At 42.3% G+C, this 72089-nt stretch overlaps 1 protein-coding gene across 1 annotated transcript; it reads left to right on the top strand.

Moving 5' to 3' along the window:
• The first annotated feature begins 20264 nt into the window (after nucleotides 1-20264).
• slc34a1b (solute carrier family 34 member 1b) lies at nucleotides 20265-62794 on the top strand. Its single transcript, XM_028812541.2, has 12 exons — nucleotides 20265-20561; nucleotides 27956-28126; nucleotides 28437-28571; nucleotides 30669-30812; nucleotides 31042-31153; nucleotides 32180-32375; nucleotides 36618-36713; nucleotides 38638-38758; nucleotides 40696-40863; nucleotides 41040-41156; nucleotides 55577-55701; nucleotides 61419-62794. The coding sequence occupies exons 1-12, from the start codon at nucleotides 20459-20461 to the stop codon at nucleotides 61983-61985; spliced, it is 2055 nt and encodes a 684-aa protein (XP_028668374.2). The 5' UTR covers nucleotides 20265-20458; the 3' UTR covers nucleotides 61986-62794.
• Nucleotides 62795-72089: the final 9295 nt, after the last annotated feature.

The following is a 72089-nucleotide window of genomic DNA, read 5'->3' as shown; positions in this document are numbered from 1 at the left end:
CAACTCCCAGCAGCTCCGTCTCACTCCCACCCAACTCCGGCTCAATCTGCTGAGGTTTACCAGAGTCCTTTTAAAATCTCTGACCCGGAAGTATTTCTTCTCTAGGTCACAAACCAATCTTCTTTTATTACTTATTCCGGAAGTACTGCGGGTTTCCGTCCTTGTGACCCTGAAGCACTTCCGGGTTGACGTCCTGGTAATATCCCCCTGGTTCTTGGTGAGCTCCCCCTGGCGGCACCCACAGGGCTGAGGATACGGACTCCATGTCCCATGCTGCCCTGCAGGCATCCGAGGAGCCATTTCTATCCAGGGGAGCTGCCATCTAGTGTTCCAGGGGATGTAGTGTCCTGCCAAGTCTGCTTCTTTCAGTTGAGGGATGTCCTGGCCGGACTGGAATGCCGGCCGACCCTCACACATGATAAATTCCCTGCTTGCCCGGTTACTCAGTTTGGCCAGACAGACAAATCTAGTTATGAATCCTGGTGGTTGCAAACTTCTTCCAATTCACAACTACTGAGCCCACTGCGCTCCTGGGGACACGCAAAGCTTTAGAAACAGTTTTATCCAGTGGACCTGATGTGTGCCTCACCACAATCGTGATCATGGATGTCTCCACAGAGTTCCTTGGACTTCATTATTTTTGCTTTTGTCCTGACATGAAATGTGAGTTGTGGGCCCTTACAGTTACAAGTGCATACAGTTGTATCCAAAATATCTGGTAGTTGAGTCATGACAACTAGACTTCTTCCTTCTTAGGTAGATACGTTTCACTGCTCATCCAAGCAGCTTCTTCTGTCTGAGGAATGTTGTTAGAGACCACAAATTTATCTTCCAGGTTAGTTTCACTACACACCTGCCCTGAATAGGCTTATTGAGTAAAACAAAGGAAGGGGGAGGTGTGGGTAGAAGTAACATTCACACCTTTAAACAGCCCCTCCTACCCCCATGGTAAGAGTGGCCCACCTGGTGGAGGTGTGAATTGGGCCTGATTTTCCTGGGGATCGATGAAAGGGCAGTATGATAAATTAAAGACAGGTTATGCCTAAGGCCTCCACCTCTGTTGAGTGAGGGGTTGTTGATTTGCACATGCATAGCTTCCCTCACCCCTTTCTCAAACCACTTGTCTTCTCTATCCAATATCTGGACGTTAATGTCCTCAAATGAGAGTCCTTTGTCCTTCAAATGGACGTACACAGCTGATTCCGGCCTTGAGGTGTTACTCCTTCTGTGCTGGGCCATCCTCCTGTGTAGCGGCTGTTTGGTCTCTCTAATGTACAGTTCAGGACACTCTTCGCTCCATTTAATGGCATATGCTGCATTGCTCTTCTTCTGTTTTGGTATCCAGTCTTTGGGGTGGACGAGTCTCTGTCTCAGTGTGTTAGTGGGTTTGAAGTGGACAGGTATGTGGTGTTTTCCAAAAATCCTTTTTAACTTTTTGGACACACCAGCCACGTATGGAATAACCAGGCTCTTCTGTTGGTCCTGGGACTCTGACTGTTCTGTTGTCCTTTTTCTGTTACATCCACCCACACCTTCCCCTTCCTTTGTTTTACTCAACAAGCCTATTCAGGGCAGGTGTGTAGTGAAACTAGCCTGGAGGATAAACTTGTGGTCTCTAACTACATTCCTCACACTGAAGAAGCTACTTGGATGAGCAGTGAAGTGTACTGTATCTACCTAATAGGAAGAAGTCCAGTTGCCATGACTCAGCTACCAGATAATTTCACCTGGATGACTGAGAATCTTCACAGACATGTTGTGGCCATAGGTTTTGAGAATGACCCAAGTGTTGGTTTTCACAAAGTTTGCTGCTTCAGTGTTTTTAGATCTTTTTGTCAGATGTTTCTCTGGTATAACTGAAGTAGAATTACAAGCATTTCATAAGTTTCAAAGGCTTTTATTGACAATGACATGAAGTTTATGCACAGAGTCAATATTTGCAGTGTTGGCCCTTCTTTCTTTTTCAAGACCTCTGCAATTTGCCCTGGCAGGCTGGCAATCAGCTTCTGGGCCCAATCCTGACTGATGGCATCCCATTTTTGTAGCAATGCTTGAAGTTTGTCAGAATTGGTGGGTTTTTGTTTGTCCACCCGCCTGGATGAAGAGCGTGGAGAAGCTACCAACATCTCCATGTCCCCGTTATTACGTTCATCATGCAGTAAAAAGTCCAAGTCGTAGTGAAAAACACCCGTAGTCAGCTTATTTACAGAAACAATGCTAAAAATATCAGTGTGTGAAGAAATAGCTTACTGCATGATTGCGTTTTATTTTTTTTTTTTATTTTAATTTGGGGTTATTTTAGGAAAGCAGCAGGTTCAATATTAACACTCGTATTAAAGAGTAGGAAGACTTGAGATTCAACTTGCGTCCAACACTCACCAAAAATGAAGTGCCGCCTCTTGAACTGCTAGCGTTTCGGAGTTTAGCGCTTTAATCATTGACTGACTCAGCTGGACCCGCTGAACTAAAAAGGCAACTTGTCAGGCCGGCTGACAGTGAGCTGCCGCCGCGCACACATGTGATCACTCAGACACAGCGCAGCAGTCCACGCCTTGGCGCTTTCCCTCTGATTTATCTCGGGGTTTGATTAACAGCATCGCGGATCTTTTTATCTGCTCTGTAAAAGTATTGTGCTGTCTTTGAGAAGCACTTTATAAAATCCAAATGCTTTTAGATATAACTGTATTTTATACTATTTCAAAGCTGTGCAGTATACTTCAAAGTGATCCGTCATTATTCCATCCTATACCTCGGAGTGCAACTAAAATAGCAGCAGCACTCGAAAGCTGAATTATGTTTATACTTGATCGAAGTGGAAAACTCGTCTATGAGGGCAGAAATGAAGAACCCTTCAGTCAATTCATCTCACTTGGATCTTTTATTAAATCAACAGCCACAACAGGTGGAAATACAGCATTGGAACACTTTGGCTACGGGACACACAGCGGAACACGAGACACTCATCTGTGGGACACACAGCAGAACATGCAACACTCATCTGTGGGACACATAGCAGAACATGCAACACTCATCTGTGGGACACACAACAGAACACGCGACACTCATCTGTGGGACACACAGCAGAACATGCAACACTCATCTGTGGGAAACAGCAGAACATGCAACACTCATCTGTGGGACACATAGCAGAACACGCGACACTCATCTGTGGGACACACAGCAGAACATGCAACACTCATCTGTGGGACATACAGCAAAACACGTGACACTCATCTGTGGGACACACAGAGGAACATGCGACACTCATCAGTGGGACACACAGAGGAACATGCGACACTCATCAGTGGGACACACAGCAGAACACGCGACACTCATCTTTGGTACACACAGCAGAACACGTGACACTCATCTGTGGGACAAACAGCAGAACACGTGACATTCATCTGTAGGGCGCACAGAGGAACACGTGACACTCATCTGTGGGACACACAGCAGAACATGCAACACTCATCTGTGGGACATACAGCAAAACACGTGACACTCATCTGTGGGACACACAGAGGAACATGCGACACTCATCAGTGGGACACACAGCAGAACACGTGACACTCATCTTTGGTACACACAGCAGAACACGTGACACTCATCTGTGGGACAAACAGCAGAACACGTGACATTCATCTGTAGGGCGCACAGAGGAACACGTGGCACTCATCTGTGGGACACACAGCAGAACACGTGACACTCATCTGTGGGACACACAGAGGAACATGCAACACTCATCAGTGGGACACACAGCAGAACACAGCTAATACTTAAGGTACTGCAATAATGCATCAGTTGCTCATTTACTTATCTGTAACAAGACCGTAACAAAGGCTTCCTTTGGTCTTCATCACTTGGACATCAAGTTCAAGTTCAGTTTATTTGTCAGGTCAGGTTGGGTGCAGAGTTGTTGCCGCGCCCACCACACAAGGAAATATCCTCAGGATCCCGGTTGGCAACCCCCCAGGGAGACACGCTGCCCAGTCTCACTCTCCAGAAATTACCATGTACTGTACATGCCACAGCCAGGTGTTATGTGGGCGCCCCCTTGGTCTGGTCCAGCCACTCGGGTCCTCAACAGTGAGGATCACCCTTGGGTTATTGCGCCACATGGCCATAGTGCGGTAACTGACACTCCCTAACAACGCAGGTCATGTACCTCAATTTGGGACTCCATGTGCAACACAAAGTCAAACCAACGGTACCCAAGGATTCCACAAAGAGACACAGTATGAAGGAGTCCAGTCTTTGTCCCAGGTCACTGGGTAGTGTCCATGTCTCACAGCCAAGAAGCACCAGGACTCTAAACACTTGGACCTTCGTCCTTTTGCAGAGATATCAGGAGTTTATTTATCATGGGACAAAATTGTATTTCTAAAGCCCAGATAATGTGCTAAAAAGGGAAAGGGAAAACCACAAAGTAAATAAAAACAAAAACAAAGACACTGCTAAGTTCACAAAATCCATGCAATACGTGAGTGAAAAATGTAAAATAATCAATTAAACACTTCAGCTAAAAATAAATAATTATGTGCATAAAAACTGGCTTGTTATGTGCTCACTACATAGAGTTTAGTAGTTTTATTACATGTGGACAGAAACTGCTGCACATTCTGGCTGTTCTTGATTTTATGGAGTGGCATCTCCTACCAGATGGCAGGAGAGCAAACAGTCCATGAGAGGGGTGTGAGGAATCGCTCACAATGCAGAGGGCTCTCTCCTTGCACCTCTCCTTAAATGGAGAAGGCCCCGATAACCAGCTCAGCCATCCCCACCACACATTGCAGAGTCTTCCTGTCAGATACACTGCAGTTTAAGTAAAGAGATGTGATGCAGAGCGTCAGGAAACTCTCAATGGTGTCCCGGTAGAAAGTGGTGAGGATGGGATGGGATAGGATAGAGTGATGGAGGAGGGTCTCACTCGCTTCAGCCTCCTTGGGAAGTGTAACCTCTGCTGAGCTATCTTGGCCTGGCGTGTACTATGACGAGTTCAGGAGAGACCCTAAGAATTTTGTGCTGCTGACCCTCCTCACAGGAAAGCCACGGATATGCAGTGGAAGACGTTCATCCTTTGTTCTGAAGCCCACAATCAACTCTTTTGTCTTGTTGACATTAAGGGTCCCAACACCAGCTCACTAACTGTTCCACCTCTGCTCTGTAAGATGTTTTGTCTCCATTACTGATGAGTCCCACCAACAAGCTTAATAACGTGCTGGGTTTGGCAGTACAAGTCATGTGTTAGCAGAGTAAAGAGCAATGGACTGAGCATGCAGCCCTGAAGGGCCCCCATGCTCAGTTTAATGGGGGGCGATGTCTTAGTGCCCTTGTCTTTCTGACAAGAAGTTCAAGATCCAGTTACAAAGTTAAGCGAACATGTCCCTGTGTATGAAGAGTCCAACAATTCACACTGTGTGTCATGACAAAAACCAGCCAATGGAGTCCAAGGATCTCTCTGTAGACCTCCATGAGCAAATTGTGGTGAGGCATCATAGATCAGGGCAAAGGGACCAAAACCATTTCTAAAGCTTTTAGTGTTCCCAGGAGCATTGAGGTCTCAAGAATTGTGAAAGAGAAGAAGTTTGCAGCCACCAGGACTCTTCCTAGAATTGGTCATCTGGTCAAAGTGAGTAACCGGACAAGCAAGGAATTTATCATGGAGGTGATCAAGAATCCAAAGGTCACTCGAACAGAACTTCAGACATCTTCAGATGAGATGGAAGACCCTGTCGGAAGGACAACCTTCTCACCAGCACTCCCATCAATCAGAATGGCCATATCGAAAACACTCTTTTGAGTAAAGGGACATCCCGCTTGGAGTTTGATAAATGATATTTAAAGAAACCTGAAAGCCCAAGGAGAAAGATTCTCTGGTCTGATGAGACCAAAACTGAACTCTTTGGGCAGAACTCCAGGCACTGTGTCTGGTGAAGACCAGCCACTGCTCATCTGCCATCACTACGGTGAAGTATGGTGGTGGTGACATCATGCTATAGAGGTGCTTCTTGGGGATAGAGACTGGTCAGAATTGAGGGAAGGATGAGTGCAGCCAAACAGAGGAATGTTTGAAGAAAACCAGAAGGATGACCATCTCACAAGCACTCTGTCAGTCAGCTGGTTATGGCAGAATGGCCATTTGGAGTAAAAGGCATATGAGAGGATATGGAGAGTATGGAGAAAAGAATTCCCTGCACGGATGAGACTAAAATGGAACTCTCTAGACAAAACTCCATACACTCTGTCTGGAAAAGACATCATGCTAAGGGGCTGCTGCTCCATGGTAGATAGGAAGACTGGTCGGAATTGAGGGAAGGATGGATACAGCCAAATTTACAGAAAGGTCCTTGAAGAAAACACCTACTCCAGAGCGCAGGTGACTTTAGACTGGGGTGACAGTTCACCTTTCAGCATGACAATGACCCAAAGCATCCAGCTAGGACAACACTGGAGTGGCTTCAGGACAAGTCTCTGAGTGTCCTAGAATGGCCCAGCCTAAGTCCAGACTGAAACCCCATCTGTGGAGAGACCTGAAGATGGCAGTTTATAGACATGGCACAACCAATCTAACATTTTGTGAGAGGATCAACCAAAAAGCTGGACCAATCCAGTTGTGCAAAACTTGTAGAGACTTAGGGAAGTAGATATGAAGCTGGCATTGCTGCCAAATATAATGCCACTATAATGTACTGAATGATGGGTCTGAATACTTCTAGGATTGAGAGACTTCAACTTTAGGTTCTGAACACATTTGCAAACCTTTCTGTGAGAAGATAAGCAAAATGACACCTTTAATTGGCTAATCTAGAAAGATTACAATATGCAATCTTTTGAGGCAGCTCAGGCCACTTTTAGAAAGCTTGCATATTGTAATCTTTTTAGTTAGCCAATAAAAGGCATCATTTTGCTTGACTTCTCACTACATCCATAATGGCTAACATGGTACAACACCCTAGTACTACAAACCTTTCTGAAAACCTGTTTTCACTTTGTCATTATGTTGTGTTACACCAGAGAAGAGGAAGTTGGAGAGGAAGTTGGAGGAATGGAGAAGGGATTTGGAAGGTAGAGGGTTGAAGATAAGTAGGATGAAGAAGACAGAATAATGATCCATCCATCCATCCATTTTCCAACCCGCTGAATCCGAACACAGGGTCACGGGGGTCTGCTGGAGCCAATCCCAGCCAACACAGGGCACAAGGCAGGAAACAATCCTGGGCAGGGTGCCAACCCACCGCAGAGAAGACAGAATATCTGAGGTTTAATGATGGTCAGGATTCAGAAGTTAGCCTGCAGGGGGAGCTATTGAGCAGAGTGGAGAAGTTTAAATATGAGCTGGGCCAAGATGGACAATCAGATACAGAGATAACTCATAGAGTGCACTGTGTCAGAAGATATCAGGAGTATTGCGTGATCGAAGGTTAAAGGTAGTAAGACCAACAATAACGTATGGAGCTGAGACATGGGGAGTGAATGGGGGCACAGGAGAAGAAGTTGGACGTGGCAGAAATGAGAATGTGGAGATGAATGTGTGGAGCTACAAAATGAAATGAGACCATCAGAGGCACAACAAAAGTGGGAGAGAAAATACAGGAAAGTAGATTGAAGTGGTATGGACTTGTGATGAGAAGAGACAATGAAGATGTGGATAAAAGAGTGATGGACATGAGGAAGAGAAAGAGAGGAAGGCCAAAACGGAGGTGGATGGATAAAATAAAAGAAGATCTGAAGGAAAAGGGTCTGTCTTGCGAGGGCTAAGCTGTATGGAGAAAGTCAATCAAGACATGGATCCCACACAGAAGTGGGAAAAGACAAAGAGGAAGGAGAAGAAGATTGATGGACAAAAAAATGGACAGATTTGTCCATTCAGAATTAAACATACAATACAGCAAAGTGTACAGAAGGTGATGGGGTCCGAAGCCTTTCTTGTACCTCACCAAGCATTTGGACCATACGTTAAAGTTAATTGCAGGACACCTGCCGTTGAGTGTAGCTAACAAGTAACTTACTTACAAGGAAAATGGACGGGTCAATGTGTCTCTACGAGTACTCACCCCAAACGTTACTGAAATAATTTCTTTGGCTTTTGCATGGATTACACAATTGTAAGCGTCCTACTGTTTCATTTAGACATTTTTAGCAAAAACAAGCAGTTTGGCTCAAGCTCAGGGGCTTCTCTGCTTGACGGAGCATGAAACGGGCTGTGAGGTCAGGCGGCTGATGCGTGTGCCACATTTACCTCACAAGTTTGGCCTTTCTACTGAAGAGCAGTAGCCATGAAGGCCCGAGTGGCAGACTTTAACCCCACCTGTTAGAACACAGGCGTCAGAGGCATCTGCCATATGAAAACAAAAGGACAGCGAAAGGAGGCACCTATCATACGTGGGATTGCTGGCTGCTGGTTAGAGTTGACAGTCAGCACTAAAATGTCTGAATGACACATAAACGCCAAGTGGAACTTCCTCGTTCTCCTGGCTTGTTTTTTTTTTCCTGCCATCTGCACCATACCGGGCCTTCCTAAAGTAGGGGGACACAATGGGCATTGGCTGGGGGCCCCAGGATCATAGTGGCCCACGATGTTTCTGAAGCCTATGTATGATTCTGTTCGCCCAGAGGCCCATGACACTGGTAAGACGGCCCTGATTAGGAAGGCTAAGAGAGCTTCCACAGACAAAGGGAGGGCGGCTGACCACCTGTTTTGGGAGGGTCTTTGCCACTTGACACTTGGCATGTCCCATGAATGAGAAGGTGAAGGCTGGAGCTCCGGATTTGTCCTGTAGGTGGGCAGGCGGTAGTGTCTGTGACCATGTGACACACTGGGCACCACACCAAAAGGGGGTGGCACTTATGGCTTCAAGGTAGGGCAGGCGGCACTCTCCAGAAGGGAAAATTGGGGTCCTGCCAGACAACGGCAAGTCATGAGTTTAGCATTTTCTAAGCCCTCAGGGTAATTTCCACTGCATTTTGAACCTCATTTTATCAGTTTGAAGGGAATTAAAAAATTTTTTTTTATGTTTCCGTGCCACCATTTTGCGGCACTTGCAGTGTGCCCAGATTGATCCCGTGCAGATCTGTTTTAGTACTGTAAAAGATACATGAGACAAAAGAGTGTTTGGGGGCACCTTGTGGCCAAACCTGTATAATTCTAAAGGTTTGACTAGGAAAAAAAACAAAAAAAACATGCATGTTAAAGAAGCAAAAATGATCCGTTCTGACTTGCGCCCCAATGCAGCGCTCTCGCTCTCCAAGCCTTTTTCCTTTCCTTTTCATCTCTCTTTTTTTATCCCCTCTCCTTCTGTGCCAGCCCGTTCTTATATGGCTCCGTGGACGCAGCATCTCAATCGCGTTCAACTACATTTTTTTGTGATCTTAAATATGTGTTTTATTGATTTTTACTTAATCCTTTAATTTATAAAAAAGTACAGTACTGTGCAAAAGTTTTAGGCAGGTGTGAAAAAATACTGTAAACAAAGAATGCTTTCAGAAATATAAATAATGATTGTTTATTGTTATCAATTTACAAAATGCAAAGTGAGCAAACAAAAGAAAAACCAAAATCAGATCAATATTTGGTGTTACTATCTTTTGCCTTCAAACCAGCATCAATTCTTATAGGTACACTTGCACAAAGTCAGGGATTTTGTAGGATTCTAGTCAGTTGTGTGTGATCAACCAATTCTACCAAACAGGTGCTAATGATCATCAATGTCACACGTAGGTTGAAACACAGTCATTAACTGAAACAGCTGTGTAGGAGGCTTAAAACTGGGTGAGGAACAGCCAAACTCTGCTACCAAGGTGAGGTTGTGGAAGACAGTTTCATGTCATGGCAAGATTGAGCACAGCAACAAGACACAAGGTAGTTCTACTGCATCAGCAAGGTCTCTCCCAGACAAAGATTTCAAAGAAGACTGGGGTTTCAAGATGTGCTGTTCAAGCTCTTTTGAAGAAGCTCAAAGAAACAGGCAACGTTGAGGATCGTAGACGCAGTGGTTGGCCAAGGAAACTTAGTGCAGCAGATGAAAGACACATCAAGCTTATTACCTTTCGAAATCAGAAGATGTCCAGCAGTGCCATCAGCTCAGAACTGGCAAAAACCAGTGGGACCCAGGTACACCCATCTACTGTCTGGAGAAGTCTGGCCAAAAGCGGTCTTCATGGAAGAGTTGCAGCCAAAAAGCCATACCTCCGATGTGGAAACAAGGCCAAGCGACTCAAGTATGCACGAAAACATAGGAACTGGGGTGCAGAAAAATGGCAGCAGGTGCTCTGTACTGATGAGTCAAAATTTGAAATATTTGGCTGTAGCAGAAGGCAGTTTGTTCGTCGAAGGGCTGGACAGCGGTACAATAATGAGTGTCTGCAGGCAACAGTGAAGCATAGTGGAGGTTCCTTGAACGTTTGGGGCTGCATTTCTGCAAATGGGAGTTGGAGATTTGGTCAGGATTAATAGTGTTCTCAATGCTGAGAAATACAGGCAGATACTTATCCATCATGCAATACCATCAGGGAGGCGTATGATTGGCCTCAAATTTATTCTGCAGCAGGACAATGACCCCAAACATACAGCCAAAGTCATTAAGAACTATCTTCAGCGTAAATAAGAACAAGAAGTCCTGGAAGTGATGATATGGCCCCACAGAGTCCTGATCTCAACATCATCGAGTGTGTCTGGGATTACCTGAAGAGACAGAAGGATGTGAGGAAGCCTACATCCACAGAAGATTTGTGGTTAGTTCTCCAAGATGTTTGGAACAACCTACCAGCCGAGTTCCTTCAAAAACTGTGTGCAAGTGTACCTAGAAGAATTGATGTTGTTTTGAAGGCAAAGGGTGGTCACACCAAATATTGATTTGATTTAGATTTCTCTTTTCTTCATTCACTGCATTTTGTTGATTGATGAAAATAAATGATTAACACTTCCATTTTTGAAAGCATTCTTTGTTTACAGCACTTTTTCACACCTGCCTAAAACTTTTGCACAGTACTGTATATATATATTGGCTGTTCTGCAAACTAGAATTTGCCGGGCGGGGGTAGATGGGTTGTGTGCCTTGGGAAAACCTGGATTCAGCAAGGGCTCCGAGAATCAAAAAAGTTTGGGAACCACTGGTTTAAGCAAAAGAAGATCAAGAGGAGACCTGACTGAAATGTTTAAAACTATGAAGGGAATTAGTCCAGTGGATCAAGACTGTGACTTTAAAATGAGTTCATCGAGAACACAGGGACACAGTTAGAAACTTGTTAAGGGGAAATTTTGCACAGACATTAGGAAGTTTGTCTTCACACAGAAATCCAGAGACAGTTGGAATAAGTGACCAAGTAGTGTGGTAGACAGGAGGACCTGAGGGCCTTTCAAAACTCAACATAATGCTATTTTGGAAGAGTTAAGTGGACAGGACTGGCGAGCTTTGCTGGACCGAATGGCCTGATCTCGTCTGCATTCTCCTAATGAAGTGTCCTGCACCGACTGCCAGCAAGAAGGAGGAGTTCACATCTGAGAATGAAGGACATCGCAATTTTACAGAACCTCGAGCCGCTCACCATGATGATATTTTGTATTTTTCTTCAAAAGCTTGATGATGCTTTGTACTTTTCTGATACTAACACTGAGGCTTCACCACAAAGATGCTAATAATAATAATTATACTAAAAGAAGTAAAACCTAGCAAAGTAGATATTGATATTAAGTAGCACATAGTTCTTGCCATTTCACAGTAACATCAAGATTGGTACAGAAATGAGCACTGAGATGGAAAGACTCAAACACACATGCACACAAGCGTAAGGCCCAGTAACGGCCATGTTTATTGAACAATGAATGATCCAAAGGCAGGCCACCTTCCTTGCTGTTACAGCCACAGGAAACACTTGGTAAATAAAGTAGGTTACACTTAAACTAGGCACGGCACGGATTCCTGAGTCACGTTTACTCTTCCCGTGTTCCTGGTCGTCTTCCAGTTGTGCCAGGTGTCTCTCTGTCTTTCTATCCATGATCTCCCCCTTATCTTCCACATGGCTCTATCCACCCAATACCCTGGGAGTCTCTGCCTGTACTCTTCAACCTTCCTGGGTTTGTAAAGTGAAGTGCAAATCTTCCAGGGATTCGTGGGAAGGCGAGTTCAATGTAGCTGTGTGATGTTTCACTGACAGTCACCCATCCAGCGCCGCTTATCTTCACGGTTGTATGCTAGTAACTACAGTCCAGTTTGCACCTGTGGCCACCAGTGTATTGATACTGTGACATTGTTTGCGATTAATGTCTGATTCACAGGAATGCTCTACCATTACCTAATGTGGAGTGAGTGCTGTTGAGATGTATGAAGCTGCATTTTTACCTCATGCATTGCAAGGGAGTTGAAGAGTTTTGGTTCCAAATTCAAGAACTACTTGGTTGTTAAGTGTTTACCTACTTTGAATAGTATCCCATAATACTTGGTGTAAAAGGTGACCAGGCAGACAGAAACGACAGAGAAGCCAAGAGAGGTCGGGGTATCACCCTGGTAACCCCATTTAATTTTTTAGGATAGCCCATAATGGCTTATATGTTCCTTCAATGGCAAATGTTGAGGATGGCAGTTGGAGCTGTGACCTCTGGGGTAGCCAGCTTAGCATGTGATGCCACGTTCTGAGAACAGGCTGGCTTGATCTGCTCGAGACTGGAAGGGGCGGAGTTTTCTCCTTGGGTGGTGGAGGCGGAGTCAGTCAGGCAGAGTGTGCTTTTTTCCTTGGCTGTGGTAGAGGAAGGATTGGGTAAGGTTAGCTTTGTACACCTTGAGACACCACGCCTTCAGAACCACCATAATTCTTCATGGCATTGATTCAACAAGGTTCTGGAAACATTCCTCTGGGATTCTGGTCCATTTTGACATGACAGCATCACACAGCTGCTGCAGATTTGTCGACTGCACATCCATGACGTGAATCTACCGATCCAGCACATCTCAAAGGTGCTCTGATGGATTGAGATCTGCTGGCTGTGGAGGCCATTTGAATGCAGTGAACTCATTGTCATGTTCAAGAAACCAGTTTGAGATGATCTGAGATTTGTGACATGGCGGGTTATCATGCTGGAAGAAGCCATCAGAAGATGAGTACACTGCGGTCATAAAGGGATGGACATGGTCAGCAACAATACTCAGGTACGCTCTGGCCATTCTCCTCTGACCTCTGGCATCAACAAGGCACTCTCACTCACAGATCACTGGATATTTTCCCTTTTTCGAACCATTCTCAGTAAACCCTAGAGATGGCTATGTGTAAAAATCCCAGTAGATCAGCAGTTTCTGAAATACTCAGAGCAGCCCGTCTGGCACCAACAGCCATGCCGCATTCAAAATCACATCAATCCCCTTTCTTCCCCATTCCGATGCTTGGTTTGAATTTCAGCAGCTCGTTTTGACAAGGTCTGAAATGCTGCCTTGTGATTGGCTGATTGGATTTTTGCGTTAACAAGTAGTTGAACAGGTGTCCCTAATAAAGTGGCTGGGGAGTATATATGTTGTCACGCATATGATCACCTTCCTGGGTCTGCCGAGGTATGCGGCATCACAATGGGACGAGGAGGGGCACTCAGGCTAACGGGTTCTTCATTTTCACCCGCAGCTCCAAGAAGCCACCAGAAGGGGGCAACTAACTTGACTGCAGCACGTAGAGTGGAGCCCACCCTTCCCATCCAGACTCTGTAAAAACATGATGGCCCTTAGAGGAAGCTGTCTGCTTTTTGGACCTGAACTTGGCATGAAGTAAATTCCTACACGATACCCAAACCTCCATAAGAGGATCCCCTTTTCTGTTGAACCAGCCAAGGCGCCCTCATTTTCTGTTATTGGTGGCTCTGCGGTGTTATCTAGAAGGTTGCCGGTTCAAATCCCATTACTGCCTTCCTTGCGTGAGGCCCTTAACCTGAAAATTGCTCCAGGGGGCACTCTAACACACAAAAAAAAAACAATTTCCCCTTGGTTTAGTTTGGTATTTTGTGCCAGTTAATCAGTGTCACACACATGCGCATGGAAGGCAGCTAAAGGGCTCAAAAAATGATAATTCCATGTCAGACCAGAGGACGGAGAGTGCACTGATCCTTTCTCTTTTTTCCTCTCAAGACCGAAATGGGCTCGCTGATGTCACTTCCAGTTCCAGGCACAATAACAGCACTTCCTGTTCCTGCCCGATGGCATTACTTCCATGTCCTGCCCGATGGCATTACTTCCATGTCCTGCCCGGATGAGGTCACTTCCCCTGCCTGGCTTTAAAACCACCATGTTTTTGTCTGCCTGCCAGTTCTGTTTTGGACTGATGTCTGTAAGACCTGTGAAACCAAATCTTCACATTTTTGTCAGCCAATTTCAAGAATATGGGTGGTTACCCCCAAACCTTTTTGCTGTGTGGTCTGAGTCCTTTCACAATGGGGACACCCGGTTGATGCCCCACCATTCTGAAGGGGCTAATGCAATTCTGTCCACCCGCGCACAATAAGAGAAATGAAGACATTAGGTTTTTTGGTCCTGTTTTGTATTTTACGTTCGTCTCATTATTTTTGTGTGAACTGGTTTTGCTTTTGAATTTTACTAAAAGACACTCGGACTATGGAAATTTGTTTGAATACTCATGTCACATTATCGCCCAACTCGTTCTATGAAGTAAGATGTAGCTGCAAAATTCCAGAAAATTTGGACAAACGCGGCTACAGAAAGAGCAACAACCCCAGTCTGTGACTAATGCCAGAGAGATTCTTCTCTTTCTACTTTTTAACTAAGGTTTGGTTAATGTAACAGAACATGGCCAAATTAGGAAGAAAATCAAAAGACTACATCATTGGTCACTTCCATTTGACGAAGAAGAAAGGGACGTGAGAGCCGCTTGGATTAAGTCACAAACCGAACAACACGTCACTCGCCTCCCTTTCCAAGAAAAACGAGGCTTATTTGCATAGGCTGCACAAAAAAATGAAATGCTGATTTGCACTTTTCCGGCTGGTTATTTGAGCTTTCAGTAAATAAGTTTGCTCGGGATATTTTTAGATGTGTGCGTATGTAATAAATGTCCTACAGCACCCCAAACAGTAATTATAAATCATTAACCTAAGCAAAAATATCTGACTAGAAATGTGTCACCACTGGTGTGTCATTTTTTACGTTTTAGTTGACGCGTGTAAGTGCCACATGGGATGGACTGGCATCCTAGCAGAGAAAGACAGAAAAGTTCCTTACCTGAACAGGAGGCCCCAACTGAATGGATGAACATCCCAACTAGGACAGAAGAGGTTCCCTTTGCCTGGATGGGGAGTCCCAGGCGGATGGAAAGGCGTCTTAACTGGTTATACCTTCGGTACCTTTTCTGGCTGGTATAGAAGGGAAGGACAGGAAAGAACTGTCTCTCTCTTTGTTTTATCCCCCAGTACGCTAGATGGCAGCGGTGCCTATTCAGACACCAGCAGAGAATACTGGGAATTGTAGTCCGGTAATGCAGCCCAGCAGGGATCCGGGGGAGCCACAAGAGGGCACTGCAAGGAGTTACACTCCCTGCTATTTCGGACTTCCACATGACCCAGACATGCGTCCAACGGGCAAAGCCCTGGCACCAGAAGTACTCCTGGGTCCTCAATAAGAGACCGTGCTGCTTTGTTCAAGCTGGGAGGAAGGAAGACAAAACTTGACTGGAGGAGAACAGTGCAGTAAAGAGAGGAGAGAAAAGGAAGAGAAAGAAAGAAGAAAGTTGTGTATGTGCCTGTGTTTGCAAAGTATCTATAAATATAATTCACTAAGTCCATGGAAAGCAAGATGCACGCAAGACAGAGCCCCGTCCACCAACAATTCACTAAGCAGCCGACCATGACACTCAAGACAGAGACCATGGGATACGCACGACTGAGCCCCGCCCACCAACTCTAAGACCATGGGATACGCACGACAGAGCCCCACCCGCCAACTCTAACCCTCCTCCTGAGTCGCTTTCTCCCGCGTCCACCCTTGCTATCGAGGCGCATCGCTTTCGTCTGTGTACACCTGTGACATTGCCTTCACATTGTTCAACAACTATATGGCGACATCGACTTCTCAACTGTGACTCCGGAACAACTCAGTACGCGAGCTATATTAAGCGTCACCAGCGAAGACTCGCTACACCTTAATGAACAAGTACTGAAACTTATCCCTACCGACAAAGTAACTTTCACCAGCGTTGACTCCATCGTCACAGATGATCCCGCAGATCAAGTTTCATTCCCCGAAGAATTTCTTAACAGTCTTACTCCCACTGGCATGCCTCCGCATAAACTCAAAATTAAAACAGGTTCAGTCGTCAATCTTCTACGAAAAACCTCATGCCAGCAAGAAGTCTCTGTGATGGCACTAGACGGACTGTTACCAGCATTCACCACAATGTAACTGGAGTGTAAAACAATCGCAGCTCCTACCTCACAAACTGTCCATATCCCCCCGGATCTCCCTGACCCCATCAGATTCAAATTTGCCTTTTACTTTTACACGCAGACAATTTCCTGTTAGATTGGCCTTTGTAATGACAATTAATAAGGCACAGGGCCAAACTTTCAAAACGATATGTCTGTATCTGCCAAACCCAGTTTTCAGTCACGGACAATTTTATGTTGCTCTCTCCAGAGTTCCATCTTTTTATTCACTCACAGTCATATCCTCAAACCTACCCCATTTGGACAACTGTGTCATTCAGGAAGTGTTCACCTATCAATAAATAATTATGCAAAGTATGCTACGCCGCAGGTTGGCTAGTTTGTAATAAACAACCCCTTTATATGAACCTGGGTTCCCCCTAGCTTTCACACATAGTAGACCAGTCCTAAAACACATCAAAAAAATTGGTTGCCATAAAATGCCAGTCATGGTGGCAACAATGTCCATCCATCTTCCAAAACTGCTTGGCAGGGTTACGGGGCAGTTGGGGTCTGAGGAACAATCCTGGGGGGTAAAATTTATGCAACAATCAGTGGAAACCCAAAAATAACACACAATTTACACACCCTTCTGCACCACACTGTTTCTACAAATCCCATACTAAATGCAATATAAACAGACACGTAGCACCTGGATGGACACACTGCACTGTAAATGTTAAAGCTGAATGCGTCCAACAGAGAGTAACTGTGGGACAGACAGAAATCACCTTAATGAAAGGACAAGTGTTTGTGTGTCTGACTGTGTGTCCGTCCAGTTACTATGTGTCTGTTATATGCCATTGGGTATGGGATTTGTAAAACTGTGTTAATGTTTGTGATGCACCATCTGTTGGAATGACAAATGCAATGCATTTTTTTTACTATATGCATTACGAAATACATTTCTACAGAGGGTGTCCTGAAAACATTAATGCTGAATACGTCCAACAGAGATTAGCTATTGGACAGATGGAATTCAGCTTATCCACCTTAATAAGAATACAAGTGTCTGTCTGTGTGTCCATCTAGTTGCTATGTCTCTGTTATCTAGCAGATGGCAAAGCACAAACAGCTTTTACTAACCCCATACCAAATGGTAAACAACAGACACATAGCAACCAGTAAACAGTAATGCTGAATACATCCAACAGAGATTAGCTATCGGACAGATGGAATTCAGCCTATCCACCTTAATAATAATAATAATAATAATAATAATAAACCTTAATACAGGTGTCTGTCTATGTGTCCGTTGCTATGTCTCTGTTATCCAGCAGAAGGCACAGCATAAAGATTAGCACTGCTTTTAATAACCCCATACTAAATGGTAAATAACAGAGACTTAGCAACCAGACAGACACACTGCACTGTAAACATTAACACTGCATACGTCCAATAGAGAGTAACTGACAGAAGGACAGAAATCACCTTAATGAAAGGATGTGTCTGTATGACTGTCTGTCCGGTTATTATGTCTCTGTCATGCAGCCGATGGCATATCACAAATACTAGCACTGCTCTTATGAATTGTGCAACAGATGGCGCATCACAGTCATTGACACTGCCTTTATGAATTGCATAGCCAAATGGCGTGTAACAAAGACACAGCAGCCGGATGGAAACATCGCACTGCAGAGAGTAAGTACCGGGCAGACAGAAATCAGCTCATCCACCTCAATAAAAGGACAAGTGTCTGTGTCTCTGTGCGGCGGTCCGGCTGCTGTCTCTATTGTCTTGGTCGTGAAATGACGCCTCCTTCTGAGTTGCCCTTGCTGGGTGGTTTTTCATACTGGGGAGGAAAACTAAAAGACATGATGTTAGTTGCAGCATCCCCCCTCTCAGTCTGAGGTGGAACCTGGAGGGTGACCCTGCGACACGCATGTGTGGCACTGTATTGTCTGACTTGTCTGTAGTTGCAGTTAATTTGGACCGCTTAGCAGAGATCTGTTTTCACTTTGACATTTTTCTATTGATCGGTGTCAAAAAAGCAAATGAAATTCACTGGGATTCAATAATATATAACAATCAAATAATGTTTGGGACAAAGAGCTGTTTTTTTTTGATTACCTTCTCCGCTTCACAGTTTGAAGTTACAAATGACACAAATCAGACATCATGATTGAAGTGCACAGTACAGACTTTCATTTCAGGGGATCTGCAGACATTTGGTCAAATAACACCTTTTTCTACATAGTTCCCCATTTTGGGGCATCATAATGTTTGGGACAATTGGTGTCCCATGTGTTTGTGATTCCTCAGGTGGGTTTCATGGCTTCATCAGATACCTCAGCATGCTTCCACCCTTTGAAGTCAGTAGTTGCCATTGTTCAACATGAGGACAAGAGCTGTGCCAATGAAATTCAAAGTAGCCATTATGAGGCTGAAAAACAAGAATCAAAGCATTGGAGACATCGGTGAAACCTTAGGATGACCAAAATCAAATGTCTGGAATATCATGAAGAAGAAAGAACACACTGGTGGGCTCAGGAATCACAAAGAGACTGGTAGGTCAAGGAAGACCTCTACTGCTGATGATAGAAGAATCCTCACTCTGGTAAAGAAAAAGTCCCCAAACGCCTGTCTGACTGACCAGAGACAGTCTTCAGGGGGCCGATGTGTGTGTGTCAGAGATGACTATCACCAGAAGACTTCATGAGCAGAAATATGGAGGACACACTGCAAGATGAAAAGCACAAAAACGGGATGGCCAGATGACAATTTGTGAAAATTAGAATTCTGGGAAAAGGTCTTGTGAACAGATGAGACAAAGATGAACCTGATCAGAGTGATGATGAGAACAAAGTGTGGAGACCAAAATAAACTGCCTGAGATGCAAAGCAGACCACCTCATGTGTTAAACATGGTACTGGTAGTATTATGGCTTGGCATGTATGGCTGCCACAGGTCCTGGCACACTTCTCTTCACTGCTGAAGGCAGTGGCATAATGAATTCTGAGGTATGTAGAAACATCCAGTAAAGGCCTCCAAACTCAATGGATGGCGTTTCATCCTACACAAGACAATGAGCCACACAGACTGCTGAGGCAACACAGGAGTTTATCAAAGCTGAAAAATGGGAAATTCTTCAATGGCCAAGTCAGTCACCCAATTTAATTCCAACTGAGCAGGCTTACCATATGTTGAGGAGAAAACTTAAGAAGACAAGCCCCCCAAAACAAGCCAGAGCTTAAGATGGCCACATTAGAGGCTTGGCAGAACATCACCAGAGAAGACCCTCAGCACCTGATGGTGATGTCTATGAATCGCAGACTTCAAGCATGTGAGGGATACGCGACAAAGAACTAAATATGACAACGGCTTTAATAGACCTGCCATTGCTGTGTCCAAACATCTTGGTGCCCTGAAATGGGGGGACCACGTAAATAGAAAAGTGTTGTGTGACCGAAATATCTGCAAATGAGAGTCTGCACTGTGCACTTTAAACACTAAGTCTGAATTGTTTGATTTGTGATTTTAAACTGTGGAGCAGAGGGGCAAATCAAGGAAAAATGTGTGTTTGTCCCAAACATTATGGGGGGCACGATTGGCACTGTGTGCTCAGTAGTAAATCTGATGTCTGTGGGCACATTTTGTGGATGAACTGAAGACTTTTAGGGGATCCCAGTCAGAATTCAGCTGTCCACGTCTGTTATGTGCCAGTAAATAAAGAGACAAGCACACATAAACGTGTCGACACACACCCACGGATATGGACGGAGAGATTCTAACCAAAAAAAAAAAAACATGGAAGTGTAGCAATAGATCAAATATCAATCAAACAAAGAAGCACATAAATAGAACCCTTTTGTGCAGTAAATAAATACATACATGAAGAAGGTGAGGCGATTATCCATTAACGAGCTGCAGCCCAAGTAACACTTTTTGTTAATAAGTACTAAAACGTGGGGTACATCTCTCAGACTTTGCTACTTTTAAGCCTGGTATAAAAATGGCCATGGAGCCTGTTTGGTTATCTCTCGATCTCGGAGAAGGTTGCTGTCCCGCTGCTCTTTCTGACTTTCTGCCGCCTTGCCCAGTGGAGACACGATGACTTCTCGTGCGTCTCCTGCACTGTCCAGTCCACGTCTGGCTGCGCAGAGGCCTGTGGTCCTTCATAAGATAGCTGCCAGCCCACTGGCCGGCCGACATGGTAACTCCAATCATTTCTTTTATTTTTGTCTTGTGTGTGTGTGTGTAATATAGCTGTTGGTTTTATGGTATGCAGTCATGTTACTCTCAAAGCCTTTGTTTGATGATAGTCCATTTTAATATTTCATGGACCGGCCTGTTTGGAATTGACATGTTATTCAGAAGGCTTTCATTTTCAGGTAATCTCTAAATAACTCATCGCAGGCGGTAAATCACTTTTATTCCGTAAGGCGTTATTTGCTACTCCTCGAAGTGCTGAATGATTTCCACGCAGGCTATGATGCACTTAACTGTGTTAATGCTGAAATGAGTTTACTGCTAAGTCAATCAGCCTTTGTGTCGAGGAGTGTGTGGTGACAGCTGCCACCAAAAGCTGAGGAACTACCATTACTGAGGAAAAATAAATTCTCCTAAAGGACAATGCCTAGCAATCCGAAAAACAATAATGTTTTGTCAGAGAAACTTGTGCTGACTCACCTAAAGTGCGTTTTAAAATGAATCGATCCTGCAAAACAAAGAGCTCTGACGCAGTCAGGGGCTCATTGGGCTGATGGTGACAAGACAGAGAGAGTGCGGCCTACGCTATAAAGAGAGGTCTGAGGCGCTTCACAAGCATAAAACTCGTGGAGTTATAATATACGTACGCAAGAGGTGGCATTAATATTTACACTTCATAATGTTATGCTTTAAATGACTCATTTGGGAAGAAACTGTATGTCTTCCTAGACATCACTAAACAATCGTCTCGTGGGGACAGTGTGACAGCCCTGTTAAGACACCTGAGGTGTCCTCATGTTTCTTTTCATGATTGTTCAAGCTTTCATTTTCTTCTCGTTGCCGTTATTAAAATCTGTTGTACTTGGAGTAGTCAGGCCCTTTCACTTTCTGCACCCTTTGTTGTGTTGTAGATTTCATTTTAAATGAATACATTTTGCTGTTTTTGCTCATCGATCTACTCTCAACAGCCCATAATGACAAAGTGAAAACATGTCTTCAGAAAAGTTTACATGATGTTAAAAATCAAAAACTGAAATCTGTCTGTCCAAGAAGTATTCGGACCCTTCATTTAGTAGTTCGTAGAAGCCCCTTTGGCTGATTTGGGGTTCTAGTGAACCCCAAATGGGGGGAAATGTAGAATATTTGTAAAGCTGATGATTTGCATATATTGAAAGAGAATCATAAGCATATATGACAATACATATTATATCCTAATGCACAATAGTATAGTAAGGGTTAAACTATAGAAAGCCTGCACCTGCATATTTTATTATTTTCCTCTTTGCAGCTACAAACCACCAAATATCTTGCTGCTAAGCTTAAAAACTTCAGTCCAGGACACTGTGTACTTTGAGAGGGCTAAATTCACCATGGGCAGCACAGTGGCAAAGTGGGTAGTGCTGCTGCCTCACAGTTAGGAGACCCGGGTTCGCTTCCCGAGTCCTCCCTCCGTGGAGTTTGCATGTTCTCCCCGTGCCTGTGTGGGTTTCCTCCGGGTGCTCCGGTTTCCTACCACAGTCCAAAGACATGCAGGTTAGGTGGATTGGCGATTCTAAATTGTCCCTAGTGTGTGTGTGTGTGTGTGTGTGCACACCCTGCGGTGGGCTGGCGCCCTGCCTGGGGTTTGTTTCCTGCCTTGTGCCCTGTGTTGGCTGGGATTGGCTCCAGCAGACCCCCGTGACCCTGTAGTTAGGATATAACGGATGGATAAATAGGCCATTGTTTTAAGAAAGGCAGCCATTGAGGCTTTGCAAAAAGCAGATAAGCTGCTTGCTTCCAGGTGCAGTGACTGGGCCTCTGCCTCCCTGACAAGTCAAGGAAAATGTAGTTTAGAAGAAACAGTGTTATTGTTTTAGGGGCCCAATATCTTATGTGTGGGTCAGAATAATTCCGACTTACTGGTGGGAGTCGATTGATAAATAATTTTTGGACTTCTGCACAGGGTATGAAGTAATGATGGCAGTTTCGGTCAAGTGATGGACATTAGGTAATAATAGGAAGAGCCAGGAGGAGGAGAGTATTTTGCATAAGTGATAAGAATTGTAATAAATGTAAGCTCACTGAATTTGCTAATGGCTCATTTTACATGATTTGGGTCTGTGTATGCATCAAGCAATAAAAATTCTGCCTTCCTGAAACTCAGTGTGCCTTCTTTGGGCAGCATGTTTTTGACACAACAGCTGTAATTCCAGCTTGGAGTTTTCTTGGTAAGTCTCTCCAAGATTTACACACCTGCATCTGGTCAGTTTATCCCATTCCTGGTAGGTCCTCTCCAGCTGTCTAGAAACCACCATTTTCAGATCTCTCCTTGGATGTTCTAAGGTGTTTTAGACTGCAGGGACTTGTCTCAATGCCACTCCAGGGTTGTCATGGATGTATGCTTTAGGATGTCCCCAGTCTGAGGTGGTGTGCACTCCGGAGCAGACTTTCCTCATGGACCTCTCTATATCTGGATGAATTTGTCTTTCCTTTCATTTTGACCAGTCTCCCTGCCCCCTGAAAATCACCCCAATAGAATGATGCTGCCACCACCGTGCTTCACTAGTAGGCATTAGGCCAGTGATGAGCAGTGCCACATCTTCACCAGACACAGTGTTTGGAGTTCTGCCTAAAGAGATCAAGTTCTGTCTCATCAGACCTGAAAATCTTTCTCCTCACTTCACAGAGTCCTTTAAAGGCTTTCTGGTAAACCTTTTCTTAAGAGTGGTGTCCGTCTAATCACTCTACCATAAACCCCGGGATGAGTGCTACTGAGATGGTCATCTTTCTAACAGGTTCTCCTGTCTCAGAAGGGAACTTCTGAAGTGACATTTGGGTTTTTGGTCATCTCCCTCACCTCTCTCTGCCTGGTTACTCAATTTGGCTGGATGGCCAATTCTAGGAATAGTCCTGGTGGTTTCAATCATCTTCATCTGGGCTCCTTGGAACATTCAAAAGTTTTAGAAAAGGTTTTATGCCCCTTGCTCTGATCTGTGCCTCCCCGTAGTTTGATCACGGAGGTCTGCAGAGAGTCCCATGGATTTCATGGTTTGGTTTTCGTCCTGACATGCAGTGTGAATTGTGGGACCTTCTATATACAGCTGTGTGCCTTACAGAACAATGTGAAATCAGTTCGGTTCACCACAGATGGGCTCCAATCAAGTTCTAGAAACATCTCCAGGAGAATTAAAGCAAACAAGGGGTACCAAACCATAATTTGGGTCTGAATACTTACAGAAATGAGAGATTTCAGTTCTTGATTGTTAATAAATTAGCAAACTTTTCTGAAAACGTGTTCACTTTGTTATTTTGGGGATTTGATGATTAAATATACAGCACAATAAAGTGTGCAGAAAGTGAAGGGGTCTGAATAGTCACTGAAGTCTCTCTCTCTCTCTCTCTCTCTATATCTATATATATATATATATATATACATATATATACATACATACATACATATACAGGGCCGTCTTAACGCATGGGCATGCTGGGCAGTTGCCCAGGGGCTCCACGCTAATCTATGCATTTTGTGACTTGCTGAGTGGTTGTGTAGGTAGGGACCCCTATAATGCTGTTAAGCCAGCCCTGCATATACATACATATTATATATATATATATACTCACAAGCCCCTTTACTAGATACACCTTACTAGTACCGTGTTGGACCCCCTTTTGCCTTCAGAACTGAACTGCTGTAATTCTATATGGACCATGTTGTGAAGTTGTGTCTGGAGGCATGGGGTGCCCTTATAGGTCACAGACCATATACACTCACTGGCCACTTTATTAGGTACACAATGCTAGGACCCAGTTGGACCCCCTTTTACTGCTGTAATTTTTTGTGGCATCAATTCAGCAAGGTGCTAGAAACATTCCTCTGGGATGTTGGTCCATATTGACATACCATCACACAGTTGCTGCAGATTTGTCCATGATATGAGTCTCGTGTTCCGCCACATACAGTATTCAAAGATGCTCTACTGGATTGAGATCTGCTGACTGTGGAGGCCATTTGAGTCCAGGGAACTCATTGTCAGGTTTAAGAAACCAGTTTGAGATGATCTGAGCTTTGTGACATGATGTGTTATCCTGCTGGAAGGAGCCATCAGAAGATAAGTACACTGTGGTTATAAAGGGATGGACATGGTCAACAACAATAATCAGGTAGGCTGTGGTATTTAAACAATGCTTAGTTGGCACAGAATGGCCTAAAGTGTGCCAAGGAAATATCCCCACACCATTAAACCACCACCACCACCACCAGCCTGAATTCTTGATATATGGCAGGATGGATCCATGCTTTCATGTTGTTGATGCCAAATTTTGGGCCTACCATCTGAATGTCACAGCAGAAATTGAGACTCATCAGAGCTGTATGAATTGTAGCCTCAGTTGCCTGTTCTTAGCTGACAGAAGTGGCAAGTGGTATGGTCTCCTGCTGCTGTAGCCCACCTGCTTCAAGGTTTGACATGTTATGTGTTCAGAGATGCTCTTCTGCACACCTCGGATGTAACGAGTGCTTATTTAAGTTACTGTTGCCTTTCTATCAGCTCAGACCAGTCTGGCCATTCTCCTCTGACCTCTGGCATCAACAAGGCATTTCTGTCCAGAAAAATGCCACTCATTGGATATTTTCCCTTTTTTGGACCATTCTCAGCAAACCCTAGAGATGGTTGTGCGTGAAAATCCCAGTAGATCAGCAGTTTCTGAAATACTCAGACCATCCTGTCAGGCACCAACAGCCATGCCATGTTCAAAGTCACGTCAATAATTTTTCTTCCTCATTCTGATACTCGGTTTGAATTTCAGCAGGTTGTCTTCACAATGTCTACAAGCCGAAATGCACTGAGTTGCTGCCATGTGATTGGCTGATTACATATTTGTGTTAACAAGCAGTTGAACAGGTTACCTAATATATTATACTGTATATACTGTATCCATCCATCCATCCATTGTCTCCCGCTTATCCGAGGTCGGGTCGCGGGGGCAGCAGCTTGAGCAGAGATATACTGTATATATATATATATATTATATATATATTGTGACCTCTCTCATCGCGCTAAGTACCCTAATTCGCTTGCGGTACCGATGTATTTATGCAAATCCAACAGAGTTGCTGTGGGCCGAGAGCAGGAGGGGGCAGGGCCTTCCTCATTCACTCACCAGCCTCTGTTCAAGTTGGTCTATGTCTCACAATGTGTTGGAGTGCACCTTGCCTCTGCTTAGCTAGCGATATCTGTTTGTTCAACAGACATTATCATCTAAAGATTGTTAAGGAGTAACATTTGACGTTTTTGAAAGAGAGATAAGAGCTCCATTTGTTTTTGAGGATAGCTGCTGATTGCCAGAGATATCACGGCCATATACTATTCTCCCCACGTGGGGGACGCGCTCCCGTCAGAGCTGAACACGATCAGAAACAGTGCCGACGTCTATTGATTTTTAAAGTTTGTCCTGTTTCATTACTATGTGGGCGAAGCTACGGGGTACAGCTAGTATATATATCTATACTAATAAAAGGCAAAGCCCTCACTGACTGACTGACTGACTGACTGACTCACTCACTCACTCACTCACTCTCACTCATCACTAATTCTCCAACTTCCCGTGTAGGTAGAAGGCTGAAATTTGGCAGGCTCATTCCTTACAGCTTACTTACAAAAGTTAGGCAGGTTTCATTTCGAAATTCTACGCGTAATGGTCATAACTGGAACATCTTTTTTGTCCATGTACTGGAATGGAGTGCAGCTCGATGGCCGTGAGAGGCAGAGTTGCGTGTCGTGTCATCACGCCTCCTACGTAATCACGTGAACTGAAAACAAGGAACAGCTCCAAAGAGCGTTGAAGAAAACATTCATTACACAATTGAGAAAGCACGGTGTAAACCGTAAGTTTAAATTAAGTTTATAGAAACGCTCCCCCTGCCGTATGCAATACCATATTCGCGAGATACAAGTTTAATGAGAAGACACAAGGTATAAACGAGACTTTGAATCACTTTGTAACGGAGTTAAAATTGCTGTAGCGAGAAACTTTTAAGTGCCGGATCTTAGCTAACATTAAATAAAGCCGTGGACATCGCAACATCACACAAGAGAGTGGCTCACGTGAACTGACTGAACTTTGAGGCAAGATTGCTTTTCTCCTGTACAACTATACATTGCATTCTCAAGAGTGTGCTTGCATGGCTTGGTCATATTACAACCGGAGTGCTGAACTGACAACGTGGTATACAAACAGAACTATAACAATCGTAATAAACGAACAAAAAAACAGCGGACAACCCGTGGATTAAATAAAAAGGCTGCTTCCGTTGGCGAAGCACGAAAAAGGAAGACCTTATATGGCGTTCGTTTATAAAACAGCGGAGAGGCTGTGTGAAGTCAGCTTCACAAAAAAACAGATCCTTAACAAATTGTTAGTGGTATATTTTCCCTCAATTTAAAAAGGTTTTCTTTTCTTCTTAATAAAAATTTAAAAGCAGTACTTCGCCGGTGCCAAGCGCGGGGATTTCAGTGACTGACGCATACAGATATATTCATGAGTGCAGGTACTATGGAAACAGAGCACCGTGTAAACCTAAAGTTTAAATTAAGTTCATAGACCTACAAAAGGTTGCCATTGATTTGAGGCAAGATTGCTTTTCTCCTGTACAACTATACGTTGCATTCTTAACAGTAAGCTTGCACAGCTTGGTCATATTCCAACCGGAGTGCTGAACTGAACACGTGGTATACAAACAGAACAATCGTAAAAACAGCGGAGAGGCTGTGTGAAGTCAGCTTCACAAAAAAACAGATCCTTAACAAATTGTTATTGGTATATTTTCACTCAATTTAAAAAGGTTTTCTTCTTAATAAAAATTTAAAAGCAGTACTTCGCCGTTACAAAGCATGGGGATGTATAGATAGATAGATAGATAGATAGATAGATAGATAGATAGATAGATAGATAGATACTTTATTAATCCCAATGGGAAATTCACTATATATATATATATATATATATATATATATATATATATATATACACATACATACATACACACATATATATATATATGTATGTGTATATATATGTTGATATATGTATATATATGTGGATGTGTATATGTATATATATATGTATATATGTAGATATGTGTATATGTAGATATGTATATATAAGTATATATGTTTTTGTATATATATTTTTACATAACCTCTTTAACACACTACTTCTCCGCTGCGAAGCGCAGGTATTTTGCTAGTATATATATATATATATATATATATATATATATATATATATATATATATATATATATACGCATATGTACAGTATATCTATACATAAATTCTTCGCCAACGTATGCTGATTTCTGCTGCACAGTAGAACACGGTGGCAGTTGTTGAGTCTTTTAATCAACCTGTCTTGCAGTTTCAGGCATCAGGATTCATGGGACAAAGCCATACCACTTGCCAGGCGTGGCTACCATCGATCATGGATATTGCTGCCCAGGGTCTACAGGGGATTTGATTTCCAAACTGGAACACTTTGAACTTGAGCCTCATTCGGCCAAAGTGTCCCAAAGGCTACCCAAAGTGAAAGGTGAGACGTCACAAACAGGTTAGCAACTGACTGATCAAATATGTGTATGTAGTTGTTTTATACATAAATCTATCCATCCATTATCCAACCCACTATATCCTAACTAACTACAGGGTCACAGTGGTCTGCTGGAGCCAATCTCAGCCAACAAAGGGCGCAAGGCAGGAAACAAACCCCGGGCAAGGCGCCAGCCCACCACAGTTTACACATAAATCTAATTAAAATATTGTCAATTTCTATCTGTGTCAAAAAAATTTAAAAACGGTCTAAAACATCTTGACGTTGGGACATTTCTGCTTCATTTTTCTAGAGCCAAGAAGAGAAGAAAATGATGGAATGAAATCAAAAGTCATCTCATTCATGAAAGTTCCAATGATGTTCCTCTTCCTCTACATGTTTGTCTGCTCCCTTGATGTTCTCAGCTCAGCATTCCAGTTGGCCGGAGGTACTCAATTAAAAAAATAATGTTGAGTTTCATTTTTGTTAAAATATAAAAAAGGCCCTAGAAGTACTCCTGGAAGAAGCAGACGTAGGCCACACAATATGAGGTCCTACCTGATGCCCTCTCACACCACAGGGGTATCTGTGTGAGTCTCCAGCTATTTTAATTGTTTGCTAGTAAAAGTGCAAATATAAGGTATAGTAAAAATAGTTAACATCACCTCTTATTTGCTTTTCTAAACAAATAAATGTAAATTTTTAGAATTTTAATAAAGCCCCCACTAGGGGGCACACCAGCTCCCTAAACCCGACACCAATAGATGTGGACACGAGTTCAGCATAACACACAAGGCTGTATTTCAGTGGGTAACGCTTCCCAAATCGTTTCCCACCAGTGCAGCACCAAGCACAGCACTCTAAGCACAATAAGCACACTCTTCTTTCGTTCTTTGTGTCCTTCAGCCTCCAATTCCCCTCTACTAAGCTTTGTCCTCCACCTGCCGACTGGCTGCTGGAATGAAGGCAGTGGGCTCCTTTTATGCTGCACCCATGAGCACTTCCGGTGGTCCGTTAGCATGGCCTGGAAGCACTTCAGGGTGAGGCGGAAGTCCAACATAGTAGAGCTCTCCAGACCCCACAGCACCCCCTGGTGGCACCCACGGAACCCAACTGGGCTGAGCCGACAAACTCCAACTCCCATGATGCCCTGTGGGAATCTGTGGTGCTGCCATCTAGTGTTCTGGGCAAGATAATGCCCTGTGCATGCCGTCTCCCCTTGTCCTTGATGACTGGGGGCATCCCGGCCGTCCTTCACACCTGCTACTGTATACATTAGACAACATATGGCAGGCCATCTAGGGTGCCATCATCTAAGTGTTGTCATTTATGAAAGTTAATGGGCATGCGCTCTATTAAAATCTGTGCTATATACACAAAGAGGCATCGTTTGTGCTACTGAAGGAGTGTGCGCTCCGGACATCGAAGGGGACACAGGCCATCGAAGTATATGTTTATTGCAGCTTTTTAATGACAACATGACTATCACAAGATCAAAATGAACACTCTGAGCCTCCTTAGGCTTTTTTGTCCAACTGAAACTGTACAGTCAACATGGGTTTTGTGTGTGAGCAACAGAGTGAAACCGCAGACCACACCACCCACGAGTTCAGTTACCTATGAGTTAGTTTAAATAAGGTGGCATCTGACAAGGTCCTCTCAAGTGAGGGTCTCATCATTTGCACTGGAGTCTAACCTCAGGTATTTGAGGTAGTCATACATGGAAGGGTGGACTTAAGTTCTCCACATGCTGAATTTGCATTTATCATCATTTCCATTACACAATGGACTACAAAACATAAATGTGCTGACTTAATTAAGATTAAATCTTGATAGTGCATGTCCACATATGTTACAAAAGAAAATACATTTCATGGGGTATAATGTACTTCATTTTCACATTGTATAGTGTATATTACAAGCGGAGGACAAGACAATGATGAAGAGTTGGGGTGACCCCATATAACTCAAGGTTTTTTCACCATCAAAATCATGCAATAAGCTGTGGAAGCGTCTTTTCAGATGTGAGTTCAAAACACAACTAACAAAGATGGTGGAGAATCCTGCTTTGAGTATTTCTAGCAGGAAAAGGCAGGTCCGGGTAGACGGACACCGGAAGTGATGTCAGTGGTGGCAGTTAATTTGTCCTGTTATGATATTTTAATAGTTGTAAAGTTTGAATTTTACTTCTTAAAGTGATTAAACACATTTAATGTAAAAGTGTTTTCAAGTAACCGGAGGCAGCTGAGACAGGGTGCAAGCCAACTACATTAGGCTGTCAGCAGGAAAAACGAGCCAAATTAAATCCACAATTGCATAAGAATAAAACGTGAATGTTTTAGCATTATTTTATTAATAGACACTGTATTTTTTTCCATTTTTGACTGACCCCGTCTGTGTGTCACAAGACAGTAATAAAGAAATGCTAATTAGAGCAGAAGTGCAAAACTGGGGAATGAGGTCTCATGGAATTGAGAAGATGAGTTGCAGCTGCTGTGGCAGCCCTAATGCTTATTACATTGACTTCTCTGTCCTCTTTTTACAGGCAAAGTAGCAGGAGACATCTTTAAAGATAATGCCATCCTGTCCAACCCAGTCGCTGGGCTGGTGGTGGGTATCCTAGTCACTGTATTGGTGCAAAGCTCCAGCACCTCAACATCTATCATCGTCAGCATGGTATCCTCTGGATGTGAGTCTTACCTTGTCTATACGCATATACATAGACAGATATGAAAGGCACTATAAAATAGATAGATGTGAAAGACACTATATAATAGATAGATAGATAGATAGATAGATAGATAGATAGATAGATAGATAGATAGATAGATACTTTAAATAGTGATTTGATGAGTTGTCGTTGCTTGCTATTTAAACATGGAACTGTTTAACGCCGTGACCTGCCTGTCTTTCCACAGTGCTTGATGTCAACTCTGCTATCCCAATCATCATGGGCTCCAACATCGGCACTTCAGTCACAAACACCATTGTGGCCCTGATGCAAGCTGGAGACAGGGAAGAATTCAAGAGGTAAGGAGATGAATCATTAAACAGATGTTTGAAACCCCACTAGTTACTTTGAACCAATCCCCTTCACCCATTTAAGCCTACATGGTCTAAATATGCAAGATTTTGAAGTTTTGAAGTGTCATGAAAATTTGAGCTAGTTGAGTCCATTGGCAGCTTTCAATAAAGTCTGGGTGAATAAAATTTATTAGATTACTATGGATGTTAGAGAAGGGTAGCCAAGACATAACAAAAGGTCAACAGACCATTCCTCAAGTTTTTAGGAAATCACTAAACTCAAAGATGTTAACCAAACTAGATATCAAAGCGGAATATTCAAACAAGCATCACACCTAAAAGCAACATTTTGCCAAGACGTCATGCCTTTATTTTGTTATGAAGCATAAACAGTATTTTAACTGTGCAGCCATCCTACATAATATAGCTACCATGATGTCACAGGCACTGTGACCTCTAGGGTGCGCCATTGATCCCCAAACCCCATGCCAGCACACAATCCCAAGTTCAAACACAGGTTATTTATTTCATAAAGTGCCTTTGATGGACTCCTTTTAAATCAGTCCAGCCCAGTACTGTACAGCACAACACAATCCTTCCTTCTGTCCGTGTGTCTGTCCTTCCTTGTTTTCCTCTACTCCTCTCCGGAGGAGCGATGTCCATCTCCACTCCCGACTCTGACTCCCTGAGTGAGGCAGATGAACTCTTTTTAAGTTGTACCCAGGATATGTCCCCCCAGAAGCACCTCCAGGTCAAGCAGAACCTCTTGGGAAGAGGGGAGCCTGTACCCAACAGTGGCACCCAAAGACCCCAACAGTGCAGGCCCACCAGAACTTCGACCCCCTGTCCAAATGGGAGCCATACAAGAGGGATGCTGCCACCCAACGTACAAGGGAGGGACACCTGGTCCCAGGAGTCGGTCTCCCTCTGTCCTTCTGTCCGGTAAAGTTGCCACCAATCATCCCGGCCCCTCCTATACACACTTTAAAGGCACTTCTAGCCTTGTCTCAACTTTCCATTTCTTTTCTTCAGGGCATTCGCTGGAGCAACTGTCCACGATTGCTTCAACTGGCTTTCAGTGCTGGTTCTGTTGCCTATCGAAGTGGCCAGTGGCTTTTTGAATTGGCTCACTAAGACAGTAGTGGAAAGCTTCCAGCTGGAAAGTGGAGAGGATGCGCCGGAACTGCTCAAAGTTATTACGGAGCCTTTCACTAAGCTCATCATACAGGCAAGTCTCCATATTAGCAATTCAGAGACAATGAGTGCTTATGGAAACTACAATTGAAAAAGTCATTAAAAATTGAAAAACGTCAGTGATTATACTCATTTCTGCCCTGCACAACTGAAACAAATAATACACAATACCATGATTTCCATATAGATTAATGCTCTGTATATGTGATAATAATGAATCTATTTATAATGGTCCTATGTGCATCTGTACCAATAAACACAAATATACGCGTCCGTCCATCCATCCATTATTTAAGCCCTGGTTAATTTAATACAGAGTTACTACCTACATGTGCATTTTATAAAAATGTAAGAAATTTAACAAATGAGAGGAGACCATTCAGTCCATCAAGATTGCTTGTGTAGCTAAGTTGTCCCCAATATCTCCTCCAGATTCTTTTTAAAGGTTGTCAAGTTTTCTGCTTCAACTCCATGTCTTGTTAGTTTCTTTCCAAGTCCCACAACTCTGGGCATAAAGAAGCGCTTCCTGGCGTCAGTTTTAAATTCACTTCCCTTTCATTTTAACTGATGTCCTTGAGTCTGCAACTCACTGTTGAACTGAAAGAATTCTGCTGGATCTCCTTTATCGATGCCTTTGGGGATTTTGAAAATCTGGATGAGGTCCCCCCCCCCAGTCTCATCTCTTTGAGACTACACAGATTTCAATGTCGGAGCCCATTCTTATCCTTAAAGGAACAGTTCGGTATTTTTCAAGTCAAACATATTCACAGTCATGGTGTATATTAATTTACCACATGAAATTGCCTTCTAAAGTGAAAAACATCTCTCTATTATAAAAAGAAATCCTGAGACAAGACTTTTTCAAAGAGATAATTTCAAATCCCGTGAGGTGAGACTTTGGCCATGAGATGTTTTCAAGTCCCGCCCTCCTTTCAACCACATTCAACTACGCACATGGCCCTCTCACCTCTCATTCGTGTCAATGCTTTTGACACACAATTCCTGCTCTCTCAGCTCTATTACATTTTTACGTTTTCCTCACTTTAAGTTTCCAACTAAAGAAGACTTATTATGTCCAAATCTTATTGAAGAATTTCATCACAAAGGGTTATCAACAGTAAAAATGAGTACACGGGCAATCCTAGCACGGAGAAACGATGAAATCAAATGAATTAACGTAAAAACTGTCAATCAGTTACACGGCAAACTGGTTAAATGCGTATCAATAGACTGTGCTGAAACAGTTGGCGGTGATGAAAACATCAACTTACAATATCCCGACCATTAACACCGTCCAGTCTTACACCGGCCAAATTACTGTTGAAAGAAGGATGTATCCAAGAAAGGTAATGTAGTACATCTTCAGGGGATAACATTAGACACCAAAGGAGATCTTGATATGCCATTCGCATTAAATCACAGAGAGAAACATTCGAAAAAGTTGGTTTTTTTATTAGAGAGAAAGAAATGAAATTCACTCACAGGCAATTATACGTTGTGCTGTCAAGATGTAAGTCCAAACACAGAATCAAAATTCAATGCAATATTGACAAAAAGTTAATTCAAAAAATTGTTTTTACTGAAGTTTTACAATAAAAATGTAAGTTTAAAAAGTATTTGTGTGTTAATCTCAAATCCAAACAGAACAAAATCGTATAACGCAATGAATAACTCTAACGCAACATGAAACATAATTTACTTTCAAATTATTATGTTTTACTATTTTTTGCTATGGTTAATTACTCGCTGTAATATAAAATAGTTAGTTCTATTATGGATATTTAACAATCTGTTTAAATTGTATATCCGCATCCCCATATGCGAGCAGCAGAGTTGCAAAGAGGGTTGCACGTAACGCCGGCCCAGGGGGTTGGCGAGCAAAGTGAGCAGGGGGCAAAGCCCTCCTAGTTTTATCTATGTTGAAAAATAAGTAGCGTGCTCTGTCCGGTACTGGAACCCTAACATGAAAAACAGCATTTAAACTTACCAAATATGTGTTTTTCAAGCCAGAAATGTTATCAAATATGGATCAGCATCTTGAGATTAGAAACACAGATAACACTTCAGTTTAGTTATTGCACAAACTCATCTGTTACTCATTTACTCTTCTGTAACAAGACCTGAACAAAGGCTTCCTTTGGTCTTGGTAACATTTCTAAAACATCAGTGGATAGGTTATTCATCTCTGTGGTAAAATGACTTATTAATGTGAAGGATTCATGGGTCTTATACTAAATACACTATATTGCAAAAAGTATTGGGACGCCTGCCTTTACACACATATAAACTTTAATGACATCTCATTCTTAACACATAGGCTTTAGTATGGAGTTGGCCCACCCTCTGCAGCTCCAACAGCTTCACCTCTTCTGGGAAGGCTTTCCACAAGGTGCAGGAGTGTGTTTATGGGAATTTGTGACCAGGAGAGCATTTGTGAGGTCAGGCACTGATGTTGAACGAGAAGGTCTGGCTCACTCGCAGTCTCTGCTCTAATTCATCCCAAAGTTAAGGTCAGGGTTCTGTGCAAGCCAGTCAAGTTCCTCTCTCATCCATTTCATTATAGACCTTGCTTTGTGCCCTGATGCGTATGCAGTCATGTTGCCATCCCCAAAATGTCACCACAAAGTTGGGAGCATACAAATTGTCCAAAATGGCTTTGTATGCTAAAGCATTAAGAATTCCTTTCACTAGAACTATGGGGCCAAGCCCGTCCCCTGAAAAACAACCCCACACCATAATCCCCCCCTCCACCAAACGTTACACTTGGCACAATGCAGTCAGGCAAGTACTGTTCTCCTGGCAACGCCAAACCCAGACTCATCCATCGGATTGCATAATTTGTCACTCCAGAGGACACGTCTCCCCTGCTCTAGAGTCCAGTGGCGGTGGGCTTTACATCACTACATCTGACGCTTTGCATTGCACTTGGTGATGTAAGGCTTGGCTGTTGCTCCTTAGCCATGGAGACCCATCCCATGAAGCTTTCTCTCTACGCTGCACTGTTCTTGAGCTTTTGGAGGTCTGTAGCTATGGCAACTTCTGCACACCTCAACATGCGCTATCCCCGTTCTGTGATTTGACGTGGCCTACCACTTTGTGGCTGAGTTGCTGTTGTTCCCAATTGCTTCCACTTTGTTATAATACCACTAATAGTTGACTGTGGAATATTTAGTAGCAAGGAAATTACACGAATGGACTTATTGCACAGGTGGCATCCTATCACAGTGCCACGCTTGAATTCACTGAGCTCCTGAGAGTGACCCAATCTGTCACAAATGTTTGTAGAAGCCATCTGTATGCCAAGGTGCTTAAGTTTATACACCAGTGGCCATGAAAGTGATAGGTACAGCGGAATTCAATGATTTGGAGGTGGTCCCAATACATTTGACAATGTATTATATGTAATATCAAGAGAAATGTGTGTCAGTTAAGCCCCCTCAGACCACTCCAAAGTGACACCTTGTTGGTAGGTCACATTGCAGGGATGAATAAACACTTTACTGATGCTTAGAATGCAATTTTGTGTGGCAAACAAATATATAATAAGATTGTGAAGAAATAATTTCAACTTGAAAAATACCAAAGTTATCCCTAAGTCCTGGGAGGCACTGCTTCAAGTGCTGCATTGTCCTTCTTGTACCGCGGTGACGAGAACTGCACACAATACTCCAGATGTGGTCCCCCTAGCATGTTATATAGTCTGAGCATAACATCCCTCAATTTATATTCAATAGTTTTTATGATACAACCTAACAGTTTATTTATATAATGTTAGGAACTTGGAAAGCAAGATTACCTGTGGGCCTAGTTGACCAGACAGCAGCTAAAGAAGTAAATGTAGTAATAATCTTGGGAACGTTAAAGGAATACTCCAGCATATTATAAGAGAAAAGTGAGGGTCAAGCGGAGTACCAGTCAGGTGACAAGCAAAAGTGGCGTCGGCCCAGGCTTACTAGACCTTGGTATAAAGGAAAGTGGCCTTTGGGATGTCAAACTTACTGTAAGGTCTCTGGTGTTACTCATGTGTGAGGTTGAATACTACCAACTAGATGCAGGCAGGAGTCCCCTCTATGGGGATTTGCCATTTGCTGATTGTGGATGAGTTCACCATTCACTGTCCAGGCGTCCTGTGTTTGTTGGGATTGGCTCCTATGATCCTTTTCTGGATCCGTGGGTTTACAAAAATGGATGGATGGATCAGTTATAGTCATAAACCACAGCAAATATCTGATCTCTTATGTGGGATTATAATTAAATACAACTTTCTTTCTGATAGCTGGATCAATCAGTCATAACCGGAATTGCAACAGGAGATGAGAGTCTGCGAAATAAGAGTCTGGTGAGGGTTTGGTGCAAATCCACAACTTACATGGTAAGTGGGAACCTGGGGAATATCAGCATCAGGCTTCTGGGGACAACTTCACTGACTGTCCAAACTATCCACTTACAAAAGCCATGCGTAAACACTGCCATTTCTACTCCAAGGCAGGAGTTCTACTCTTACACAGTGACACCCTTCTTCCCGCTTTAGATTTACAGTAGTATCAGGGCATCATTACTGTTAATTTGCTCACTGTGAGGAACAATCAGTCTTGGCCTTTGTCTCTCCGACCTTGCTTTCTGTAGAACATTAACACCATCAGGTACTGGCCTCTCAGAATATAGCAAACCCAATTTCCCTGTTGTCATCAGTTTTATCTTGGCTGTTATGTCCTCAGATGAATCATCTTCAATGGTGAAATCACACTGAGGAAAGCGCTGAAGCCTCAAAACCACAATGGCAACAAAATAACCACATCAACAACCCAAGTAAATCAGAATGTCAAAAACAATTTCATACTTAGTTTGAATGAAGGCGATCTGTCAGGTGATCCAAGCCAAAAGTCGACGGAGGTGAACAGGGCAGGCATCTGAGGAGCTTTTGGTGCTCCTGCTGTTGTCCTCTCCATATGTTGTAGGAATGTGCAGAAGTCTGGAGGTGGATGGCTACTGAGGGCAGCAACTCAAAGGCTCCAGTGTTGAGTAAATCTTCTGGAATCTGGGGTCCAGCAGTGGTGGGGTCTCAAAATGCCAGGATGTGGTAACACTTTCTGTAACTTTAGGATAATGTTGTTTTGATAGGCAGCCGGTGTGGTGTGATGGTTAAGGCTTTGGACTTCAAACCGTGAGGTTGTGGGTTCAAATCCTGCTGACCCTGAGCAAGACACCTGACCTGCCTGTGCTCCAATTAGCAAACCAAAAGAAATTTAACCACTTGTATCATAAATGTTATAAGTCACCTTGGATAAAAGCATCAGCCACATATGTACACGTGAATGATACAATAAGCCAATCAGTGTCTAGCTAGGAGTTTGGCTGTTTTCTAGATGTTTCTGTAATAAAAAAGGACTTTCTTGGCCTTTCTTCTGGTAGGGCCCAAGAAATGCTTTCTCATAAAGCACAAATAAGGGCAAGCAATGAATAAAAAGAAGGAAAATCCAGGACTGTAACATATACTGCAGATGATAATATTCATATATATTCACACACATATACATTATATACATATATATAAATATATAATATATATATAAGCAGATAATAATATTCATATACATAAGCAGGATATTGCTATGGTGCAAATCCTTTTAAATACACAAACCATTGTGACACAGTGAACACCATTCATCTCAATGTCTGCCTACACCTCAAGATTTCTCAGGACCCTTCATTTGTCACACACATAAGTCAGTCACCACCTATAAATGACATAAGATTCTCAGAATCTTCTTTACATTACCGTACTTCATTAGATTTCCTCATTAGATTGACTGTATATTATAGGATATTATCTGCGGATTTCATTCATCCGCAGGGAGTCATGGAGATGGAGAGACTACTGCACTCTATACATCATGCTATATAACCCAACATCTTATTAGCCCTGTTAATGACTTCTCTCCACTGTCTTGATGTAGACAGTCCACTATGACTCCCAGGTCCTTCTGAAAGGGATACTTTGATTTTCAGACCTTCCATTGTATATTCAAACCTAACATTTGTACTTCCTATATGTAATACTTAAATTTCACCTGTCACAAATCTGTCTAAGCCTTGAAGCTCTCTATATTATTTGCCCTTCCACCTTGTTTGGTATCATCTACAGACTTAACCAGCTTCTTGATTAAATTCTTGTGCAGTTGTCTATTCGTTCTTCAATTTCAGCTATGACTGTTTTAGTTAATCATCAAAAGTGTTACTGTATTACTTTATTTCCCTGTCACATGACTTATTTCCCATTGTCTGTTATTCAACAGTCCACTTTTAATATTAGCATGGCCAACCCAGTGAACTGCAGTGCTCCACAGTCGTGTTGGCAAGAGGGGAATGTAACCTGGATGAGCATCAACCAGAGCCATGAGATCAACACTGAAAAGTGTAAGTGAGGACTTCATCTATTTAAACAGGCAAACATGGTATGATGGATGTCATGGTGGTGCAGTGGTAGCACTTTTGTTTAACAACAAGGAAACCAGGCTTCAAATCTTGGGTGCTTCCTGCATGGAGTTTGTATGTTCTACCAGTATCGGTTTCCTCTTACAGTCCACAGGTTAGGTGGATTGGTGATGCTACATTTGACCCAGATGTGTGAGTGTTCACCCTGTTATGACTGCTGCCCTGTCTTGTGCCCAATGCTTCCTGGGATAGGTTCCAGATTCCACATGATCCTGTTCAGGATAAATGGGATGGGAAAATGGCATGATGGTGCACTGCTCTTTGTATTTTTAATCAGATGCACAGTAATGAAACAATGACCATTTTATTTTACGTAGCTCCTTTCATAAACTGTAGCTGTTGCATACTGTATTTGAAATGTCCTTAGATTTACAGCAGGTGTCCAGACTCTGGAAACAGGCAAATATTAATCCATTACCAAAAATCACACATCCAAAAGTATTAAGTGACTTCAGACTGGTGTCCTTTACTTCTTATATCATTAAATCCTTTGAGAAGTTAAATAGGAGACAACTACTTAACAAAACCCTATTGTGAACTTGGTGTTCCTCAGCATGATAAGTCCCAAAAATTACTGAAAATACCCCCAAGAGGGAGGAAAACCATCAAACCCAGGCTAGTCACAAAAAAAGGCCAACACAGAATATTTATAAATAAAATGTTCTTTTTTTGCCAAGATGCTCCATGACACAAAAGGCAAAGAAGCTAATGCCTTCAAAATGGGCAATCCCAAACCAAACACAGTCTCAATGTTAAATCCTAAAAATGGTCAAAAGACAAAGCACAGAGGTAAAATAATCAGGAGTGGTCTCCCCTAGACTTTCTTGTATACTCAGATATGGGGATGGATATTTGAGGAGTAAACTGCAAAACAATGATGATATTTTTATATTGTGCACATTAAAGAACCATTAACAACAAATCAAATTAATAATATATTGGACAATTATTATAAAAGTAAAGTTGAATAAATCGGACTCTGCAGCTGCAAGCATAAAAGGTAAAGTACCACTTCCCGGTTATCAGAAATGGTTCAAAAGTTTATAGAAATCTACGTTTTGTATCTAATACTTGTATACAAAATGTGGTTGACATTAAATGAAAGCGTATTCAAGTTATCGTGTTTACATACACAAACAAATACAGAGACAGACACAACACCAAAAATGGTATTTTCGGACGCAGAGAGGTCTAAAACTTCGACATTTATCAAAATCTAGAAATGGAATTTTTAGAGGATTCCACTACTTTCCCTATACTTTGTATCCGAGAAAATCTGGGAGGTCTAAAACGTTGTGACTTTACTATATTGTTTTATATGTCATGTTTTGCGTATTGCATTGCTTAATTTCATGTATCTTGTTAAGTAAGTGTAAGTGTATGGATGGACCACTGAGAGAAATTCCTAGCAATCATGTTGCCTGGCAATAAAGTTCAAGTTCTGTTCAGTAAGTTCCATAACAGATTCTTTTATTTAATCTTTTATTTCTTAAACAGTCTTAAGAGTGTCATTACACATTGACAATTTAATTTTTATTTTTACAACCTTCTTCATGGTGAGCACTTCTTCTGTACAATGCACTTTATTTTTGACCATTTTTTTGATCTAGCAAACTCAAATTCATTTGTATATGGAAATTCCTTATAATTAAAGTGATCAAAAATTGAGCACAATGAAACATGAAGGGAGCATTGAAAATAACAAGCGCTAGCTACGTGGAGTAGCCACAGAGGAAAGAACAACCAACTCTAATGGAGCTCTAATTATCTTTGATTCTGAGTGAAAAATTCCTTCTAACTTCTGTAAGGTCTCATTTGGCTAAAAGAGCTGAAATGGTTGCCCCTTGTGTTTTCTCCAGGTAAGCACCTGTTTGTGAACTCCAGCATGTCTGACTTGGTGGTCGGCCTCATCCTTTTGGCAGCCTCACTGGTGGTTTTATGCACTTGTCTGGTTCTGCTGGTGAAGCTGCTCAACTCTGTGCTGAAGGGACCGGTGGCTAAAGTGATTCAAAAGGTCATCAATACAGGTGAGAGCCTTCACTGCTTGTCCTTCATAGTTCAACAAAAGCAGCTAGCATATCAAATGAGAAAAATGGAACCTTGCAGAAGAGGGAACATCTGAGCCAATAAAAGGCCAGAGTTTAATCCAGAGCAGGAAAGCTTCTACCTGTAACTCATGGTCTGTCTTGTGTCTTTTTCTCAGATTTCCCTTATCCGTTTGGATGGTTAACTGGATACATGGCCATGGTGGTTGGCGCAGGGATGACCTTTGTTGTGCAAAGCAGTTCTGTGTTTACTTCAGCGATTACTCCACTAATCGGTAAGCTCACTTCTTTTACATCATCTATCCATTTTTAAACCCATTTCGAAAGAGTTGCGAGTCATAATGCATTTAGAGTATATATATTGTGACTTATGTCTCCGCTGGTTAGTTGCCCTTAATGGTGCCAATCATCCCTAATGTTCAGTTCCAGTAGTTCCCCTGCATAGCGCTGCCAGTGGCATGGTCTGACATATTTAACTAGGAGACTAGAAAAGGGAACGGGATGCCAAGGAACAAAATCTTTATTGCTGAACTGACAAGTACAAACACAAGACCTTATTGAGAAGGGGTTTGACAACAGCAGAAAAGTACACAGTTTGTAACTGTCAAACATGGCCGTCCAGCTCCCGTCTCCAGGTCAAAAGAACACAAAGTCTTCCTCATCAAGAGAGTTGTACGGCTTTGAAGCAGTGACTGGAGCAGACGCAGTCTGAGGGAGAGAGGACAGAACTGTTAGGCTGACCGGGGCTTGGTCTTTAAAATGTTCTAAACCTCGTGCGAGAAGCATGTTGCACGGTAAGCCTGCAAGCCCATCTTAAGTTTGCCAGTGAACATCCGGGCCTGTACATGCGCCTTCTTGAGCAGGGGTTACCATGCGGGCACTGCAAGGTTTCAATCCATTACAGCATAGTATGCTACCAATAGTGTTCTTGGTGACTGTGGTCCCAACTGCCTACAGATCATTAACAAGCACCTCCTGTGTAGTTTTGGGCTGATCCCTCACCTTTCTCGTGATCACCCTCACCCCACGAGGCAAGATCTTGTATGGAGCTCCAGATGGAGGGTGATTGATGGTCATTTCATAGTTCTTCCATTTCCGAATAATCGCATCAACAGTTGTCACCTTCTCACCAAGCTTCTTGCTGATGGCCTTGTAGTCCATTCCAGTCTTGTGCAGGTCTTGTCCCTGATGTCCTCTGACAGCTCTCTGGTCTTCCCCATGGTGCTGGAGAGGCTGGAATGGAAGAAATTGATTCTGTGGACTGGTGTGCTTTATACACATAACGAGTTGAGATCACGAGTATCTGTGATTGTTTGATTGATTGAAATCTGTGTGCCCCACAGCCAGTCTGTGGGAGCCGGAAATTCTGGCTGGGTTGTAGAGGATCAAATACCTATTTCACTCAATGACATGCAAATCAATTTATAACTTTTATGTAATGTGTTTTTTCTGTATTTTCATCTGATATTGTCTCTTTCCATTAAAATGAAACTACCATAAAAATGACAGACTGTTAATTTCTTTGTAAGTTTGCAAACTTACAAATTCAGCAGGGGATCAAATACTTATTTCCCCACTATATATATATTATTATATTATATTATAATATACACATATATATATGGCAACCATACAACCTGATTAAATGGTTATGTGTAGTTTCAGGCGGCACACAGACTTGTTTGTTATTTAAAATGTCTCTAGTTAAGGCATCATTTGTGGTCAGTTTTCTTCAGAACAGGCCGCATGCCTGTCTCAATATGGCTGCCGAGCTGTGATCTTCATTGTGTTGTCTTTTTCAGTTCATGGTGTGTGTGAGCTGCTCCTTCATCAGTTAGTAAGAGAGAGAAAGAGAGTGAGGGAATGAGAAAATTTATAGATGTTCTGTCCAACCCCTAGAGGCAATAGGACGTGGTACTTAAAGGCGTCTGATAAAGCCAATTCCAAACAGTCATACTTCAGACCAGTGGGCGAATAGAGCAACTTCACACCTGCCCTCCAAACCATGTGTTAAGGTAAAGCTTGTCACTTAGGCAGCCTGTCTTTCCTATGAGGGTTGAGAGATTTTAGCAGAGAAACACTTGCAAAACTGGTTTTAGGCACTTCGCCCCAACCCTATCGTAAAATTCACTTTCCTGAATTAGTCCTGGGCTTTGTAAACATGAATGCTTCTCACTAATGTAACACTAATATTACATTGCTTTGCCTAAGTTACAAATAAAGACATACAAAATATTTATCAACTTATATGCAAAATCTCACATCACAACAGGTGTGTGTGTGTGTGCGCGCCCTGCAGTGGGCTGGCGCCCTGTGTTGGCTGGAATTGGCTCCAGCAGTAAACCTGCAAAAGTAAAACCTGTAAACCCGTAACCCTGTAGTTAGGATATAGCGGGGTGGATAATGGATGGATGGATGGATAATATATATATATATATATATATATATATATATATATATATATATATATATATATATATATAAAAATATAAAAAATGTGGGGCCTATCCAGGCCTGATGGTTTTTCACATTGCCCATTATTCCCAACCAGGTCTACTCTTTTTCAATTCACAGTCTGTTTTACAGTTTTATCTACTGTAATAATTTGTGAGAAACATCCAATGAAGCAGCAACTGCAATCCCATAGATTTTAATAACCAGCACTACAATACGCCTAAGTGTACTTACATCACTTGTGATGTGAAGCTCACCGCCGTATTTTAGTTACTTCTCAAGATGTTGCATGAACTTGCATCACCAGAAGCCTTATTCTGTTGCATTGCTCATACTGTAGTACAGTCCGGTATCTCAAGTGGTGTGTCCGTCGTCTACTTACATATGGCTACAAACTAAATAATTTGTCAGTAAAGGTTGCAGTCATCTTTTTAAATTTTTTATATCCTCTTTTCAGTTTCGGGAAATACGGTAACCCAATGCACAATATATTGTGGACAAGCAAACACACTGAGGGAGTCCAAAGAAATGTTGGGGTGGCAGCCGGGTTGCCAGTTTAATTTGATGTTCATCCAGACTGAACAAAGCAAGTGCTTCAGGGTGCGAAACAGAAAACAATATAGTACTTAAAAATACAGCCTTAATGGCTATAACAGATCAGATTTCTCAGTGGAATGGTCCTGACTTTCGAGCACCTCTCTTGGACAACCTCAGGTCCAAATGAGACGCCTCTTTCCAGGGATGCCCGAGTCTTATGGGGCTCCAACTGGAAGGGGCACCCCTCACTGTGGGTTTTCTTGGCACTATGGATGAGTGAAGAATTGACACTATTAGCAACAGTGCCCCCTTAATGCCCCCGCGGGGCATTAGATACCACTGATGAGCCTGGTAGATAATTTCCTGATTTGTGAGCATGAAAATGTACTGTACTGTAAGTGGGAGAATGTGCATTTCTGCGGCTCATTCACAGGCGACAATTGCACACTCAATTCTTGATACTTTAAAGTTGTAGGGATTAGAATTTGATCAAAGAATCACTCAGATGTGCCTTTATAAATAAAATATGAGGAGGGACCCAAAAATAACGAGAATTTTTTTTCTGGAAGCTGGAGGGAGTTAGTTCTGACATTTGCCAGCTAGGTGCGTATACTAGACTGTCCTCTGCATTATTTTTCTAAGTGGCGTTCCTTGGGGAAAGGTCTGTAAGGTCAACGTAATTCTTTTTCTTGAGCCTCTGTTACCATCTTCTTCGATTTTGTGACAGCAGACTTGAAAGAATAACGTGTTTACATCAAGTTCTGTTTCCTTTTGGGGAAACAACAGCAGACACTGTCACAATGCTTCGAGAGGCTTCCAAAGAAGAAGCTTTGAGCCAGGCGAGGGTTTTTACCTTAAAGTGCTCAACAGAGCCGGCCCTAGACAATTTCGGGCCCGAAGCAAACTGATATCGAGGGTCCCATAAGGGGCCCGATCCCTGCAGCTAGGGGGTCCGGGGCAGAGCCCTGGCCGCCAAGCGATTTCCTGCATTCTGAGCTGCAGAAATGCATTTTCCCGGCATCTACAACCATCACTTTTTGACGATTTCCGTTTGACACTGACAACTGTAACCATAACACACTGACAGGAGCCAAATTCGCAGGCTGTCAGCGCAGACTGTCATACAAGGCCCTGAGTGAAGGGTATGAGTGATGGAGGTCGGAGTGGGCCCGCATAAATGTCTTTAGTGATGATACATTAACAAAGAATGCAGTGCGGCGGAGCGGCCCTGACTGAAGCGTAAGTGGCTGTCTACTGAGGACAGAGGCACAGATGAGCCGTGGAGGCGGCAACAGGCGCGCGGGCCTGAGTGAAGCGTGATGAAGATTGGAGTGCCGAGTGGAGATGTCCACGTGGAGTATTTAGGTGATGGAATATGTTGCCTGTGAATTATATATATAAAAAAATTAGTAATAGAGGTTGGAGTGAAGGAGTCTGTTGCTCCATTGGGCCCTCCGCAGCAGCGTCGCATCACAGGAAAAAAAAAACCTTTGGCGCAGTGGGTCCCCCCTCCAGCTGTGGGCCCGAAGCAGTCGCTTCATTCGCTTCGCCCCAAGGCCGGCTCTGTGCTCAAGCGGTGACGTGATACAGTGCGGAGAAAAATGACCCGAATTGCGGAGATTGTGAGAGTGGCTTCTGCATCACGACAACGCTGCCGCCCACACAGCATTGAGTGTGTGGCAATTTCTCACGGAAAACGTGATGACAATGATTCTGACTCCAAGTCATGCCCGGACCTTGCACCCTGCAAGTTTTTCTTGTTTCCAAGAATGAAGAGGGACCTTAAAAGAATGTTTTCAAGATGTAGAGGAGGTCAAGAAGCAAACGACAAAGGCTAGGAAGGGTATCACTTCGCAAGAGTTTCAGAACAACAGAAACAATTGTGGGACAAGTATATTGTGTCTCAGGAAGAGTATTTTGACGGTGATTAAATTTTCGAAATGTTCAGAGAAATATACAATTTAAAAAAAAATTCTCGTTATTTTTGGGTCCCCCTTTTTCAAAAAAATTTTTTTGTCTTGGCAGCTTTATTCTCAGGTGTATACCATGAATCCTTCCAAGCACAGACAATTGCTAGTATACTTAAAATTGATCAGATTGGAATTTGGGATGTCACAGGTTAATCGTCGTGTTCCCCCTCCACTAGCCATTGCCTCTACTTGGGAGGATGCCGCGCTAAAAGTCATGTGACCAGAAAACACTTGCCAAGTGTGTCACTCACGCTCAGAATGTAACTTGCACTTGTAAAATGAATGCAACTCAGACACAGACGCTGTCTGTGGCAGTAGTCTAACTCCATATGCACAACACATGCACAAAACAGAACTAAAGTAGCATAGAGACGGCTGGGCTAACACGATGCCAAAATTAGAAGGAGGTAAAATAAAGGACAATTCGTTTGCTATCGAATGTATGCGTCTGCCGTCAAAGAAGAAATCAAAATGTCAGGCTTTGATTTGCAAGCCTGTTTTGAAATATGCTTTCACTTTGGGTTACTATGGGTTGTAGAGTGTGTATCAATGGGGAAAAAAATTGCAGCTTTATCCATTCAAAACTACATTAACAGCACATTACAGTATGCAGAAAGTGAAGTGGTCTGACTATTTTCTGAATCCACTTTATATAAAAAAAATCATACATATGCATAGCTGTATATTATATATTTCTGCTCATTGTTTAGCTGCATTATTCAGTTTGTGACTTTAGTAAATGCTGTTCTGGATTAAGTACTGGATGTGCAAAGAAAAAAAAAGATCTCCAGGGATAGTAAAATGCAGGAGATCTGGAGTTGCGCCTAACAGGCTTTAAACTGAAGAACAGACAGAGATAGTGAGATATGGAGTGCATGGTAATGACTCCCGCGTCTGTGCCATGGCAGCAATAGACAGAGATAATTAATTAGAAAGAAAATCAGATTTACACAAATGAGTTTTTCTATCATTAATTAATTAATCTGTCTTTAATTGCCTGATATGTGTTGATTTTTGTGTCAGTTGTGAAGTAAAGCGAAATGGAGAAGATACTAATAGCTTCCTGTGCCCACTTCAAACCAGCTTCTAAAAATAGACCCATAAGCAGGAATTGTTAATAATGTCCTATGCCCGGCTCTAACAAGCTATGCACAGATGTAAACATTTTGCAGTGAAGAAGAGTAACAAGAGTAGCCTGTAGACTTTTCTTAAGTGCTTTTGTATATACAGTCATATGCAAACGTTTGAGAACCCCTCTTAATTCTTTGGATTTTTGTTTATCATTGGCTGAGCTTTCAAAGTAGCAACATTCCTTTTAATATATGACATGTCTTATGGAAACAGCAGTATTTCAGAGTGACATTACGTTTATTGGATTAACAGAAAATATGCAATATGCATTGTAACAAAATTAGACAGTTGCATTAATCTGGGCACCCCAACAGAGATATAACATCAATACTTAGTTGAGCCTCATTTTGCAAATATGACAGCCTCTAGATGCCTCCTATGGCCTTTGATGAGTGTCTGGATTCTGGATGGAGATATTTTTGACCATTCTTCCATACAAAATCTCTCCAGTGATGTTAAATTTGATGGCTGCCGAGCATGGACAGCCTGCTTCAAATCATCCCATAGATTTTCGATGATAGTCAGGGGACTGTGACGGCCATTCCAGAACACTGTACTTTTCCCTCTGCATGAACGCCTTTGTAGATTTCAAACTGTGTTTTGGGTCATTGTCTTGTTGGAATATCCAACCCCTGCATAACTTCAAATTTGTGACTGATGCTTGAACATTATCCTGAAGAATTTGTTGATATTGGGTTGAATTCATCCAACCCTCGACTTTAGCAAGGGCCCCAGTCCATGAACTAGTTACACAGCCCCACAGCATGATGGAACCTCGACCAAATTTGATAGTAGGTAGCAGGTGTTTATCTTTGAATGCAGTGTTCTTCTTCCACCATGCAAAGCGCTTTTTCTTATGACCAAATACTCAATTTTTGTCTCATGAGTCCAAAGCACTTTGTTCCAAAATGAATCTGGCTTGTCTAAATGAGCATTGGCATACAACAAGCGACTCTGTTTTTGGAGTGAGTGCAGAAAGGGCTCTCATCGCCCTGCCATACAGATGTTCTTTGTGCAAATTGTGCTGAATTGTAGAACGATCTACAGATAAACCATCTGCAGCAAGATGTTCTTGCGGGTCTTTGGAGGAGATCTGTGGGTTGTCTGTAACCATTCACACAATCCTGCGCATATGCCGCTCCTGTATTTTTCTTGGCCTGCCAGACCTGCTGGGTTTAACAGCAACTGTGCCTGTGGCCTTCCATTTCCTGATTCCATTCCTTACAATTGAAACTGACAGTTTAAACCTCTCAGATGGCTTTTTGTAGCCAATCTTTGTTTTCAGATCTTTTGAGAGTTGCTTTGAGGATCCCATGTTGTCACTCTTCAAAGGAGAGTCAAAGGGAAGCACAACTTGCGATTCACCACCTTAAATACCTTTTCTCATGATTGGACACACCTGTCTATAAAGTTCAAGGCTTAACAAGCTAATCCAACCAATTTGGTGTTGCAAGTAATCAGTATTGAGCAGTTACATGCATTCAAATCAGCAAAATTACAAGGGGACCCACATTTTTGCACAGCCAGTTTTTCACAATTGATTTAATTTCATACAACAAAATACTGCTTCACTAAAAATCTTTGTTCGGAAAACAACCCAGTACTCACATGTTCCTGGGAAATAAAAGACATACCACTGTTATCTTTTTGTTGAAAGTAGAGTCAATTATTATACAGGCTGAGATTACTGGGATTACTGTAAACTCCTGGCTTGAAAATGAACAAGCAACAAAAAATCTTAATTTACAAAAACAGAAAAAGATATAACAAAATGCACAGAAGAGCAAAAATAAAGAGACAAAAGTAGTTGTTGAGAGGGTAATCGAAAGCAAACAAACCCCACCCAGTAAATCTTTAGGTGAAATCCTTCAAAATAGAGTGAAAAAGAGCTGACTAAAGAAGAAAATCCAAAGAAACAAACCAATATTCACAGAGAAGATCCAAAACCCCACCAGAACACATTCAATGAACCGCAAAGGACTCCACATCCCAGACTTCCTTTACTGGGGGTGGAGGGAACACGTAGTAGTGATGCAAGGGGTCGTCCCCTCTCTCGAGGTTCTGTCCTCAAAATATGAGGAACATAAAGACATTTAAGGAAACAGTACATAAACAGTACACAGTAAAAACAGTACAGTAATTCTTTAAACATAATGATAAAATACTTAATAAATGGACAGAACAATAATAACAGAAACAATCACAATAAACGATTTAAACAGAAAAATCAATGAAAAGCAAAGAAAGGAAATAGAAACATAAACCAGGGAAGGAACCCTGGGTAAAATACAGCAGTTTTTAGTAATGGCTGAGAATTTTTAATGTCATGATTACATGTGATACAGATAAAACATTTCAACGGAGACCCTAATTGACCAGCAATAAACAAACATTAATGAAGAAATCTCAAAGCCTCCTGTATTTGAAGTTTTGTTGTCCTCCAAATCAAGATACAGTAATCCCTCGCTACTTTGCGGTTCACTTTTCGCGGATTCACGACTTCGCGGGTTTTTAAATACAAGTGATTGCCCGCCTATCGCGGAAGTTATGTTCTAGACCCATCAGCAACAGGAGAAAATCCGCGATATAGAAGACCATATAAATAAACATTTTTATAGTTTAAGCCTTAAAATACCCATCCCACATGCTTTAAACACATGTAATCTTATAAAACACACTTTGTTAACACATATGATATGTGGATGTCGGGCTAAGGATATGAGTAACATCTCACTATTATAAAACATTTTAACTTCACGCAAGACAAGACACTGAGACAGGAAAATTGGTGATGTACAGGCTTTTAAATTATTGACACGCAGAGCGACAAACAGCACAAAGCCAGCACAAAGTCCACTTCTCCTTAGCGTTCATTCAGCTCCCCCACCCCCTTGACAATGCGAAGTGGCAGGAGCTTACTGCGCCTCCGGGGAGGGGGGTTTGAGTGAACGTGCGTTCAGCCCTCACACACACACCTCCTCATCCTTCCTAACGCGCAGAGCGACAAGCAGGCATTTTGGCAGAAGCAGCACAAAGTCCATTTCTGCTCAGCGTTGAGTTCAGCTGCCCCCCTTCACAAAGCGAGTGCAGACACATTGACGTCTGATCGCTGCGTGCAGTGTGCAGTGTTGGTCTGCGGTGTTTAAGAATGCAGAAAGTGTTTAAGAGCATAGGAAGTGTTTATAAGAGCTGGGAAAGGTTAACAAGAGAGTGAGAAAGGTTTATAAGAGTGTGGGAAGGGTTTATAAAGCCTTAAAATATGTATAAATAATAAAATAAATATAGGTCACTACTTCACGGATTTTCACCTATCGCGGGGGGCTCTGGAACGTAACCCCCGCGATAGGTGAGGGATTACTGTATTAAGATTTTTTTCAGCCATCACTACAAATAACAAGAGACGAGTAACACTGATACAAAGCGATTAATTTTAGGTGAAGTATTCCATTAAACACACAGGGTTGGATTAAGCAGGTTCGGGAACTGTAATGATGGAGGAATAGCATACATCTTATTTCATGAACTACTTTTCCTAGTGTGAGTCATGAAGGCTGCAGGGGAAGCATGATATCTCAGACTTCAATGTCCCCAGATGCAGATTACAGCTCTTCCAGGGGAATTCCAAGGTATTCCCAAGTCAAAAAAGGGAAATGCTGTAGGGTCTCCGTTTAGTAGAAAGTGCCCAGGGAAGATAAGGAAGGAGCTACCCCGGGAGGGGTGGGAATCCTTACAAAACACCCAAACCACCTCAGCTGGCTCTTCTTGATCCGGACTCTACTCTGAGGCTATCCCAAATTTCAAAACTTCTAAACCATTCATGGAGTGTCAGCCAAACCTCATTCTTTTGGTCATTACACTCAGCTCATGGCCATAGGTAACAACAAGTATGTAGATCAGCCAGTAAACCAAGATCCTTCTGAATGTCTGAGCTCCTCGCCTTATCTCTTAGGCTGAGCTCAGACACCCTGTGAAGAAGCTCATTCATGCTGCTTGTATCTAAAATCTAGTGCTTACGGTTACTACCCACAGTCTGTGACCATGGGAGGTGGAGGAAGAGGTTGGGAGCATGTGTTGATACAGCACGTTTCTGGGTAATATTGTTGATCTGCCAGTAAATCAACAGCTACACCTCTTGGCTCACTACAATTGGCTGACCTTCTTACCATTTCATGGAGTGTCAGCCAAACCTAATTTCTGATGCTCATACTTGTGATCTCATTCTTTCAGTCATCACCATCAGCTCATGATCCTAAGAGACAACAGGGATGTAGATCAACCAGAAAACCAAGAGTTTTGTCTTTAGACTCAGCTCCTACTTCACCAACACAGATTGGCACAGCACCCTCAGAACAGCCGCTGCTTCACCAATCTGCTTTTCGATCTCATGTACCTTTCTTCTATTACTTATGAACAAAATTGTGAGATACTTGAACAACTCCTCCTCTAAGGGCCGAACAAGGGCAGAGAGAGCAATCCATCCTTTTCCAAATGAGAACCATCGCCTTGGAATTGGAGGTGATGATCCTAATTGTGGCTGCTTCACACTTGGCTGCAAACTGCCCCAGTCATATCTAATGTCAAAGCCAGATGAAGCCAGCAGAGGACCACATACCGTGAAAACAAATTCACCCAATACTGTATACCATGTACCTGGAGAGAGCAAGGTATTCTTTTCCAAGTGAGATTCATCACCCCGCACTTGCAGGTGCTGATCCTCATATCCCTGCTTCTTCACACTCGGCAGCAAGTAGCTCAAATGCCTCCCAAAGATCAGAGTTCAGCAACTCGGGTCCTCAACAATGAAGATCCTGCATGCCATACCAGCCATAGTCGTAGTGTTGTAATGGACACTCCCTCACAATGCAGGTAATGTGCCTCATTCAGGACTCCATGAGTAACTGTTCGATTAAAACAAAGTCAAACTAGCAATACCCAAGGATTCTCTGAAGAGACACAGTACTGAAGGAGTCCAGTTTTTGTCTCAAGTCACTGGGTAGCGTCCATGTCTTGCAAAACAGGAAACACCAGGACACCAGGACTCTAAAGACTTGGACCTTTGTCCTTTTACAAAGATATTCGGAGTGCCACACACCCCTTTCCAGTGACCTCATGATCCCCTATGCTGTCCCAATCCGTCTACTGATTTCATAGGAAGAGTCACCAGAGACTTGAATATACCTGCCGAGTTAAGTAAACCTCTCGACAAGGTCGACACTCTCTCCGCAGACAGACACACTGCTGATGGATGTGCCCAAGAAGTCACTAAAGGCCTGGACGTTGGTTTTTATCCAGGACACTCATAAGCCCAGACACTCAGACTCCTCGCTCAGTCTCACGAGAGCCCTGATCAGAGCCTCCTTTGACTCAGAGAAGATCACAGCATCGTCAGCAAAGTCAATATCAGTGAATCTTTTTTCACCAGTGGATACCCCCATGCAAGCATTGAACAGAGTAGGAGCAAAAACACACCCCTGATGAACCCCAGAATCAACTGGGAAAAACACAGCACCACTCTGCACAGCACTAACAGTACCATTTTACATGATATCCAGCAACTACTGTGAGATCCCGTGAAATCTCAGGATGTCCCACAGGGCAGCTTGATCAACCAAGTCGAATGTTTTACGAAAATCAACAAATATGCTGCTATTCGCATTTCTGCTCCATAAGAACCCTTAGTGTCAGGATGCAATCGCTGGTAGACCTTGCAGGTCTAAAACCAGACTGCTGTGGTCGCTGATAGGTAAGCAGGTGATCACGGATCCTATTGAGGATCACCCTAGCAAGGATATTACCCCTGTAGTTGCCGCAATCCAGGCAATCAGCCTTCCCTTTCTGGATAGGGATGACGAGTCCTGTCTTCCAATCAGCTGGGATGATTCCCGTCTCCCAAATGGAAGCAAAGACCACCACCAAATATTTGGAGACAAGTCTAACTGCATTTATATAGGGAATAAATAGCATACAGGGCCAGGATTAATCCAAACTCTAACCCAGGGGTCTCCAAACTTTTTTCCCCTGAGAGCTACTTTTACAAAATGAAAATGGCTGAGTGCTACTCCTGTTTTCTAACGATTATTCTCATAGCTTATTTCAACCCAAACAAACTGAATACGCTTGATTTGCCTGAACATTTACAAAATATTGGTGTCCACAACTCAGATTTTGCATTAAAACATCACAAAAAATATTTAGTTCACCTGCAAGTGCATTTTGTATGTCTATATGCATTTTCTAGTGTATCTCACACTATTGAATTAAAACATGAATGCTGTCAAAACAAAACAATGCAATTCCACATACACAGATATGACTTATTCCTTTGTCATTTTGTTCCATGTCACTGTGTCACTTTATTCACATGTCCAGTTGCATGTGTGATGTGTTTTTTAGTGAGTCAGATGACTGGCACTGCATGGAGTCAACAAGAGAGGCAGGTGGACAGTGGAGTGCAGCCACTTAGGTTCACTCTTATGGAGGCATTTCAATGTTCGTCTGTCAGTCTTGTTCTGAACTTTGATTTCATGACATTCACGTCAGACTCACAGAGGTATGGAGACCCAAACAAAGCAGACATTTTCAGAGCTGTTTGGTGAAGATTCTTATAGTTATCTGGCTCTACTAAGCTCCAGAAATGCTGAGAATGCTGTTGAGACTTCAACTGCACATTATTTTGAAGGATTACTAATATATAATACGAGTAACGGCGCACTGCACGATAATGTGCAGCGAATACACTTGACTTGAGCATTCCTAGATTTCATCCTCTTTCTCTGTCTCTGTTTAGCATTCGTTTGCTCAGTGGTTGATGCGCTTGCTGCTTCCTGAGCAGCTCTTCTTTTCTCCACCCTAGCAGCACGCTGCTTCTCTTCTTTCATCGGCATCGTGTTAAAACTGATTAAGTGTTGCAATTACTTAGTATGTTTTCTTTAATCTTTCACTTAAGCTGGCATTTAAGTCTTCAATCTGCCTCAAGAATGATTAGCAAAGGTGGTAGGGAATGAGAACGGCGCCCGTACGTATGCGCCACACGGCCTCCCTGCTGAGCGCTGCCGAGAATTGATTCTACAATCAAATAAAATTAAAATAAAAAGAGTAATAAAATCCTCACCCCGAAAGCGGATAGTAGACGTCACGTAGTATATGTGTACCAAATATCAAGTCAATAGGTGAAACGGTTTGCGAGCTACAGGTGATTTAAAATCCTGTTTGTCTGTATGACTGTTTGCTTTTCACGAGAGAACTACTGAACGGATTTAAATCAGGTTTTTTCTATAATTTGCTTGAACATTCCAGTTGATTTTGTGACTTCTCTCATTTTGCTGTGTATCATAGTTCGCATGTGGTATCGATTCATTTGCGCAAATCTGAAATCCATGCAGCGGGCCGAGAGGAGGGGCCTTCCTCACTCACTCGCCAGCTTCGGGGTGTGGTCCTTAAGTCCGCTTAGCTAGCGAATGGGAGAACAATTGAATTCAACTTTGTTTGATATTTAAAATAAAGTGTTACTTAGGTCTTGATGAGTTTGAGTCCAGATATTCTCTTAAGTGTTTGCCACATTGAAAAGATAGATTGCAATTCAGATTGTGGATCGTGATTTGGTGTTAAAAAGATCGTGATATGATTTTTTGCAAAGATCGCCCACCCCTAATTTGACTAATCAAGTTTTCAAATTTATGTAGGATTCATTAACCTTTTGGCGAGCTACTTGGAAAGGGGTTGTGAGCTACCGGTAACTCGCAAGCGACGTGTTGGAGACCCCTGGGCTAACCCTATCCCTATTAGCCCATATTTGTGGTGCACCTCTCACAAGAAGGTAGCATCAGGAACAAGTAAGGAACCAGCCCTTTAGGGGGCACTATTCAGGCATGGCTGAGTTAAGAGTTGCTTCTCCACCTACCTGTGGAGATTTAGGAGGAAGCAGCGAGACCATGCCACACTTCACTTATTTCTCTGAATAAAACACAATAATTTTTAACCTCGGAAATGTTAAAAATAATCAAAGATCCTGACTTGTTGCAATGACCACACATTTATAAAATATTTAGAACTTGGTGACGAACAGTCCATAGGGGACTTTGGTACTGCTTTCACAATTGTCCTAGCCCATGGCATCATGTAGGTCACCTTGTGGCAAAAGCCTCAGCATTTGCAACTACTGGGGTCTTAAAATCAATAAAACATAAAAAACAATAAACAATAAAGATGGTCACTCTAAGAAGGAACTGGACCCTTCTCATTAAACAAAAGGAGGTTAGTTTTCCAAACAAGTATACAGTTGGTTACATTTCTAATTTAAAGCTGAACGGTGGATGAAGGACTAGAGGAAGTGGACAGCAGCCTTCTGGGTCTTGTCCAGTTCCCTCAGGGTGAAATTAGCAAAACTCTGAGGTGTTTAAGCTTAGCACTAATGAATGACACAGCACACAGCTGAATGCTCTTATTCATAATTATCATTCCCTTGATTCCTTCATTAATATTAGGTTGGATCTCCTTGGCTTCATTACAGGAGAGGAGCAGCACCATGCGCTTACTAACATGCTCCTGTGACACTAATGACAAGGACAGAGATTTAGTTATGGCTTCCTTTTCTGCTGTTTCAGGTATTGGGGTCATCAGTATCGAAAGAGCCTACCCTCTCACCCTTGGCTCCAACATTGGCACCACTACCACTGCCATCTTGGCTGCACTTGCAAGTCCCGGAGACAAACTGGCTGCAGCATTTCAGGTAAGTTTAAAGTTGCACATAACTTTAATGGTCCAGAAATAATGATATTCTCCTAATCTCTAATTCTTCAGTATCTCCACATGTTTTTTGAATGCAGAATGTTGGGCTTAGCACACGCTCCAGTAGAGAATAGACGTAAAAAAAAAAAAAAAATTCAATCAAACTCACCCCTGATGAACTCCAGAATCAACTGGGAAAAACACAGCACCACTCTGCACAGCACTAACAGTACCATTTTACATGATATCCAGCAACTACTAAAATGTGCAGAAAGTAAAGGGTCTGAATACTTTGTGGATCCACTGTAAACATTATAATATGATTGCTCATCACAAGGGAAATGTTACTGTAGATGTCCTCCTAACCTCTGCTTCTTCAAGCCTCCGCATGCAAGTGAATACAGAATGGCTGTTTCTATAATTGGGCCTAGCAAACCTCTGGTTAGAGAGCAGACATAAACAAAAAATAATTCAATCAAACTCGAGTTCTCCCACAACTCTGGGTGCACCTAAATGAAATATTTTAATGCATCATCTGAACTGTCTAACTTTGCTTCTCCATAGTTTTTTAATATTTGATGTATAACTACATGCTGAAGTCCCATATCTACTGTAATGAGGTGCTCCTCTCTGACAGACTCATGCACATAAATCTCAATCTGATTGGAGAAAAATATCTTTGGAGGAGGTGAAATCAAGAGCTAAGTATGTGGAGAAACTTGTCAAAAATTGATTAGTCCTCCTTTCCGTCCTCATCTGTGGTCAGAAGGTCTGGGTAGTAAATGAAAGAATGAGATGATCATATCCGATGTTCTTGTTTAGGTTATCAAGACTGGAGAACCTCAGCTTCTCTGGATTGAGGGGAACCATTTCAGGTGGTTAGGACCTATTTGTTTTATGATAATTTGATATACTTCATTAATCCCCAAGAGGAAATTGTCTTTTTTTAGCATGAATATTGGGGGTCACAGCATAGGGTCAGCCATTGTAGCTCCACCTTGGAGCAATTATCTAGGCAAGGCCTTTGCTCAAGAGTTCAACAGGATCTCTTCTGGCAGTAACAGGATTTGAACCGGCAGCCTTCCAGATACCAGCACAGCTCCTTAGCCGCCACTAGTAGTTAGGATGTTCTCTGGGTGATACCTGTGTGGGTCGTACCATTCTGCTGTTGACAGCCATTGTGCACTGGGGACAACTTTAACTTGGGATGATGGCACGAGTGTGTGTGACTAGTTGTGGACAAGCTATCTTAGGAATAACAGTAATGAGGTTAAAGAGGACACAATCGGCTATTCTAGGGGTTTATTCTTTGTGATAAACAAGCTGTATTTTTCATAGATTTTAACAAATTTTGTGTCCTGTATAGCCTGTGCAGCCCTGGGGCAAATGCACAGAAAACAGCTTGAAATGTACGTAAGAAACTTCCCACACAAATGTCGAGATTTATCAAAGAAAACTTGATGGGGGAACCTGCGTATATTTAGAACAACCCTGACCTATGCATACATAACATTTCGAAGGAACTGGGAAATGACGACGCCTTTGGTCAAGTAGGGACATGCAGCCAAATCAGATAAATGAGCAGTCACACACATAATAATTCATGTTACCGAGCTGTTATTATAATGTGCTCAAAGCTCACATGTGATGAATATGATGCACAGACTGTTATTTTAGTTCTCTTTTAAGAAGACCAATGCTGTATATTTGCACTCAAAAACTTTTTTTTCATCAGTTTAGACCTGTTGTCATGTCTCAGGGAACTGGCTGACTGATCAGGAATATCGCAGCCAAGCTTCACTCCGTCATACACGCTGTACTGGAAGCCTTTAGCTGACCAACATGGTGCTACATCCAGTTTTCAAATGTTGTGGGCGCACATAGACATAACATAGCATGCTGTTACCAACATAAAAAGGCAATTTGCACCAGTGTCCTTTTTCCTAACGTAATTGGAGCACTTTAATGCGCTCATATTGCAATAAGGGCACCTAGAGAGAATGAGGCTGTTTGAGTTAACTGTAAGCGGTGACATTCTATTTACATGCAAGTCATCTGTGATGCTAAGATAAGACTATCAACAGGACTGCTCTGGCACAATAGCGCATAAAAGGCATCTCCAATTACAGATGTCATTTGCCGATCGAAATCTTCCCATTACATGTACACCCTACCAGTGACCAACAATCTGTTTCAACTCCAGAGATCAGACCCTTTTTTTTTTTTTTTTTTATACCAGGTATGGTATGGCTGGAGCTCATGGGACTTACAGCAGCAGTAGCACGTTGCTTTTCAACATATTTGCGCGTGTTGCTGATACCCGCGTTTAGGCCACTGAAAAAAGGCTCTTTGCATGCCTCTAATTTAGAGAAGAGAACTTCTATCCCAGGCTACTGGATGCGTCATGTGGCTGCACTACCAGCCAATGAAGGTCTGCCACACCGTGATTGCATACAGTCATATGAAAAAGTTTGGGAACCCCCCCTCAGCCTGCATAATAATTTGCTTTCAACAAAAAAATGATAACAGTGGTATGTCTTTCATTTCCTAGGAACATCTGAGCCCTGGGGTGTTTTCCGAACAAAGATTTTTAGTGAAGCAGTATTTAGTTGTATGAAATTAAATGAAATGTGAAAAACTGGCTGTGCAAAATGTGGGTCCCCTTGTAATTGTGCTGATTTGAATGCCTGTCACTGCTCAATGCTGATTACTTGTAACACCAAATTGGTTGGATGAGCTCGTTAAGCCTTGAACTTCATAGACAGGTGTGTCCAATCATGAGATATAAAGGTATTTAAGGTGGTCAATTACAAGTTGTGCTTCTCTTTGACTCTCCTCTGAAGAGTGACAGCATGGGATCCTCAAAGCAACTCTCCAAAGATCTGAAAACAAAGATTGTTGAGTCTCCTGGTTTAGGGGAAGGCTACAAAAAGCCATCTGACAGGTTTAAACTGTCAGTTTCAACTGTAAGGAATGGAATCAGGAAATGGAAGGCCACAGGCACAGTTTCTGTTAAACCCAGCAGGTCTAGCAGGCCAAGAAAAATACAGGAGCGGCATATGTGCAGGATTGTGAGAATGGTTATAGACAACCCACAGATCACCTCCAAAGACCTGCAAGAACATCTCGCTGCAGATGGTGTATCTGTATATCGTTCTACAATTCAGCGCAATTTGCACAAAGAACATCTGTATGGCAGGGTGATGAGAAAGAGGCCCTTTCTGCACTCACTCCACAAACAGAGTCGCTTGTTGTATGCAAATGCTCATTAAGACAAGCCAGATTCATTTTGGAACAAAATGCTTTGGACTGATGAGACAAAAATTGAGATATTTGGTCATAACAAAAAGCGCTTTGCATGGCGGAAGAACAACGCCGCATTCCAAGAAAAACACCTGCTACCTACTGTCAAATTTGGTGGATGTTCCATCATGCTGTGGGGCTGTGTGGCTAGTTCAGGGACTGGGGACCTTGTTAAAGCCGAGGGTCGGATGAATTCAACCCAATATCAACTAATTCTTCAGGATAATGTTCAAGCATCAGTCACAAAGTTGAAGTTACACAGGGGTTGGATATTCCAACAAGACAATGACCCAAAACACAGTTCGAAATCTACAAAGACATTCATGCAGAGGGTGAAGTACAATGTTCTTGAATGGCCGTCACAGTCTCCTGACTTGAATATCATCGAAAATCTATGGGATGATTTGAAGCAGGCTGGCCATGCTTGGCAGCCATCAAATTTAACTTCACTGGAGAGATTTTGTATGGAAGAATGGTCAGAAATACCTCCATCCAGAATCCAGACACTCATCAAAGGCTACAGGAAGTGTCTAGAGGCTGTAATATTTGTAAAAGGAGGCTCAACTAAGTACTGATGTAATATCTGTTGGGATGCCCACATTTATGCACCTGTCTAATTTTGTTATGAAGGATATTGCATATTTTCTGTTAATCCAATAAACTTAATGTCACTGCTGAAATACTACTGTTTCAATAAGGCATGTCATATATTAAAAGGAAGTTCAGCCAATGATAAACAAAAATCCAAAGAAATAAGAGGGGTTCCCAAACTTTTTCATATGACTGTATAATATGAGGCTGATTAGTATGCTCCATATATGATTGTTTCAGGGTGGAACCAGACAGATTTGAGGCACGTTTACAAACGTACATTTACAAGATGATTGTGGTTTATAAAGAGTACATTGTATAGAAATGTGCGTTTGCCTGCTGATTTTTATTGTTATTATTATTTGTTTGTGGTTTTTTGGTATACAAATATGCATTTCACTGTTTTTTTGGTGTATTCCTATTTTCACACTTGATGTTTTTTAAACAAGCCCCCTGAGCTGTAGCCTAGCTTAGCTCGTGCAGATGTCCAGCCATACCAATACTCAATTATTCTCCCAACCAAAAGGGGTGCTGCAGCACCCTCACTCCTGTTCTTCCTGTGTCCTTGCTTAGGATCATAAAGAGATTTTCTCAGACAGTGCTGGTAAACGTTATAAAGGTTAGGGTGGGTTTGTCTGTGCAGGTCAGGTGGTTGCTGCCACTTTCCTCATCAGGATTCAATGAGCAAAAGTGAAGTGAAGCGGTAAATACCATCCAGCACAAATGAACCAAAGTAACTGCTAGATGTCATATCAATCATATATTAGCTTGTGGGGAAAAAACCAGGATGTTAGAAATAATTAGTAATTATTGAAAGTGTTGACAGAAAACAGAGTGGATGAAGCTTAATTAGAAAATAGAAACTACAGTAACTATGAATTCAAATGGCTTTAAATGGTAGTCAGATTAGTAGTTCTGCGTTTCTCTGAAATGCAATGAGACCTTAATGCACTGGAGATGTGAGCTAATCAAATGAAAGCCCATCACTGTGATTTATCCTATTTAGAGCATATAATTATGGGAATTTATATTATAGTGTAGTAATAGACGGTGTGGAGTTAAACAGAAGGACAATCTCAATTTATTTATTTTTATTTTAGTTAATAAAGGTCACAGGGGACTTGATCTCTATTAGCAAAAAGCAACACGAAGGAAAACGTCAAAATATTTTCTATCTTTTATTATCTACTAGCTGTGCTATGGGTTAAAATTTATGTGATGCATGTAGACATCAGCTTTAACATTTGCAGTGCACCATCTATTGGAATGTATTTTGTAAAGTATGAAGTAATAAAATGCATTAAGTTTGGCACAATGTAGAGTCACGAGTGTATGCATTTGTCATTTGAACAAATGGTACAACAGAAACATTTGTAACAATGCATTTTGTTACTACAAATGTTTGTGATGTACCATCTGTTAGAATGACAAATGCATACACACATGACTCTACATTGTGCCAAAGTTAATGTGGCTGTAGTGTCCGGATCAAGTCCAAAATGTGGCAGGCAGTAACAAGGAGGCACCAAAAGCCTGTGCACGAGCACAAAGTTTTAAGTTGCTTTGAGATCTATAAGGTTCCCTGGCGTGGCATGTGGTGAACGTACGGTGCTATAAATGTATGTATTTTTTTTGTGCACTCACTGTTTTTGCCTTTTGAGTGCAAGAAAAATTCCAGTATGGAATCTAAGCAAGATTTTATACATGAGGTCTGTGAGCATGAAGTGGATAAGCAGGTTAAGCACTGACGGATGGGTTGGTATGTTTAACGTTAAGAGCCATCTTTATGTAGAAGTTACATTCCTGCTTTGTTTTTTTTTCCAGATTGCTCTTTGCCATTTCTTCTTCAACATTTCTGGCATCCTGCTCTGGTACCCTGCTCCATTCATGAGATTCCCCATCCGTATGGCAAAAACACTCGGAGAACGAACATCCAAGTACCGCTGGTTTGCTGTTCTCTACCTGATCATCTGCTTCCTCCTTCTTCCGTCGCTGGTCTTTGGCCTTTCCATGGCAGGTTGGCAGGTCATGATAGGAGTTGGAGCGCCATTTGTTGGAATTCTCTTCTTTATTGCAATCATCAACTGCTTGCAAAACAGGAGCCCAGATCACTTGCCAAAGAAGCTGCAGACCTGGGACTTCCTTCCCAGGTGGATGCGCTCCCTGAAGCCGATGGACTCCTTCATCACTAACGCCACTCTGTGCTGCACAGACCACTGCAAGAGTGCGAAGGACGCTGCTGTTCATGACCCTTTCGCAGAAATGTCCCCACAACTGAAAGCCAAGATGGCATATGACAACCCCGCCATTGCATATATCGAGGAGAGCCCGGCAGGCACTCCAATTCTTATGCTGCGAGGACTACAGAGGCAAAGCAGCACGGCGCTCTAGATAGACATTATATCACACCACCAAACAGTGCTAGGGGAGCGGACCACTGCTCCTTCACTCAAAGATACAGACAGACTTACAAAGCGACTAAGATGGCGTGTGTCTACTGCTGAGCTTGATATTTTGACCTACCTGATTATTTCAACATGCCCCAGAAGACAATAGCTATGTCTCTGTCACTGTATTGTAAGCTTTTAGTGTTATAAGTATAGTGAATTGTTACATTTTATTGCTTGTATAGAAATGAATTATAACTACTTAGAGACTCAAGTGTATGTATGCAATATCTGGAATGATTATGATGTTCCACACAAAGATATCCTTAGGCAGTATATGTGTGCCTTCAGACGCAACAACCAGACCCCCTGCTAGGAAATGACCCCCAAAAGGAAAACAAATCAAAGCGGGGAAATCTCAACCAATTGAAGAAACTAGAAATTCAGCACAAAGTATAAAAGAATTTACAACTTAGTGAACATCAAGAATGCCATGGAAGAAGAGTACGACAAGTCTATAGTGCATCACAACAAAAAGAGATGTGGAGATGGAAACGTCCTATTCTAAAACATAGGCAAGCTAAATGATTGTAAGTAGAAAGCGAAGTCCTTCACAGCAGGTGCCCAAAGTACAAGTATCACCAATTCTCTGTCTAGAAATGTCCACCAACGCATTACGGAGGTCATATTCCCCTTTTTCTCAGGGAGACAGGACTTTCTGAACAAAAATTTGTGGAACTTGTAAAGGTCAGGGCCTCATTTATAAGAGTCGGCATCCTGGGAGGGAGGTTAGGATAATCTGCTTGGAAGTTGGTAATGCTAGTCGTTAATCAAGACTATAGGTGGAAGAAAGAGCTCCTGAAGAGTCACATTGCCCTTTTTGGGAAGGGAAGGTCAAGGAGGCTGAAGGGATATCTGAGGTTGACTCTCGGACTACTGGTCAAGAGGTTTTACAGAGCTAAGAGCCTGGAAAAAGTGTTCCTTACTGCGGCTCAGTTGAGCTTGTTGATGAGGGAGGAGAACTTGAAATGGAAAAAAAGGTTTTGATCATTTTACGGTTGCACACCGGAAAGGTAAGGTTAACGTATAGAACCTCTATGATTTGTGGATGTTTGTAGACCGGTAGACTCAAAGCCCCCAAGATACATGGAATTAAGTTATGAGGACTGTTCGCCCCATCAGTCAAAAACCAGATGTACCATTACAGTACTAGCGAGGTTGTGAGTTGTGCCGGTGCTGCATATTGTGAGTAATAGCTGACTAGAAACACTACCGGTAGATGTAAAAAATTCTAGATACTCCAAACAACAAATTTGAGAAGTACCGGTGAGTACCAGCCCACCTCCATTTCAAGCACTGCTGCAGGGTGGAGTAAGGAAGAATAGGAGAAAGGTGTCTGAGAACGGAGTGGAAGGTGAGCAGGAGTGCTGACAAGTGTATTCATTTGGAAAGTGGACCAGCCCCCTCACTGGGGCCAAGCAGGGTCCTTATTGTGTTCTGTGCGTCCCTTTGAGGCTGTACATTTATTATATTATTTGATTTTAATTCTATTGTATTGTGTTCTCACTCCTTATGTATCACCTTTTTATTTAACAATAAAAGCCATCCTCCTTCACAACCTAAGGTGTCAGTGGTGTCTTCTTAGGTTTGTCGATTACCCTCAAGTAACCCTCCAAAGATTTAAAAAATGTATTTCAAACAAGCTGTATAAGACAGAAACACATTACGCACATCACTGGAGTACCAATGAATGCCACAGAGCACTTTTTCTCATTTGTAGTAAAATGGCGACAACACCACAAGAAACCATAAGAGAAATCATTTTGCATGCTGCAATTTGCAAAGTGAGAGTCCATTGGATTGGAAGAGGTGGACAACAAGATCTTGCTCATTGTCTATGGCCTCCCAGGTCTCCAGACCGTAATCCCTGTGATTTTTCTCTATGGGGGAATATTAAAGAAAGAGTGTTTGTTCCACCTATGCCCGCTAATCTTCAAGATTTGTGACATTGAATTGAGGAAGCTGTGAATTCAGTAGGTAGGGACCAGTTGACTCGTGTGAAACAAGAAATGGGCTACCGTTTTGATGTTTCTCATGTTACACATGCGGCTCATGTTCAGTGCATGCAACCTCAAGGACCATAGGACCAAACTTTGAACTTTCTTCTATCCAGTGATGTGCAGAATGTGTTTCTGTCTTATACAGTTTGTTTGAAATAAATTTTTTAGATCTGCTCTTTCGTTGCTGCAGTGCTGCTGCCTCGCAGTAAGGAGACCTGGGTTCATTCCCGGGTTCTCCCTGTGTCTGCATGGGTTTCTTCCGGGTGCTCCGGTTTCCACCCACAGTCCAAAGACATGCAGGTGATCCTAAATTGTCCCTAGTGTGTGCTTGGTGTGTGTGTGTTCTCTGCGGTGGGCTGGTGCCCTGCCCGGGGCTTTTTCCTGCCCTGTGCTGGCTGAGATTGGCTCCAGCAGACCCCTGTGTTAGGATTAGGGTATCCATTCTTGGGCTCCCTATTACGGGGAGCCCGGGATTCCTGGACATTTTTCATTCCCGCATTCCCAGGAATGAAACTGCTGTAATTCCCGGGAAACGGGAACGGCCAAGCTCACATATATAGCATGTAAAAATCGATCAAGAAATAGCAGAGTTATAGTTGAAAATAATTAAGGTGGCGCCTTTGCTGCAGTTTGCACTTCATCAGACAACAGCTTTGAACAGCAACTTGAAATTGCAGTGTGTCAGTCTGTTGCATCTGCATTATCTGTGCCAAGAAACTTACCATCACAGAATGATGACAAGAAACTGGATGCATCAGTAAAAGCTGAAATGGCAGTGTTTCAGAGCAACGGCAAGCGCGGGCGTTGTTTAGAACAAGTGTATCAGTATCTGATGATTGTGCCGCCTACTTCAGTGGAGGAAGAGCGTGCTCTCTCAGTGGCTGGCGTACATCTGCACAAAGGTGCGCTATCGCCTGGACAACCGCACGCTGGACACGTTAATAATAATAATAATTAATTACATTTATATAGCGCTTTTCTCAGTACTCTGAGCTATCCACACAGTGAGGAACCAGGAAGCGAACCCACAATCTTCCACGGTCTCCTTACTGCAAAGCAGCAGCACTACCACTACACCACCTGTGAGGATGTTGTGTTTTCTATGCTCTTATTACCGCAACTAAAGATACATGTACTTATATGACAGCATGAACTGCTTGTAGATAAGGTTAGTCTTTTATTTGTGTCAACATATTGCAGTAGTTTTATTAAAAATAAGTGTCGGTCGTTCTAAAACCGTTCACATGTGAGATGCCCGTGCACTGTGTCATCCTCAGGAGCCCGGGATTCCCAGGAATAAAATGTGGGATTCCCAAATTCCCGGGAATGGATAAACCCATCCGGGAATGGATTCCTTAGGATATAGCGGGTTGGAAAATGACTGACTGCTCTTTCATTTTGAACAGCCCTGTATTATTGATGATTGTGATAAACAACTTCAAGGTGAACACCGATATAATTTCAGACTGACTACATCCCATAGAAATTTGGAGAAATATGAAATTAACTTTATTTTTTTTTTTTCAGTATTGTTTCTCATTTATTAATTTTATTGTAATAATTCCATACAAATAGATCAATTTATAACAAAAAAAATTTTTTGAAGACATATCAAACCCCACCCCTGAGAAGGAGAGCTTAGCCAAAGGAAAATTGCTTAGGGCTTTTTAATAAGGCAACAATAAACAAAAGAAAGGAAGAAATATATATAGGTAAATAAAAAATGGAGAAGGGAATTAAATGTGGTAATAGTTATTTCTCTTATTCTAAAATAATATTGATTAGATCCTGCCAGGTTTTAAAAAAATTCTGTACAGATCCTCTAACTGAGAATTTGATTTTTTCCAATTTCAAATAATATAAAACATCGGTTTCCTACTGAGTTATCAGAGGAGAGTTAGGATTCTTCCAATTTAACAAAATAAGTCTGCGTGCCAAAAGTGTTGTGAATGCAATCACCGTTTGCTTGTCCTTCTCAACTTCAAGTCCATCTGGAAGAACACCGAACACAGCTGTTAATGGGTTAGGAGGGATTGTGAACCCAAGGCTGTCTGAAAGGCACTTAAAAATTTTGGTCCAAAATGATGTTAGTTTGGTGCAGGCCCAAAACATGTGACCCAGTGAGGCAGGAGCTTGGTTGCAGCGTTCGCAGGTTGGATCTTGTCCTGGAAACATTTTGGACAGTTTTAAGCGAGACAGATGAGCTCAATATAATTTTTAGTTGAATAATTCTATGCTTTGCACATATGGAGCTCGAGTGAATTCTCTGCTTTGCTACCTTCCACTCCTTTTCTGATATATTAAGAGATCTTCTTCCCAATGTCCTCTTGGGTCTTAGAAAGGTAGGGACTCTTAATAAGATTTTATATAATGTGGAAATGGTGTTTAGTTCCTCGAAATTGAGCAGTATTTTTTCCAGCATGGTGGAGGGTACAAGGCGAGGAAAATCGGGCAGTTTCTGTTTAACAAAATTTCTAATTTGAAGATAGTGAAAGAAATGTGTAGCTGAGAGGTTGAATTTGGAACGTAATTGTTCAAAAGATGCAAATATGTTGTCTATATAAAGATCTCTGAGCATTTTAATCCCAAAACTTTTCCAGATATTAAAAACTGGATATGTTTGCAAGGGTTGAATGAGGTGGTCCTCTTGCAGAGGTGCCACGGATAAAAGATTTTCCATCTTAAAATGCTTTCTAAGTTGGTTCCATATTCTAAGTGAGTAAAGCACAATTGGGTTATTAGTATATTTGAAATTAACTTTAATTGAATTTAGTGAGATAAAAACATTTTGTTGCTGATTTTCATTTGTAGTCAGTAATTATTACTTCTCGTTTTAGTGTCTAAAAAAAGCTGGCCAGCAATGATGGATTCCACTTGCCCTGATTCACCGTTGTTATCTACTGGTTTTTCTGAATGCAAGGAATATACACCAAATCATTTACCACATTAAGACCACCTCCCTCATGCTACCTGTTGAGGCATGGACTCCACAAGACCACTGAAGGTGTCCCATGGTATCTGGCAGCAAGATGTTAGTAGCAGGTCCTTTAAGTCCTGTTAGTTGTGAGGTGGGACCACTATTGTTCGGACTTGTTTTCCCAGCAGATCCCACAGATGCTTGATCAGATTGAGACCTAAGGAAAACCCTGAACTCTTTGACCTGATCTTCACACCTTTCCTGAACAATGTTTGCAGTGTAGCAGGGCACACTGTCCCATGCCATCAGGGAATACCACTGCCATGAAGGGGTGTATGTGGTCTAGAAAAATTGTAGGTAGGTGCTTTGTGTCAAAGTAACATCCACATGAATGCCAGGACCTAGGGTTTTCTAGGAGAATATTGCCCAGGGCATCACACTGCCAGATTACCTTTTTCCCTAGTGCACCCAGCTGCCATCCCTCCCCAGGTAAACAACACCCAAACACATGGCCGTCCACATGATCAAAACGAACATGATTCATCAGACCAGGCCGCTGTTTTCCATTGCTCCATGATCCAGTTCTGATACTCATCTGCCCATTGTAGATGCTTTCACTAGTGGACAGGGGTCAGCATGGGCACTCTGACTGGCCTGTGGCTACACAGTAAGCTGTGATGCTCTGTGTGTTCAGATGCCTTTCTGTCATGGCCAGCCTTCAGTTTTTCAGCAACCTGTGCAACAGTAGCTCTTCTGTAGAACTGGACCAGGCAGGCTAGCCTTCACTTCACAGCTTTGGGCACCCAGGACTAGGTAGGTAATGACCACTGCATACTGGGAACACCACACAAGACCTCCCACTTTGGAGATGTTCTGACCCAGCCACCTACCTGCCACCACAATTTGTCCCTTGTCAAAGTCACTCAGATCCTTACGCCAGCCCATTTTTTCTGCTTCAAAGACATCACCTTCAAGAACTGAGTGTTCACTTGCTGCCTAACATATCTCACCACTTGACAGGTGCCACTGGAACAAAATGATCAATGTGATTCACTTCACCTCTCGGTGCTTTGAATGTTGTGGCTGATCAGTGTATAGTTTATCTATAACGGTGTCTTTTGGTAAAAACACCTAACTCATACTTTGTTAATAACATGGTTGCTCTTCTTTTTGACTTTGATTCTTTAGGTTTTTCGTGCTTGATTAACTGAATTCCTGGTTACAACCTTTGCTACATCTCTTCTCCTGATCCTTCCTCATCTCATGCTATTTTATCCGGGATCCGGAAAAGTTGCTCCCGACATTTCACTCCTCACACTTCACTCCAGATATTTTTCCTCTCACCTACCTGGATCATTTAAACATTTTTAAAAATTATTTATTACTTGTATTTGTTTTTTTTTATTTTATATATCAAAATAGCGTTCCATAGACCTAGAGTTACTGGATTTCGCACAGTTTTTTCGTCAGCACCGTTATTCAATTTAATGTGTCCGAACACAATACGGACATTACGTAGTGCGTGTTTGCCGTTTTTACCACCTGACTATCAGCGGTGCTGAAGAACAAGCAGTGCGTCACATACGGTGCAACATCAATATATAAGCCACCACACCACACACCACAGCGTATAATATTTAAAAAATTTACAATGGCAAAAAGAGTTCCGTCAAAAAGAGTTTGTGAGAAACGCTACACCTGCAAAGGGCGTGTTTAAATTTTTTGGCAATTTTAACATGTATTTATTAAACCAAAATAAATTAAAAGATATTAAAAAATGAGGTTTATTATTTACATTTTTGTAATCTACTCATTATCTACAGGGGGCAAATTGTGAAAGGTGAAATGTGGTAAGGGCGAATAGTGAGGCGCTAAATATGGGAGGCGAATTGTTGGGGGTGAAATGTGAGGGGTGACTCTTCCGTAAACCATTTTTTCAACCTTAGCAGAGCAAATAATGATATTCAGCAGGATCAAGTCCATGTGGCCTCCTTTTCATAAAGACCATGAGAGGGAGCAGAAAACTGAATATGTTTACATTTATTTCCTTTACATATGCTCTTATTGAACATTAGTCTAGGGACTGTTTGGGATGAAGTGTTACTGAACAAGGGTAGAAAACTGATCAACACAAGTGAAGGTCTCAGATGAAAATACAAGAGTTACAATTCCTAGGTTATCAAAAATCTAACAGTAAGACAGGAATTCACCAAAGAAGAGAGCCTTCAAACACTTCTTAAACACATCAAGGGAGTCTGAAGTTCAGATGAAGACAGGCAGCTCATTCCACCTACTTAGAGCTGCATGTTAAAGTTGGATTGAGATTTGATGCCACACAGAGGTGCAGTCACCAGAAATCATTCAACAGCTGATATGAATGGTTGAGAAGAAGCATAAGAGCTCACAAGCGTCTCCATATACTGTACACAGAGAAGGTGCTGACCTGTGGACTACTCTGTAGGCAAGCATCAAGGATTTAAACTCAGTATGTGAAACTTCAGGAAACCAATGTAGTGATCTGAAAAACAGACGATGTGTTCACTTCAACTGGTCGAACATGTTGCTGCATCTTGAATCTTCTGCAGTGGCTTGGTGACTCATGCCACCAGAGAGTTGCAGTAATCCAGATGTGACAAGACCAAAGCCTGGACCAGGAGCTGTGCTGCATTCTCCGTCAGATGTGGTCTGATCTTGTGGCTGTTGTATAGAGCGAATCTGCACAAGAGACCACTGCAACTGGTCATCAATCACTGCCCCAAGGTGATATGACATGATGGGTGCCACGTCATTCTGTAAGCTTCTTCTCAAGAAGGTTTTGATATTTGTTACTACTTGTGGTCTAAATGGAATTTGTGTGTTGTCTTCAAAGAGATTATTTTGATTTAACTTCATTTCGCTCAACATTGTTCAGATTCACTCATCTTATTTTATGCAACACCAAGCTGTCAAAAGCATTTCAGGGAAAGTTAAAGCCAAGCAAGCATCAGCTATACGACATAGCCAGTCAAGTCAAGAGGACAGCTGACTCTTCATTCTACCCCCTGCCTTTCAGAGTGTTTGAGGAAGAGGCAAGCAAGCTCACTCAAATCCCGTGATCCATGTTTCCACATCCTAATAAACAGAATGGCGGCGGTTAGAAACAAGCTGATATAGATTTCATAATCTATATACTGTAAGTTGCATCAGGGACATGTTGCCTCCAATACCCTATGACAATAATTAACGTGTAAAGCAGCTGATTCACCATCTTCTTACCTAATTAGCATTCCCCTGGGTCCATCATTAACAAGAGGTTTAGAGATTTACACTGATTGCTTACAACAAGTAAAATGTTTATTTAACTATAGTCATTAGTCTAACAGAAATGGCTTAGAAACAAAAAACTTAAGAGGTTTTTTTTATCTATTTTACATTTTTTCAGTTTTGATTGTTGTTCAAATGCCAGCATAATGCATAGTGGGCAAAAAATAGTAAATCCTGGTAACGTCAATGTGCAGGTCTGAACAGAGGTGGAGCAGCCAATCAAAGATGGATAAAATCCATCACAGTTCCTCCTTATTCTCAGATTTATTTGTATTTGTTTTTATTTCATGGCTCACTTGAGATTGTTGGACTTGTGCCCTACACTGGCTCGGATAGGCTCCAGCAGACCCCCATGACCCTGTTCAGGACAAGGTGGGTTAGAAAATGACTGACTGACTTGCAGGTTATTCATAATACTGATTTACCAAAAAATAGCATTAATAAAAATCGCTACCATCAAAAATTGCATGTGTTCTCTATAGATTTAAAGGTGCCAAATCCAAATCACGCAACAAAATTCAATCAATCAATCTTTATTATCATTGAAACCAATGAGACATTGTACAACAAAATTTAGGTGCAATTTTCCAATGCAAAAATAAAATAAAAACAAAACACTATTACTCAAGTTAAAACTAAAATTATCCATTCATACATACGTCATATTGCACTTGTCCCATAGCCAATGTTGACTTAGAGCTGTATTGTAAACATGAAGGTGCACTTGGTCAGATTGACCACTTGGCAGCATTCAGCATGGTGATGGCTGAAGGATAGAAACTGCTTCTCAGTCTATTTGTCTTAGTCTTTATGAATCTTCAAACAATGCATGTTCTGGGTGTGATGGGTTCTGAAGAATTTTCTTGACATTCCTGAGACAACAGGAACTATGTATTTCTTCTAGTGAGGGGAGAGGACAGCTGACTATGCGCTGGGCGACCTTAATGACCCTGTGGAGCTCTTTCCTCTGTGCTACTGTGCAGCTGGAGAACCACGCGCATAGACAGTAGGCCAGGATGCTCTCTACTGTGCAGCAGTAAAAGGACACCAGCAGTTTCTCAGGGATGTTGTTCTTCCTGAGAACTCTCAGGAAGTAGAGTCTCTTTTGGGCCTTCTTCACTACCTCAGCAGTGTGTGTTCCCCAGGTCAAGTCCTCCCTAATGGTGACTCCCAAGAAGCAGAAGTCTGAGACCCTCTCCACTCAGTCCCTGTTGATGATGAGTGGCTGGATGTTGTCTGCCTTCTTCCTGTAAGCAGACTCACCCCATACTCCCCCCCCCCCCCCCCCCAGAAACCCAGATGAGCCCAGGAATGAAATTGTGAGTGTAGAGGGTATAGAACAGGGGGCTCAGCACAAAGCCCTGTGGGGAGCCAGTGCTGAGGCTGATGGGTGTGGAGAAGTAGAACCATCTGAGTGCGATCACTCAGGAAGTCCTTGATCCAAAGGCAGGTGGAGTGTGGAAGTCCTATGTCTGACCGTTTGGTCACCAGTCTGTGGGGTAAGATCGTTTAAAAGGCAGAGCTGAAGTCTATGAAGAGCAGCCATGTGTGGCTCCCCTGCTGCTCCAGATGGGACAGAACAACACGGAGAACAGTGGCCACAGCGTCCTCCATAGACCTGTTTGCTCTTCACATCCAGTTTTTGAGAGATGAAGGTTTAAAATGAAGGAAAAAACAAACAGTATTTTTGTAAAAAAAAAAAAAAGAAAAATTACACATAACTAATTTTTGTAAGTAATAGTTATTTTTAAAACATTTTTCCTTTATCTGTGCACCATGTGATGTGGCAGCCCTTTTACAGAAGTTCTCTCTCTTATTCTTCTTCTTG

This window comes from Erpetoichthys calabaricus, chromosome 11, assembly GCF_900747795.2.
Source record: "Erpetoichthys calabaricus chromosome 11, fErpCal1.3, whole genome shotgun sequence".
Classification (NCBI taxonomy): Eukaryota; Metazoa; Chordata; class Cladistia; order Polypteriformes; family Polypteridae; genus Erpetoichthys; species Erpetoichthys calabaricus.
This window is presented reverse-complemented; position numbering and strand designations above follow the sequence as displayed.

What these genes read in the sequence shown, in the direction of transcription:
- slc34a1b (XM_028812541.2), top strand. Translation starts at nt 20,459, where the DNA reads ATGACTTCTCGTGCGTCTCCTGCACTGTCCAGTCCACGTCTGGCTGCG. An exon ending in CAGCATGGTATCCTCTGGAT is followed by an intron (nt 30,813 to 31,041) that starts GTGAGTCTTACC and finishes GTCTTTCCACAG; the next exon opens with TGCTTGATGTCAACTCTGCT. An exon ending in AGCGATTACTCCACTAATCG is followed by an intron (nt 41,157 to 55,576) that starts GTAAGCTCACTT and finishes CTGCTGTTTCAG; the next exon opens with GTATTGGGGTCATCAGTATC.